General features: G+C 35.6%; 1 protein-coding gene across 1 annotated transcript; it reads right to left on the minus strand.

Moving 5' to 3' along the window:
- Positions 1–9,969: 9,969 nt before the first annotated feature.
- Positions 9,970–58,357, minus strand: mtnr1bb (melatonin receptor 1Bb). Its single transcript, XM_028467251.1, has 4 exons — positions 58,100–58,357; positions 11,694–11,812; positions 11,254–11,598; positions 9,970–10,389 (listed from the first exon to the last, which is right to left on the minus strand). Exons 1-4 carry the CDS (start codon positions 58,305–58,307, stop codon positions 9,970–9,972), a joined length of 1,092 nt encoding a protein of 363 aa, XP_028323052.1. The 5' UTR covers positions 58,308–58,357.
- Positions 58,358–72,089: the final 13,732 nt, after the last annotated feature.

Genomic DNA, 72,089 nt, shown 5'->3' on the forward strand with positions numbered 1-72,089 from the left:
TTTTTTTTTTGTCAAATGGTCATGTGGCTTGAAATTCGAAAAAGTTTCAGGCATTGCATCCTGGGATTTGTAGTCACTTAGAAGAATGCAAACATTGCGACGAAGCAGAAGTGTTTTTCATTCATTAACACCGTGATTTCTTGTTGCTTTGCCAGACTAGCGTTTCCATGAAAAACCACTGTGTTGTTTTTGAAAACCCCGGAAATGTCACTTCCAGTGTTCTTGGGGGCACTCTGGCTTCAGTAGTGGATGAGAACAACTTCTGGATGAATTACAGGTCCAGTTTTTAAAGAGTTGTGTATCATCTTCAGCAGCTTTAGGAATGCAAACTGTGTCTAAATCTACCCAAACAACAACAAAGCCTGCCTTTGGCAGATGTGTCATGTTTATCGGAGAAAACACCACTGATTTTTGACAAGTTTCTGGAGGTCTCAGTGGAAGTTATTTTTAGACGTCTGTAGTTTTCAACAAAGCGTGAACATCTAAAGTTTATCTGGCTTGCGGCTATTCAGTTCTGTATTGGACAGTTTGAAGTTAATTAGTGAGGCTTATGAAGCAGATGCGTCATTAAAATTGTAGACCAGTGATTCTTTGACTGTTGAAACTTCATGGATTTAATTGTTTAAATTCATCCTAACAGTTGCATTTTTTAAGCACTTTTTTTCCAGATGAAGACATAGTGTAGGCCTTATGGATTGATAAATCAGAGATCATTTGCTGAAAAAAAAGATGCAAAAGGTTTAAATTGCCCCTCTAAAGTTTCACGCATTGCATTGTGGGATATGGAGTCCTGTAGACAGAAGCATCGAAATTTTTTTGACTTTATTCTTACCAGGATTTTTTGTCTTTTCTTCCAAGAACTACGGTGGCCCTAAAAGGTCACAACACAATGCAGAATGACAGACACAGCAACGCAACACAAAAGGAAAGCAAATACAATTACAAACGCCACAACACAACACGAAAGCAGCCCGCTAAACACTAACAGAAGTAAAAAGAAGGGCTGCGACGACACCCATTTGTTCCGATTTGATTTTAATCCCTATTCGTCAGTGCCGATTCGATTTAAATTGCGATTCTGATTTTACAAGTATTGCAATTCTGCAGTGACGATTATCACAATTTTTTCCTTATCCAAACACATAAGTTGAATCCTAAAATTCTAGAAATAACTCACAGTTCCAAAAAACAATGCTCATCATATCACATTCAGTCATTCACTGATTAATCATTATTTATTCAGTGATTTATTATTATTCATACTGAAAAAAAAAATAGAATAAAAACTAATTTGTCCATGACTTTTTGAAGTTTGTCAACTGAAACTGTTAAAGTTTATCAAGTGCTTTGGAGGGTCTAGTTTTTTGTGTAGGAACAGGAGCTGGTCAACATGCTGGTAGTTACGCTGCTCCAAAAGAGAAGTCACAATGTATTGCATTGTGAAGATCAGCCTCAGTTTTCTGTCTGAGCCACAGTTAAAATCTCTTTTTTTCCCCTCATACTAATGACAGAATAACATTTGTTTGTGTGGAAAGCCTTACATTCAGAAATGATCAGCGCACATTAGTTGTTTTCATCTGTCATCAATGTTTCACTTATTATTTACTCTGTCGTGGATCAAACTGTGGCTTTACGCTGGACACGTTTGTCAGAGTTTCATTTCACACAGTGCATTTTGCCTCATTTAAAACTGGTAAATTTGAACTTATTAGAAATGCTGATGGTCAATCTTTGCTATGATGGACAGGGTTGGGTCCGCCCCATCTGACATAATGCACATAGCCACCTTGTCTGGCTTAATTACCTGAATACGTTTAGTCAATATCCCATCCAGGGTCCATTGGTCTGCAGCTGGGTGTCTTATCTAGCTTTATGTCCGGATGGTGACGGACAAAACGAGCAGTAATGTTTATGTTACACAATGCGCTACTTGTCCGGATTACAGTTTAATACAGCTTTGGTCATGTCTAAATCTGTTCACCATGGAATCGATGAAAAGTATGTCCATGCTTTGGATTGAAATCGTACAGGTGCAGGTTTAATCATGGTTGTTGGTTTGTTTGCTAAAGGGAAATAACAGCGGCTGTAACTCTTCTTTGTGCTGCAAGTCTTCCTCGCGTTCACTTGTTGGTACATTACCGCCACCCAGTGGTCGCCCACGAAAATATGAAAAATAAAATAAAATAAAATAAAATGATTGACACTGAGAAGCAGAATCAGTTTTTATAATCGACACCCAAAAAATTGCTATAAATCGTTTTTCCCCCATGCACCCTTAGTGATGTTAACGTTAGTTTTGTGTTGTGTGCTTTCGTTTTGTTTTGTGTTGTGTTGTGGGGTTCTTCATGTTGTGTTGTGTTGTGAGCTTTTAGGGATACTGTAAAAAAAAAAAAACCTCTGCCAAAGTGATTTCTCAGCACTTTTCTTGTGTTTTCACTGAAACAATGGCTGATTTACTCAAAAAGATTTGAATCCGACCAAGTGTGGTGATATTGCGGAAAAAACTAGCCAATCACTGTCCTGCTTGTCTGGCAAAGAAATACAAGAAATGACGGTATGAATAAAAGAAAAACACTTCTATGCATCCTTCAATGGGACTCCACATCCCACAATGCAAAGCAAGAAATGTTTCCCTTGTAGCTTTAACTAGACAAATAAAATATTAGGTTTTGGAGTGAATTCGAAAACTCACTGATCCTTGACTTGCAAATGCTTTATGTTAAACAGCAGCTGTGCATAATGGCGACTCCAGGCGATGTTTCTTATTGTGTCAGTCGATAAGATCTGTAATTACATTGTAACTGTAATGTGATCATAAGACATAAAGGTGGCAATTCACATGCTTTTCTTCAGGTTGGGGCAAGTAATGTCTTTAAAAGCAGCTGATTTACATTTTCCTTGGATATCCAATTAAAGTGTGCTTGGAATTTTATAAGGATAGCACAATCTGCATTTCATCTCCCATGCAACTGTTGACCCCCGGGGAAGCCACGGTTTCTTCTTACCACACCCTGTTTTCTTAATCACAGTCTTTGCCTCCAGCTACTTGTCTATGCGCTGGACCTGCTAAAACTGAGAAATGATTGCAAATTAAGAGAGAGAAAAAACCTTTAAATAAAGTTTGTTGACAAAAGTAGGCGAGTCGGAAAGGATGTTTTCACTTTTTCGCTGCGCAGTACGCATTCCTAATGTCATCCAACTTCTCATACCCTTTAGCACCTCCAAATATTGTCCTCCTAATTTAAAGCCCAACTTTCTTCAAGTGCACTTTCTAATCAAATTCATTAATTTCTGATGGCATCAGGAAGTTCGAAGTCTGCGCAATAAGTTGACAACAGCCATCCTTCTCCATTCTGATACTAAGTTAATTAAGTTGCTGCTCTATTAACAGAAAATCACTCTTGCAAAGCTTGGTCTCCTATAGAGTGCTGAACAATTTTGGAAAATAATCTAATTGCGATTTTGTATTTTTTTTTCCAACGTATGCAAATAATATGCAAAGTATTTTTTCAAGGGCCTCTTGGCATGTATTTTTCAATGAACACAAGCAATAAATCAATCTGTTTCATAATAAACAATTTCAGATTTATTTTAAACTTTAAATAAATATACATTTTAAATTTCAACAATAAAGCAAACAAATCTGTGGTTTTACCTCTTCAACATATCTAACTAACATGTGGACACTTTCTGAACTTAACAGGACAGTACAAGACAGGACAAGAAAAAAAAAAAAAAAATGCAGCCTTTGCAATGGTATCGCGATAATATCGCAAATGCATTTAATCTTTCAGCCCTACTCTCCTAGTCTACTAAGAAAAATGCTTTGGTGAAGGTAAATACAGACTTAAAAGAATCTTTGCACCCACTGTTTACACTAAAGAGTCAGATCAGGCTCATCTTTTCAGAAATGCAATTATAAACACATCTGATTAACCTTGATACGTATATATATATATATATATATATATGTTTTATTTCCATAACATTTTGTTGCAGAATTATGCACATAATATTTTTTTTAAACTTACAGTTCATTTTCATAAGACCACCAAGTATTTTGAGTGTTGAAATTTTAAATTCCATTTACATTCCACATTTGGTAACACGTACCCTTCCACCCATCCATCGTAAAGCCACCGTCATAAATAAATCATAACATACAGACATGCACATCCACACTGCAGCCTCTGAAACCAAACACATTGATCAGGATGCAGGTTTTCCATTTGTGACGTTGCATTCAATTATCCTTTGCACCTTAAAAGTCTTAAAGCATTACAAACATTTTTTTTTTTTTTCTTCACAAAAACCAATAAAGACATTAAAATACACACTCATTTTGACACATTTGATTTAGTTACACATCCAGTGCAGCCTGTATATTGAATAGCACCAAATTAGCTTGAGTCTAATGTGTGTAGCATTTAAAACATACAAAGTAATGGAATGATAAAAAAAAAAAGTAGACAAACAGGAATGCTACTTTTTTTGTCTGAACAGCTGCAGACAGAATTATTAATCAGTAAAATATTAGTGTGCTTCACAAGTTTTTGCAAATTAACATTTTTGTTATCACTACTCCAAACAGACATATTGGTTTAATAACAAGAACTATTTAAGTTGGGGGAGGGGTTGTGAGCAGTAAACAATTACATAACATTTTTGTCGAGACACTTGTTAAGACAATAACTATAAATGCTCTAAATCGGGGGTTCTCAACTCGTCTCACCCTGGGACCCACATTTTGCCACGGTCATCAAATCGCGACCCACTTTTTTTTTTTTTCTTTTTTTTTTTAGAATTCCACTAACCAAATTTAGTTTTTTTTTTCAAAGACAGCTGTTTAAAACGCGCATATCTAATCTTTTTTAAAACATAAATCTATATATTTTGCTGTGCAACATGCTTTTCACAGCATACCTGTCAAAAGAAAAGTTCCTTTCAAAATAAAAGACAAGTCCAACATGACAGACATTAAGTATTTCTTTTTTTTTTGGCCAGCTTTCCACGACCCACCCAGTACAGGCACGCGACCCACTTTTGGGTCCCGACCCACCAGTGCTCTAAATCATCATTCCCAAAGCCTGCAATCTTCCCCATTGTCATGAATTGCTCATTATCTGCATGCTTTTTTTTTGTTTGTTTCAGCCATTTCTTTCCTCGCTGTGTTTCATTTGTTATAAAATAGATTACCACACATGCACAGTTCACACAAATAAGTTGGATACAGGAAAGATGCAGCAGCAGCAGCAGCAGCAGCAGCATTAATCACGTCCCCAGATCTTTATCCAGTATCGACTATAGGAGGAGGGATTAAATCATCTTAAATGTCAAATAGTGTATTGTTGACAGGAAAAAGGAAGTAATAATTAGTAAGTAGTGATGTTTAAGTATAGTGGTAAGGAATTCAAGGTTTTTTGTCTTAAATGCAAAGAGCATAGAAAACAACCATAAGTTATCCAGCTATGCTTTGTTCCCGGGGACGTAAACCGTGCATTAATTTCCTCTCTGACATTTGGAAACGGTGTGTGAAAAGCTTAACAGAGCTGCTGACAAAGACTGATGGAGCAAATTGTTGTTTCCCTCTCTCGTGTCGTTAGATTTTGAAGCGCTATTGCTCTTATAATAATTTTCAACTCAAATGAAGAAGTTTTAACCTTTCCATGTCTGACGAGTTGAAATATTATCATCACTAAAATCTTTTTTTGGGGGACAATATTTTAGATGCTGACCAAGCATAGGCACAACAAAAAAAAAAAAACAACCCTGTAGCAGAAACAGTGTATTTTTTTTGTAAATCATGACAAAATATTCTAAATCTAGAAATTAAAGTTTATGCTGAGCTTAGCTTTTTTAAGACACAAAAGCTGACCTTTGTCAGAATTTTCATGTCTGTTAACTGCACCAAAGGGCGAAATATCATATTTAAATAAACTTTAAAAGGATACAAACTGTTAATTTTCCCAATCAGAAACGCGATAAAAAGACAATCAACTCACTGTACCAAGAAAGTTGCTTTCATTTATTTATTAAATAAATACATTAATTTAATGAAATAAAATATTTAGATTTAGCTGCATTAGTGTATATTTTCCTGCGTACAAGCCATTGATCTCCCATAAAAGGCTGAATAACCTAAAAAAAATAAACATAGCAGCCATTTATCCACTCTTTGAACATAAAACAGTTTTAAACAAAAGAACAAAGGTCGAGAAACCTTGTGTTTGTGATAGCAGCAGTAATACGCAAGTGACGATATTAATAAGCAATAATAATAATAGTAAAAACAATGATTAGCAATAAAATCAGGTGCAAAACAGATGATTTTAATCATCTACTTTAAATTAGAAGATGTGTTTCTATGGTAACACAATGCAGTGAATTCCTGCTCGTGGATATAAGAAGGAGACAGCAACACCTGTTTAGCAGTTCATATAAAAGATTTTGTCTGTTTGAAATAAGAGATGCCATATCTTCATTATAAAGTTTAAGTTTTTAGAACATATCTTTGTGGTAAAGCAAATTACTTCCAGTAATCAATAAGAATTTAAGCTTTTTTTTTTTGTTTCCTGTTCACAATTTAGTGAAATGTTGAGGTTTGTGGGAAATGGTCATAATAATGTCTAGGGACAACAGATGGAAATTAGCCTATGGCCATAATCTGACATATTTACATTTGTTGAATGTTCATTGATTTGTACTGTCCCTATTTAAATATAAATAAATAATGAATAAAAAAATAAAATAATTGGTGGCAGGAATTAAAAAATTCAGAAACCCAGTCGTAAGCGTCGTTACAAAATTTAGCTATGGGGGTGTATATAAAAGTACACAGGAGAGGAGAAAAGATAATATTTATTCTTCTGTTTCAGCTGTTAAGTCTCTTGCCTAAGGTCTGCATATGAACTTCTTCTGCACAAAAACTGCAGAGGAGGAAACAGAGAAGCAGATTACAGGAGGAGAAGCAGGACGGGGACAGTTCAGGTTGAACGGGCTCACCCGTGATATAAAATATGGCACTTGCCGTTATATTTTAAAGTTTGACACATATACAGTTACTGTAAGGCAGTTGTTTTGATGAAAAATGAAACCTTAAGGGGCCGAGTTGCTTACTTTGAACAGTTTCCTGTGATGTATGACTATACAACATTTATGTACACAAATTCTTTGGTTTAAAAATTATAGTCTTCTTTGAAAGTGCATCTACAACGTACACACTGAATGCTGTTGATTTTTTTTTTCTTTTTTTCTCCACATTTTCATTACCGTCATCTATACATTACTTTAAAATCTGTGCATCAAATAAACAAGATGTGGTTTTAGATGCACTTAAAACTCTGGAGGAGGATTGTGAAGGAAAATGTACACATTTCATCATAAACAGACACTTTTCTCCGGTTGTTTGAGCATAATTATAGAAAAGGACACATTTCAAATACATCTGTAATAACAATATATCACAGTTAGAAACCACAATGACACTTAATTACAAAATATATCTTTTAAATGTCTTCAATATCCCTCATGTGGCAGCTGCTCATTGTTAGTTTATTATTCATTTTTTTTCCGTTTGTGTGTATTGTCACATAATGTTCCATTAGGCACCCTGAGATGGAAATAGAGATACAAACAGTACCTTCTCAACAATCTAAAGTGTCAGAGACTTGTTTCACATCAGAGGAATAGGATGCCTGCACGCACCATCAAAAAAACATAAAAACAAAATTACAAATGTGCTTTGCTTGCTTTATTTCCACAGTGAAAACATCAAATCGTGTCCCAAAGGAATTTTTTGAATGAAAAAAAAAAATCTAAAACAACCTGAACATCATGTGATGTATGAGGTAGAGGAACCTGAACCCGATCAATGTTTACAAACATTTGTTTTCATTTCCTCGCCAACACTTGAGACAGTAATATAGTCTGACTTTGTCATTTTCAGTTATTATTTAGTCCAAGGAGCAGCTTCTCTCTCAGTAAACATGTCATCTTCAGTCATAGATGAATTATGGAGAGCTCAGAATGCTTGATATCTTGCTGGATATCTTCAACATGACATTTATTGGGTCTGGGTCTGCTATCGGCCATCAACAACTCATGCTGGTGCTCTTAGCTGTTTGTCAATCGCTACGCCCAGGCTACTTTAAATGGATTGTATACAGTCAGTAGTAGGCACCTTGGTATTGTGTGTGTAACTCTGTTTAACCATGCTGTGCAAAATGGTCTCAGAATGTAGAAAAGCAAATAGATTATCCTATTGTGTACCCATTGGAAAACAGTTGATTGATATGGAAAATGTTGCCTATAGTAAACAGATCGGTCGTGGCAATTTTGACGCTGATGACGAGCTTTTACATACTTTCTTTTACTGTTCATTTATCAAATCATGGACACAGGAAAGGTAAACATGCCACCATTTGACTAACGACGCTTGACTAATGAACAATACAAAAAATAGCCATTTATCGAGTTTTTGGCAACCTGATCCTGACTTAAGCGACTATAGTTGCGTAAGTCGCCCGTGACGAGTCTCTTGAACATAGTCACGCTTTTTGATCGCTTCATTGCTAATTTCAAAGCCTGTTTCCGGCTCAATTTTCATTTTCAAATAAAACATGGCTGATCCTACCAGGATTGTGACACTGTACTTGTTGCACATAATCCAGAAATGCCAGAAGACTAGAGGCAGTATTTTATTTAATATTATTGCGATCTCTGGAGAAACATGGAGGTGCTCCTTTTAACAGACACGTGATGACTGGGGAGCTAATGTACAGAGAAACTCATTGCCGATTGGATGTCGCGACAGCATCACTTGAAGTTGCTTGAGAAGTTCAAAATGTTCAACTTTGAGCAACTTCCAGCAACTCAGATTGCTCAGTCGCTGAAATTGCGTGAGTCGTGTCGCTTTAAGGGAGGTACCTTGACGTTGTCATTTACATTGATTTTGAATGTAATCTAGTCGCCAGAGTCTCTTTCAGAGTGTACGCATGTTAACATTAATGAGTTTGGAGACCATGGCTGTGTTCAAAATCGCATACTAACAGGATTGTTATTCTTTGTCCTGAAGAAACCTTAAAAAAAAAAAAAAAACTAATTTCTATTCATATTTTTCCAAAAATGATTAGTTTGAATGCAACACCGTGTGTGATTCTGCTATTTAGATTGTGTCACTATTGTCCTCTACCTGCAACATCACATGCATGTTGGTCCTGGGATGCTTAAAAACCAAATGTAAAACTTGTACTAAGTTTTTTTTTTTTGTTCATTACTAAGTTCTTGTTACTTGGTCGTTACAGTGCAAGATGGTCTACCAGGCAGTAAAAATGTTCTGCTTTGGCAACATTCAGGCTTTACTGTATAAATATTAAAAAAAAAAAAAACATGAGCCCCTTTATGTTAGAACACTCATGTTTTATACTGCAGCTATAAATCATCAGTAGATCCTAATCTGCTTGCTTATAAGTGAGGCGAGAGGAATCGTTTGAGACTTTTGAAGTTACTAAGAAGAGCTCAGTCTGTAGGAGTGGTACGAGATAATAAAGGATATTGTACTGCTCGTGTATTAATAATGCACCAGTCACGCTGTAAGAGCAATTACAACAAGAAACTGCAATTCATGGCTCAGTTTTTTTAGGTATCCCAACCCTCCAGAGGTAAGGTTGACAAAATCACGCATGTATATGTATATATATATATATATATATATATATATATATATATATATATATATATATATATTAAAAAGGAATCAAGTCAGCAATAAAGATTTGCTAAATTTCCTTTTCAAACAATACTCTTTAAAATTAAATCTGTAAATCTATACATCTGTTCCTGACCTGTACATTGTAAAATAGACTAAACCACAGCCATGACTTTGAGTAGTAGTTACCCGACACTAAAACTGCACATGTGTCTGGATATCTCAGAGAAACGGTGAATAACTTTGGCTCACGGATCCAGATTTCAGTCGTTAACGCGATCTCTTAAGGACTCGTTGTTGTTGAGCGGAGGATGAGGTGACTGCTTGCTTCTCATGCTCCTGCCATCCGTGCCGGCGCGAGAAGTCTCTGTCACAAAAAGCCGAGTCACCCACACAGAGGTGACAATTCGCTTATACTCGTTTCGGAAGTTCCTGTTGAGTAAGCCGTAGATGATGGCATTCAGACAGCTGTTGAAGTACGCCATAAAGTAACTCATCACAAAAAGCCATTCAGGGATACGGGGAATCACGCGAGATGGATCTATTGCCACTGCCAAGCCAATTAGGTTAAGGGGAGCCCAGCAGATGGCAAAGAGAACAAAGACCACAAACATGGTGATGAAATTTCTCAAGTCACTTGGTCGCAGGCGTAGACTCTCTTCTGTCTTCACCTTTCGTCGAACCTATAAAATATAAATGAATACAAATAAGAAAAAAAACAATGATTTTCTTCTAGATGTATGTGCTTATTCCTGTTTAGTTTTACTTTCTTACAAAAGATGTGAATATCCTATTTCAAAAAAAGAGATGATTAAAAGATTAAAAGTCACTACAGCCTTAAAATGAATACCGCTTGCTTGGCCAGGATTCAACATTCTCTAAACCTGTGATTTTTTTTGCTTAATAACATCAGAATGTAAAATGTCCTCATATGTAGATGAGTGTATATCTTTCCATGAATTAAATGGCATAAAAAAGGCTTTTTATAAGTATTATAGTAAATAATCGCTCAACCTCCACTAAGCGCCAAATCTCCTCTTTGCCAGATATTAGCAGTTATCTGAATCAGTGATCATGGTGCCATAATCATTCAAACTTTGAAATGTCTATCTCCATTAATAACTATACAGTAGGTCCAAATGTATGGACAACCCAATTTAAAAGGGAAAAATTCAAATAAAATGAACATTCCCGAGCCGATCCAAATGAAACTTGGTAGGGTACTTTAAAAACCAACATGACATAACTGAGTCAAATCTTATAAAGATTAATCAGTTACAAACCAAGCTATGCATTTTTTAATTTCACCAATGTCGAGAGATAAGGATTTTTATCTGCTCTAAGATTTAATGGAATCTTCCATGGCGTAAGGGTCTATCTTTGGTCAAAATTTAGTCAAAAACCAATTAAAAAGTACTTTTCATGTAATCCTGCTAACAGTCAAACAAGTAAATATACTATAAATAAATTGTATAAGATTATAACTAAACTCTAAAACAATCATTACTTCCTTGGCTAAGGTAATATTTAATGATAATCAGTCTTACCTGAATCACAAGCACCCAAATGCGTAGATAGCAAAAAGTAACCACTGCTATAGGGACCAGGAAGTGTACCACTACAACCGCCACTGTGTAGGAACTGCTAACATTTTGGGCGAAGGTGCAAGAGTAAACCCGCGGATCATAGCGAAGGGAACCCACGAAGAAGTTTGGAACAATGGCCACCACTGTGAGAAGCCAAATTAAGGCAACAAAGAGCAACGTGTTGCGATAGCTGTACAATCGACTGTAGGAAAAGGAATGACAGATGTAGCAATATCTGTTCACAGCAATTCCAGTGATGTTGAAAATGGATCCAATAACACTGAGTCCCATCAGGAAACCGCTGACCTGAGCAGAAAAGGGAGAGAGAGAGTACAGGGTTTCTGTGTGATGGTGTTGTTTCGTCAGCGCACTGGAACATGTTTGCAGTTAGGTCGTCTTACCATGCATTGCGTGTTTCCCAATGCCCATCCATCATGAAACAGAGCATAGAGAACTAGAGGGTAGGGGTAGAAGGCCACCACAAGGTCGGCAAATGCAAGGCTGACCACAAACACATTACCTGGAGAGAAAGACACACAGATGGATATTTATCAAATCTTTTCTTGTTAGGTTTATTATCGTTACATGTGCCGACTTGTCGCTTTAGTTCTCCTTTTTCTTTCCAAACACATGGGCATACAGATTCCAGTTGTACGTTTCATTTTGGTTCAGGTTCCATTTATTCAGACATGGTTTTTCAGGAATTTTTTTCTCCTGACATGTTTTGACTGTCAACTGTCAGTCTTCCTCAAAGGTGATGTGCCTTGATGTGTTCCTACGAGTAAAAAAAAAAAGCATCAAAGCATTTCCGGATTTCTTTCATGTGTCCCTAAGAGTTATTTTGAGAACTCGTAGGGATATCACCTCTGAGGAAGACTGGCAGTTGACAGAGATAACATTTCCTGAAAAACCTTTTCTGAATAAACAAAACCTATTTTTATTTTGTGGGTCATGTACCTTTACTTAAAGATAGTTTTAGGCAGAAATCTTGAAGTTTACATGATGATCCGTATATTTTTATTGCAAGACTTTGTTCAAATATATGTTAAAATTTTTACTACATAAAGAATTTTTCAAAACAATTATTTTCTTATTGTTTTTTATTGAAATGCATCTAATGTGAGAACAGATTAGACATACAGTTTGTCAATGCGATGAGAAAATACTTGACGTTAGTTGTTTAAGATATGGCCAGATCAAGCTTTGTACATAATTAATAGGGATCTAGATCCCTTATAGATTGATATTCAGTGTGATATCTGTTAATGTTAAATGTTTTTTAGTTTTTGAAACACGGAGAGAAACATTCATGTTCCCCTCCAGCACTGTGTTTTTATACTTGTTAGTTTAATGACGGGGAAGCTAAAAAAAATAGCAGGCGGCAATCTAGAAAATAACAGGTGAATAACCTTTCAAAAAACCCCATTGGGAAGGAAAGCGATGCCAATAATTTAAGAGTCTGGGGGGTCTTTTATTTGTAATCTTATCCAACAACATAACAGCAAAGTAAATTTGCTGACATGGCATGGTTTAGTTTAGTTTTTTCCACATTCCTTAGTCCTAATTTATGAAGAACTATTAGCGACTAACACATTACTGCTAAGTAAAAAAAAAAAAAAGAAAAGAAAACACGAATGCTTAAGAATCCTTGCAATGATTTATCTTTACTTGGTACAACAATGAGTAACACCAATGCCATAATGTGGTAAAGGATGTGATCTGTCCCATTCTGGGGTCTTATCTCAGCATAACCAGAGTGTGTATGTTGGCTGCAGGAGCCAAGATTATGAAATGTTGCAAGCATCTACCCCCCAGGTGATTTCCCTGGCAAAAACAAAAGTTATTTTTTTTTTTATTATTGAGCATGGCAGTGGGTGATTTCTAACTGAGTAAAGGGACAAGTGAGACGACCCAGAACTTCAAAGTCCCAAGCCCTATTAAAAGATTAAAAAACTTCCAAAATCTGTTGTTTTTTTAAATCGTAAACTAAACAAATACCGTTAGCTGTGCTACTTAGACAATGTAAAAAAAAAATAGTTGATTTGAATCAGTTTGTATAAAATTAACTTGGTTATTTCACAGACAGGATTGTCAGTGTGACTATTTTATTCTCATGGTGTGGCAAGATCTAGCATGTTGGTACAGATTACCTTCATAATCTTTTGAGGTACCTAATCTACCTAAATGTGTTTCAAGTGAACATTTTATGTAACCTGCACCAAATCCTGCTTTAATTTCCTGTAACAGACTACAGTTCTGCTTGAAGTGTTTTAGTGTGATGGCATATTTAAAAGGCAAGGCAAAACAATGCTTGTCGGTATATCCAGTGACACTTAACACACAAAAAAAGACTCCCAGAGGTGATAATAAGCAAAGTGGCCAATTTTTGCCTGAATGGTTGCCTCGGGCTAGCTGTCGTTAGACTAACTGTCTAAAAAAATCAGCAACACTGACATAATGCTGACAGTTTAAAAAGGCTTGCTGATGAAATCGAGTTGCAAATCAGCACATTGTCCACTTTCATTGTGCATGGAGTCTGTGCTTAAATCACCTCTTAGCTTATCAGTATGTGAAGACACCTAACCACAACATATCATCAGAAGAAAATACCATTTGCTTTGCTTAGCAGTCAGCACTGACGTGGCTATGATGGCGTCTCCAATGTGTCTCTCCAATACTCTCCAATACGTCTCCAATACTCTCCAAAAACACGTGTTTTTGGAGAGTACGAGGAAATGGAAAAACATGCAAGCACAAGGAGAATACGAAAAGCTCTACACGTTTTAACCATGCAGGGCCATAATACTGAGGACCTTCCTGCTGTGAGCCTTACTGCTTACTATACCACCACCATGCTGCTCTGTGAATGAGTACAACTAAAACCATTCAACTTTTGCCATTTTTTGTTACGCATCTTCATATGAAAGTGCTCAATTGACAAAATAAACAAAATCTTTACACTTTACTTGAAGTTTTATCCATAAGGCGACATTATGCTGTCATTATCAGTCATTAGCATGAATAAGGTGTCATGAAGGCTGTCATTAAGTGTCATTTGCTAAATTATGACACCTTTGGAGCTATGTTGGCATTTTTTGGCTTAGGTGGAGGGATCTAGTGGAGTTAGGGTTAGGTGCATTGATTATTTATTTTTCTTTCTCGATGAAACCCCATGAATGGTTAGGGCAGGTGTCTGCAACCTTTACTCTCAAAGGAGCCATTTTGCCTCATCTCACCTGGATTAAAGTCCTCCTGGAGCCGAAAAAAATACCTACTCAATGATGACAATACAGTGAATTAAATTCTATACAGTTAAAATGAAATAGAATGCTTGATTTATTTGACTTGATTTTTATTGATCATGTAAATGGCAATTTAAAAACAGTTTAAAATAAAATAAAACAAATTGACATCGAGAAATAAAACAGTGTCTTGCATCTTCACATTCTTACGCCTCTCATTTTACATGGACACAATGTCACAAAAAGAAGATAATTTTTTTAGTTAATGTATTTAAAGGGCTACAAAAGTAACCTGAATTTGATAACACATGATCATGTGGTCAACACATGCTAATAGCTCATTTCTTGCCACATATAAAACATGCATATTTAACCTGCACATTGGCGATTAAATGAATCTGTTCCCACACAATTAAAATCTGTATTTTCTTCCAGAATAGTGTTTTTGTTGGTTCAATTATCTTACCAGGGATTTAAAACTTAAGGTTAGCTACAGGTGCAGGAAAGTTGATGGTCTGTAGATGTTGCAGAAGGTGAAGTAAGAAGGTGGCTGAGTCATTGCACAATGTGATTTATTTTAGGTTAAGAAATTGTGATATCTTGATTTTATTTGTCAGTAATCATTAATAGCCTCTGTTAAAAAAATAAAAAATAAAAATAAAAAACTATTTATTTCAATAGTTTTCTTTTTAAAGCTATGGGGAGCCATTGCATAAAAGTCAAAGAGCCACATTAGGCTCCAGAGCCACAGGTTGCAGACCCCTGGGTTAGGGTAACGAATAACACTTAATGACAGCCTTCACGATACCTTATTTATGCTAATGACAGGAGTCATGTGATAATAATGACAGCGTAATGTCTGCCTTATGTATAAAACTTCAGGTGAAGTGTTTATTCAGATTACACTATTTCTAGCCACAGGTGAAATGGTGTCTAGTCCCATTGTATATCTCATTCTGTGCAATTTATTCTGTTTATTGAATGACTTTTTTGTATACTCTACATTTGTTCTGCATTCAACTGTTTGTAGTACTATCTTCAACCCTTTAAAAACTCACTTAAAGCCGTGGGAGACGACAAGATCATTTACTCAAGAAAAAAGATGTAAAAGGTTGAAATTGCCGCTCAACACTCTGTTTTGATTTCAACTGTAAACACTCCATTATCGAAAAAGTTTTGCGCATTGCATTGTGGGATGTGGAGTCCCGTAGACGGGTGCAAGTAATAACTTTGCCCCAAAAACTCTGCCAATGTGAATTCCCAACACATTACTGGTGTTTTCACATACTGGAAGTTGTGGCAAAACAATAGCAGATGTTTAATTTGGAGTTTACAGAGAAGGATCCGAATATCACAGAAACTGAATGTCTCGTGGAGAGAGGTGATATCACGTGAAATACTGGGAACAAACTTGAACAAAAATGGTGTTAAGCAAATTACTGTCCTCCTTGTGTGGCAAAGAATCACAAGAAATCGCATGAAGAAAAACACTTTTACAATGTCAGACAGAGAGCCTTTAAAGCTGCGATATGTAGAATTATGAGGCGCTCCACAATCCCCCCTCCCCTCCTGAAAAACTCACCGTTCTTCTTGGAAACACTTACGTGCACGCGCACAACTGTGGAACACTTTGTGACTGTTTTCTCCATAGAGACTAGTAACAAATGTACAAATGGAGTTTTCTGATGTTTTACATACATGAAAGCACGTATCACTCACTGCTGTAATGACAATAAGAGGCTGATATTCACTGTCCACTCAAAACACTTTGGATTACAATATATAATACGATACGATGATTATGGATTTTTGACCAAATACAACCCCTCAAAAAAATTACATACTGCAGCTTTAAGGTGGATATGAAATTTTTTTTTCGAGTGGTGATTTCAACCTTTTACATCTTTTTCCAAGCAAATCATCTTAGATTTATTAATCTGATGCCTACACTATGTATTTATCTGATTTAAAAAAGAAAAAAAGATTGTTCCTTTTTGACTTAACATCGACCTGTCAAGTACACAACCTTGGAGTTGTTTGTGAATATAACCTTTCTCTTGACAAACACATCAAACACAATAAAAAACAGCCTATTTTAATCTACCTCTGCCCATTAACATTCACGAACCTCCCGATTCCCTGACGTAAACATTCATTTCAAGGTCTTTTACGCTCTACACCCATCTGCACACTCCTAACTCAATGACCTACTACTGACGCCAACCTCAATTCTACAAATGTTGAACTGGAGACCTGATGACAAAAAAGTTCAAACCATTCTCAGTCCTATGACTGCACTCTTGATGATAACAATAATAATACTACAAAGTTAATGGTACTAAAGGCAGACCTTCACATCCAAAATCATGCCTGACCTCACAAATACACTTCAGGATAATTAGTCCAAAATGTCCATTAACACACTCATCACCAACTAAAGTGAAGTGAAGATAATGTGACAACTACTCATAAAACCATGGTGCGTCCCAATAACTACGGTATAAATAGAGTAAATTAATAAGTGGGAATGATTTCAACATTTTTGCCAATGGTTTAGGGCAGTTTTTCTAAAATGAGGGTACGCAGTGACAATACAAGGGGTACTTGATAGAGGGAGATATAGTGAAAAAAATAACAAATAAAGTGTCAGTTTTGGTCCCACCCAAGGTGTGATATTACCAGAAATGATAAAAACTATAGAAATAAATCTATTCAGGAACCCCTAAATCTGTTTTTATAAATCCTGGGGGTCATGACTCCAAGTGGGGTCACCTAAAATTTCTAAAAAAGATTTTTGAAATTGTATAAATATCCTTTTTCAAAAATTAAAACAAGACAATCCAAACAACTGTATATCTATACTTTCACTTTGTGAAATATAAATCTAGTTCAACTAAAATGCTGTAAAAAACATCAACATCTGAGCTCAAACATGATCAAAAACTAATTCTAGAAAAAAATGTCTATGGGATTGCCAGAAGTTCTAGATATCAAAATGGGGTCACGATCCATAAAGTATTGGGAACCACTGCACTAAATACTAATTCTTGAGCAAAATGTGGCAGTGTGTTCTGTATGTTGCGGATAGCTGTAGTCAAAACAGAGCATAGCCTCCTCAGGCAGAGGCCTTGGTGTGTGCTATCAGTGTACAATAATATATGGCCAGGAAAGAGTTCTGTGACTACATATCAAGCAATATTTTATTGACATTTTTTTTTACAATATTCTTATTGTCCCATTAAAAAAAAACCAGTACAAGTTATTTGGAGACAAGGTCATAACTATTTAACGGCCATTCCCGAAGAACATTGGTTATTACAACAGGAAAAATGTGCCTATTTTTTTTTTTATGCATTTCGAAAACATTGGTGTAATAATAAAAACAATTTATGAATACAAAATGGCTTTTAAAATATTCCTTTTGCAACTATAATTCACACACAATCATTTTGTGTGTTGCTTGAAGTGTAAAAACAATGTTAATGTTTTATGAATTATGCATTCATTCCTTCTGCAACACCTTTTAATCGGAAAAAAAGGTGTTGTTTTGTTAACTCGCTAACCTTTTATTGAATAGCTTCCTCAATGACAATACGACTTTTCAAGGACTTCTTTTTTTCCGCCACAGTTGAAGCAAGAAATGTTTACCCACAGGTCAAAAGAAATAGCCAGGAAGCGTGTAATCCATAAATCAGAGACTCCAAGAGAACAAGGCGAGACAAACGACAACATCTTCTCAAGAAACAGTGCAGCAAGTGCAGAGAAACAACACACATGTACACAAATCACAAATAATTCAGCTACAAGTTGATAAACTAAATACTGGTCAACATATTTTGGGTTTTTAGAAAACGTATCATGATGCAATAAACATCTTACGGAGGCAATCCTCTTTGCAAATCTACAACTTAAATGAATAAATATGAAGAATTTGAACCCAGATTTTCACAATGTAAGGCTTGTGTTGCAGTATAATATTGCCTTAATGTGCACTTTGAATGTAGCTACTTAATGAAATTGCAAACAACAAAAGTAATTCTGAAGGCAGGAAACACTATATTACCTGCTAATATAGGAAAATGTTCACAGACGGGCAGAAAAGTTACAACTTTGGAGAAAAGCACAACTTAAAAGCATCCCCCCAAGGAAAAGTCAGTGTTTTTCCAGTTTTTGGGGTGAAGTTATGGAAAAAAAACTGCGCATTTGTTGCAACTATGCAACAAATTGACAGTGTTTTTACTTGTATTTTATAAAGAAGAAGGAATAAAGAATAGCCCGTAAAGCTGTTGTGCTCTTTGGTTGCAAAAAGGTATAATGTAGCGCTGTAAAATAAACAAAACTAAAGTCTTGTTATAATGTATTCTCTCTTTTAGAGAGAGAAAAGTTGTAACTACAAAGACAGTTTTATCTTTCTGCTCATTTTTGAACATGCACCTTTGTTTTGTATAGCATTTTTCCCTTTCTTTGTTTGTATGGCTTTGTACACACACCTGCCTGGACACTGTTTTATTTGGGTGAACAATGAGAAAAGCTTAGAAAAATTATAACAAAACGCACATTATTTCTAACGCTTTGTGTTTTTGTTGTGTGCTTTTTTGTGGAGTTTTTTTGTGTCACTCCATGTCATTATGTTTTGAGCCACTGCCTTGCACAGGTGTAAAGAGTACTGATATATCCTGCTCAAGCAGAAGTACTGTGACTTGATTGAATTTGTACTGAACTGCAAGTACGTCAAACATAAAATACTCAAGTAGAAGTAAAAAGTAGCTCAAGTGAATAGTACTCAAAGTAAAAGTTACTAGTTACTTTCACTCTCAATGTTTATTTTTGGTAATAAATCTTGCCACGGTTCCCTATGCATACAGTTAACATCTCATGTATGAACTTTAAAAGGAAGAGACCAAATTTTGCACAATTAGAACTTCATTTAGTTGTCACAAAGGCATTAAATAGGGAATATATATATATATATCCCAGCCTGATTGCTGGTTCGTGGACTTTGCCAGTCATTGCCATCACCAGTCTTTGTCAGCTTGTCCCTGCGTCTTTCAGGTGAACCACCTGCTACTGAGTTTTCTTTAGCCAATAGTGGCTTTGACTTTTGTGCTTGGGTAGAAAACTGTATAAAAACGGATTCTGCTCTCGAGTCTTTGTGCTAGTGTCAATTTCAGCATTGCCCATATCAGATTTTCTTGTTCTTTGTTTCCTTTGTAAAACATCTTTGAGTTTCTTTGAAAAACACTGTATAAAACTTATACTTTTCAGCAGTGTTTATTTCTTTCTTTGTTTGACTATTAGCAGGATTATGTCAGTGTAATTAACAGATTTTGACAAAATTTCTGACGGAAGTGTCTCAGAGTACGTAATACGCATCTATATGCCAGACCTTTTCTACATAAGCGTAATGTGCCTGTGTTTTCACCGTGTCAGGATGACCAAGTGGTCTAAAGCATGGGTTGAAATCCCACTTTTGACATATATATTTTCATTTTAACGTATTTAACGCGGCAAATTCCACCTTTAAATATACATATATGAAAAAAATAAACATTTTTATAGTATTTCCTAAGTTAGGGTTAGGGCTAAAAGTTATCTTTCATCCTGATCAGATCTAGATTGCCTATTTCATCATGTTACCATGATCAGGATCACTGATCCGGATAACTGCAATATCTTGCGAAGAGGACGTCGGAATCAGAAAAAGGAAATTGTTGCTTTTTTTTTTTTTGTTTGTTTGTTTACAGATGACTCAGAATATTTTGAATGAAAAAAAGAAACACTAAAACATAGAAAAAGAAAGACAAGAAAACATACATAATTAAATAAAATACTTCATTAAATAGGGATTCAATACAGAGGTATTTAATGGGCAGAGGGTTGCACTTTATAGTTACTTTAAACCACGCTGCAGTGTCATTATATTACATAGAGACTACAGTAAACAAACAACCAATAAATTAGATTTTTTTAAGTAGATTTGAAGACTTTTATCAAAAGTATTTAGTATTTATCAAAAGAAAACAAAGAGCAGTACAGAAGATGCAGATTTAAATATGTAAAGTATACTGTGTTGGCCTATTCAGGGTGTACACCACTTCTGTCCTGGAGTAAACTGGGATTGGAAGTGCCCTATTGACCCTGAATATGATTAAGGGATATAGAAGATGTTCCATCTTCTAAGATGCTACACGTGCAATGCTTTTGCACTGACCTGGGTCTCTGTGTGCCAGAGAGCGTTAGCCCACAGCTTTATTTTCTCCTCTTTGATGCTGAAGGGAAGTGACATGCATTTCACAGAGAGGAGAACAACAATTCAACACGTGCATTGCACTCCTGACACATCTGTGGAAACTTATTTTCAATAATAAGGACAGAAAAATGTCCGTGCAACATTTTGGTTAAATTTCCAAATGAAAGCACATTCAAATTTCAGTGTTGGCTTTAATTTGCCAGAGTAACATTTTTTGGCCTGATCCAATCAAATAGGACATGAACAGAAGAAATAATTACTTTTGGAAGTTGTCTTCATTTTACACCAATCACTATGTTCCTCAGATGGATTTCTAGATAGCCCTTCACAGGCTTACTTACATGCACATGATTGCATATTATGCATGTTGAATCAAATCTAATTGACAAAGGGAATTATCACTGTAACAAACGTTATTAAAGCCAAAAATTTGATTATGCATAACTGGAAGTGATGCCTTTGAGAAAGAGATGGCAATGATTTTTCCTTTATTTGCCGTTTATTTCCCACCCCCCAAAGTATTTCCTGTGGGACAGCATGCAAAGGCAGATTTGGCTTGTTTGCATTTAAATTTGTTTTGGAGCGAAGAAATGGGGGCAAAAAAATAGATTGTAAAGAGGTTGATGGAAACAGGGAGTGAATCCAGAAGGGAGCGATGCGGAAGGGGAGAAAGTGGTCAGGCATGATAATAAAAAAAGCGTCTTTTTCATGTGGAAAAGCTAAAAGTGGAGAGCCAATCTCCTTCAAGATGGGTAAATAATACTTTTCCCACAAGACATGATCCAGGCAATTACAGTCCTTGGGTTTTTCTTATCACAATGCTTTACCTCAATTATTTCATTCACCACGTAAGAAAAAGAAATGAGTGCTTTAAAGTAAAAGAAAAGGTGAATGACCAAAGTTGTTAACACAAGTAAAATTATATATGATATCATTTAAATTAAAGGGCCACATATGACCCAGTTTGAAGTGGGCCAGACCAAATATATATATTTTGTGAAGGAAAAAGCACAAATTCAAACAAAATCATGAATGTTAAGCACTTGGTCTAAATTCCTTGACTTTGCAGTTTTGTTGACATTTGCAATGTAATTTGCCAAAATTCAGTTGGATTTTTTGTGAGAATTTTACAGATTTTTTGAAAATAATTGCGATTTAATACTACTGTAAATAATAATATAAAATTTTAGATCTGACTTTCCGACATGGCCGAGACTTCGCTTTTCAGAAAACCTTTTAGTTAACTGGATTTAACATTTTTTAATTATCCTTTTATGAGGTTGTTCCTGTGATGCAAATACACCCATGTTTTATTCTTCTATTATGATGTTGCGCCTGTTTTATTAATTTCTACCTACTTAGTACTGCAGCCTCCATCATATTTTATCTATATTGTCATCCCCCCCCCCCCCGCTCCGCCCAATGTTTTGTATCAACTCTGTGTGTGGATGTAAAGTCACACGTTTTCCACAGCTAAAAACACCTTGAGGTCAAATTGACCCCAGAGGAACACCAATACATGCAATATGTGTTCAGCACAGAGAAAAAACATCATGATAATGCTTAATCAATTTTACCCATCAAATTAGGAAATATGAACCAGAAAAAAATAGTCAACTATTATTTTTTTGAATGATAACCATTGAATGGGGTCAAATTGACCCCTAGGCTAGTAGGCATGGGGTCAATTTGACCTCATGCCTGCTGTTAAAAAAGAAATGTTTTAATCTTGATTTAAAAAAATGTCTTTTCTTGATTTTATTTTGTGCATCTTTAAATTTTATACCGGCTTTTTTTTTATTTAAAAAAAATTGTTGCATTCCTACATTACAACAATAATTTTTTGGTTATAGATACGGTGTGTTGCAAGATTATTATAATTGTTCTGTCACCGTCGTAAAATATATTGCTTGAGTCAATTTTTGGCCATTTTGGTTTTTTATGCCTATCTCTTTCATTTTTATATATTTTCAAATGTTTTAAAATTGAAGATTTTTTCTTTTATGAATGAGAAAAATACATTAGTTTGTCATACAATCTCCAAATGGACCAAGAATGACTTGGACACTTGTAATGTTGGTGACAATTTGTGAATACGTTGCAATAAAATGCACCTGCCTTTGGTAAAAGTAAGTTTCTTTGAAGTAACTTCAGTTTAAGATATAATTCATTCATTTCTTCTTATCAAGTAGCTGCATGTGGGCAATAGAAGCCAAGAAAAGCATTAGAAACAAGACGGTGATTACTCTCAGCGTGTTGGCTCGTTCATCACTATCAGCTCTGCTTCACTGCAGGCCTTTGCAGTCCAAGGTTAAATGACTATAACTCACAGAGCCAAAACGAGTCACTGATGAAAAAGATCTTGACACTTAGAGCTGAATGTTTTCCAACGTTTAAAGATACATTTTCTGTTCATCTTCTGCTTTGAATTCAGCTTTTGCAAAGTGACTTTTCTATTCCGTGGCTCCCAGGTGCCTGGACTTTTAAGACGCGATATAAGAGTTCAAAACATAACAGTTGACTTTTCCTAATTTAATGGGTACATGATATTTTTTTCAATATGCTGAACACACATTGGTGTTCCTCTGGGGTCAGTTTGACCTCAAGCTGTTTTAGCTGTGTAAAACTTGTCTTCTGGTTTGCTCTTTCACAGTGAAAGTGACGTAGAGGAGAATGTGTCTGAGACAGAGGACTTTATAAAGAATAACCCCAAAAAGTTACAAAAATTTATAAATCATTATATTTCTGTTTTTTTTTTTTTTTACATTCCATTGCCCTTTCTGTTGTAAAAACATTTTTTTTCATTATGAAAAACACAAAAACTCAAAATATGCATTTTTTCGCCAAAAAAATAAGGTGCAAAGTGAAAAATTACAGCCTTGAGTAGGTCAATAAATTTTTTTTAGAACTCAATTTTTATTAAGGTTTATAACAATGTACAATAAAATCACATTTATCACACTTTATAAGTACATGCCAATGTACAGATATTCAAGAGTGTTGCAAAAATAATTAAACATAAAATATAAATATAAAGAAACAAAAAAAAAAAAACTGCTATGCTCATCTTTTTAGGATAGCAAAGGAACAGCTCTTTCTGAAGCCTCAGAGAATTGGTCATTTCTTCCATTTGATACATTTCTCTTACTTTCTCAATCCAATTAGAATAAGTAGGTGAGTCAGACTGCAGCCATTTGATGATGATACATTTGAGTCAGGAATTGGACCTAAAATGGCCGTCTGTGGCTCTTTAGCAAATGGTTGCCTGAATACTGTGTTGAGTGCTGTGAAAACATGATTCCAGAAGGGACCAATCTTTGGACAAGCCCAGAAAATGTGAGTATGACTCCTAAGATCAGAACCACAATTTCACCAACAAGTATCAGGATTTACCGGATTCAGTTTTGAAGTTATTTCTGGTGTCCTGAACTATCTTGTCAAAACTTTCCATTTAAACTCTCTCCACGAACTGGAGTTGGTCACCTGGTGTGCTTCAGAGCAGATTTCATCCCACCTCTCTTCAGTAATGTCAGTGCCAATCTCAGCTTCCCACCTTACCCTTATATTAGAAGTATTGTTTGACATTTAGAAATGTCTTGTAAAAATGGCTTATTGCTTTTGGAGGTACTGTAGATTACCTTGTTCTATTTTTTTATAAGAATAGCCTCAACAGGTGATATATATTACACTTATTTCCATTCCTTATGTTTTGTCTAAAAGCTCCTAAATTGTAGATATCTAAAGAATTCTGAGGAAGGAAAGCCAAAACTGACCTCTCAATTGTTCAAAGGGCTTCAGACAATCATTATGTACAAGAAGACGGAGTTTGCTGAGCCCAGAAGTTGGCCAAGTTTTAAAGCCCTTATTGGTGATAGACGGGGGTAAAAAATATCCCGATAGAAAGAAATGTTAGAAAGAACTGATGTTTCTTTTGGCAAGCCAATCGCCTGCTTTATTTTATGCCAGATCTTTAGTGTAATCATGGTCCATTCACTCATAAGCATAGCCGCTGGGACTATGGGTGTGTTTTCCGTAATGTGCCTGTTTTTACCGTGTCAGGATGGCCGAGTGGTCTAAGGCGCCTGACTCGAGGATTCTTTATTCCGCTGCCGTGGGTTTGAATCCCACTTTGTCATATATATTTTTTCATTTCAACATATTTACATGGCAAATTCCACCTTTAATAATACATATACGAAAAAATAAAAAAATTTAGGGTATTTCCTGGGTTAGGGCTAAAATAAAAGGGTTAGCGGCATAGCTAAAAATTAATATGAGCTAAAATAAAACTGACGGAACTCTAAGTCTCGTGGTGCACCTATCACATCACCTAAACTGGCCAATGAGGTGCGCTGCTTATGAATAGACTGGCAGTCTATTGATACGTTTCCGTATCAATAGCCATCTTTAAATGGAATGTCAGAGAAAGGTAGAGCCTCTAAAGGTCTGTTACACAAACTGTTTTCAATAGCGAGCCAACGAGTGTCAGACAAGTCCTTCATCCACACAGTCAGGGGTCTCATTTGAGCTGCCCAGAAATAATGTTTAAGATTTGGGACAGCAAGTCCACCTTGAGATTTTGGTAACTTTAGTGTTTGCCACTTGATCCTTGGGTGTTTGTCTTGCCATAAAAAGCTTGGAAAACAGCTTGTCTAACTCATCAAATGTAGAATTTGGAATGTTTATTGGCAGCATCTGAAAGAGGTATAAGACTCCTGGTAGCACATTCATACGTATTCGACCTAAGAGAGATAGAGGCAGGAATTTCCATCCTTCCTTTTTTAATTTTCCTGATTATCACCTTTTATAGTTTGTATTATACAGTATCTTTAGGCCATTTAATGCCGCTCTGGTCTTTAACAGTTTGTGATATATTTCCTACAATATTCATTGCCAGCGTTTTGTTCATAATGACTTTACAACCAGAAAAGTAACCATAATTACTGATTAGGTCCTTAAGATGCGGAATTGTTGTTGCAGGATTGGAGATATACAACAGTACATCATCGGCATAAATAGATAACTTATGTTGTTGACCATTTATAAAAAAATCCCTGGTCATCACTGTCGTCTCTAATTAACTGTGCTAAAGGTTCAATACTTATATTAAACAGCAGGGGCGACACGTCATCAAATTGGAGTGAGGTGTTTGGGCTCACCCTGCAGTTAGAAAGGAGCAAATCACCCTATAACTAACAATTGAGGGAATCAATGAAAAAAACACTTTGGACATGTGTATGAAGCCCTAATAGCACTTTATGATGTTTAAAGCACAGAAAAGTCCATTTAGCTTAAGTACTTGACGTACTGCCAGGACACACGGTCGAAAATGTTTTGGACGTCAAGAGACAATATCATAGATTCTTCTTGTTTTGTTTTTAAATGGAACATCAAATTCAAAAGCCTACAAACACTGTCCCCATAGAGCCTTCCTGTCATGAACCCTGTTTGGTCCGGGTGTATAACTAATTTTACTGAGACATTTGGCTAATATTGCTGTAAGAATAAATCACTGTTAAGTAATGATATTGGTTTATATGATTGACAATTTGTGGGCTCTTTTCCCTCCTTATGTATTACAACAATTGCAGCATCATTCCAGGTTAAGACTTTAACAATAGGGGAGACACCTTCTCTTTAAATAGTTATAAAATGCATTAATGAAGACGACAGGGCCTGGGCTTTTATTACTATTTAAATTTAATATCACCTGTTTAACTTCCTTTTCTTGGATTGGTTCATATAATTGTGTTGCTAATGATTCAGGGAGAGGAACATTGATTTTGAGGCATTATTAGAGTTATGAGCATTATTAGAGCTATGAGCATTTATTGAAAAAAACTTACACTCTTTGCTCTTAGGTAACAAAACGCTACTTTTCATAAAAGTCGTACAAATGTTGTATATAATTTTTCCCTTTTTTTCTGATCAGATATTTTCAACATATTCGGACCTAACTATACATATATACAGTTATACATTTTATTAAAAGTTTTTTCCCTTTTTGTCATAAAAACAAATTACTTTTCAATGAGAAAGACATAAATTATGCATTTTTTCCCCAGAAAAAATAGGGTGGATTTTGAAGGTAGAGGCTTGGATTTTTTAGTTCTTTATGGGGAAACCACTGTTGAATATCCAAAATATGTGGTTATAGTGTGAGTCAATGGGACCAAATCGGTCCCGAACACAGTGTTGGTACATTTTATACATTTTACATCTCCTGTTCTATACATCTTGAAATAAAAGTGATCATGGAATTATGAATTAAACTCCTGGCCAAAGTTTATACAATTAGTTTTTAAAGTGAAAGAGATGTTAAGAATTTAAAAAGCTAAATAAGCAGAAGGTACACGTTTGCCCCGAGGGTTAAAATATATTTAAGAAAAACCAAAGTGTGTCACTCTTCCACATCTCTTCTTAGATGCAAGTTTTTCTGCAGATCAAGACATGTTTTTGCTCATATTTACTTGGTGTTGGCCAAAGAGTCGAACACCATTTCCAGTGTACAAAGACAACATTCGTGCTGCACTCGGCACTATTTAGAATGCATGCAGCACAAACCTTGGTTTAGGCAAATATGTAAATGAGGTGTAAGTGCTGAGCGAACCACCTTGGTGGTGATAAGCTGGGACACAAATCTGTTTACTTGTGCATAAAAAAGGAAGAAAACGTGCCGCGGAAAGACGGGAAGAAGCACAAACTGTGAAAGGAAAGAACTGCAATATTTGTTTATTATGATGTAGTACTAATCAAAATGTAATTAATTATACAACGCTGCTATGGAACTTTAACGGAAGCACTAATGAAACTGATAAACAAACAAGGCTTTAATGCGGCATTGGATGTTTTTCTTGTGCAAATAGTTTTTTTTGGCTCGAGCACATTGAAACTAAATCTTTGCCGTACTGTTTTCAGTATATGATTACGGGAAAATGGGTCGTTTTTCACACTTTTTATTGCTTGGACCACTTGGTGCATAGTTCATGTCGATCTCCCATAAATTCACCTGTTTACTCCCACTGTAAAAGAACACAAGATGCGTCTGTGCTTTAGGTAAAATCACCTATTCAAATGGACGCTACTATTACGGTGGATAGATGGTGTCAAACATATGGTCCTCAGTCCAGATTTAACCTGTTTAAAGATTTTAACACACATATTTGCAAAGTGGCACTTTTTTCACTTTGTGTCTTATTTATTGTACGATTAATTTTACATTTCATATTCACTTGAGTTAAAAAAAAAGTATATGCAAATAAGCCCAGAGTTAGTCTAATAAAAGCCTGGTTATCTTTCAAACTGCATTTTCCCATCTATTTATCCTTTTCTAAAAATATCGTCCCTCATCATCTCATGAACTCTGTATATCGTCCCACTCCTAATTTTTAGGGCCAGTGCCGATAAAGATATTGAGATTATTTAAAAACTGATATCCAAAGTATCTGCTGAAAGCAGACAAAGAAGCAGAACACTATTAAACTACAATAATGAGCTTCAGTTAGTAACACTGTCACTGAATAATAAGAAAAGGCAACGTTGTGGAAACTGTATTTACAGAATACAATGTGAAAAAAAATAAATTGGACTAAAGTTGCTCAATCGCAAACAGTAAACATGGATAAATCAGGGGAAAAAAGGCTAATTTATAACTGAAAATATTAAACTAGTGCACTTCTCCCAGTGTTGTAAATTTATATTTATTACTGTCAGTTCACAAGTAGGAAGTTAAAGCAGAAAGTACAGCACACAGTCACCGAATCTACATGCAGCAAAAAAGTGAATAATTTGTAATATAATGGTATACTTTATTCAGTTAAAAATATCAATATTTGATTAAAGAAAATATAGATTTTGAATTTTGGTCTGTATCGCCCAGCCCTAGTGCTCCGTTATTTAATCTAAACAAAATTCACATTTGAACCTTTACAATAGTTGTTTTAGATTGTGTGTGGTGTTAATAATGTAAATAATTAAAGAATATATTTTTATAATCAGTAATTTATTTTTTTTTTTAAATTTATTTTTTTTCAAGGGACCCCATTTTAGTTCCAGGTGACTCCACGTGGAGTTACGACCCCGAGGTTGAGAAACCCTGTTTTAGATAATCAAATACTCTTTCTTTTTTTTTTTTTTTTTTTTTTTTTTTTTTCTTGATCAATATCTGATCCGTTCAAGCTTATAAAGAAAGTATTTACTATGCATCCCAATAGATATTAAACACAAATTATTGCTTGAAATGGACATTTAGTTTATAATCTCTCTATGCGACGACAACATTTTTTGTTTATTTATCGAAAGCATTACATGTTTGACCTTTTATTATACATTATATCGTTCACATAATAAATAACACTTAACCTTTCTGTGTGAAACACAGCAGCGTTGTTGATGTAGCCAGTGTTGATACAGTATACCTCAGTGAAAATAATGCTTTGTGAATACTGATCACACAGATGTTGTGGTGCCACGCAGTGAATGGAAAGTACAGAGTAAATTACCATATACATGAGGGCATGCAGCATTAGGGTTACATAAGCAAAACAGACGGTGACTTAAGTCTGTTTTCAGCTCTCCACAACCTTCATCCAATCAAAACATGTCTTCATATTAAAGCAGTTAGACTAAATGTCGCCCCTGGTCTGAGTTTTAACAACGACGAGAGGCAACCGAAGCTCTTGCATAACTCCAACTCGTGTGGGTACATGAGGGTATTTGTGTGCAGGCCGGACCACCAGAAGCTTAATATCGAGCCCGAGTGTCAGCATATGGACAATTTCTTTTTTTAGGCAGAATTACGATACAGTGTTGTGGGTGTGATAAAAAGCTTGTCAGGTAAAGGAATGAGTAAAGGATTTACAGCTGGTGGTTTTTATTCCACACACGCAAACGGCAAATCCCCCCGGGGGCTGTCAGCGAGAATGCCTTCACATGCCATGGCTGCTTCCTGTTGCTTTCCCTGCCCCTGAATTAATCAACTCACATTTGTTTTTTTTGTTTTTTCCTCCCTTATTTCTCTCTTATTCCTCTATCTGACTTAGTAAATGCATAATAAGAAATCTGGAAACTGAGCTTTCAATTTAGTCGCTTGGCAACACTATTGTAACAAGATTCACCCCCATGGGAAATAAACGGATGCTTTATTTAAATAACACAATAGGTTATGTTGTGTTTCTAGCAGGAGGAGACTTACTAGAGACATTGTATTTTGAAGTTGCATTTCCATCAACACATTTTCTCCAAAAAGGCCCCCGGGGGGTTTGTGCAGTTTCAACACGCGTGTTCTGTCTCGGTTAAAGTTGAACCCATTAGACGAGGGTAGGTGAAGATCAAAGGTTGATGTCAGCGTGACCTCACGTGTGCTCCATCGTCGTGAATAAAGCCTTTTTAAAAGGCGTTCAGGAAATGACCCCGTCTTTGTCTGTCACATGCTAACATGGACTCTATGGGCGATTACTTGGATTTTGGTTGTGTGGTTACAATGACCTCAGGTTTTTTATTTTATTTTATATGTAAAAGAGAATGATCCATTCCTGATAAGGTTTCAATATAAATATTGCATGAATGTCCCTTTACGTGTCCATGCATATACAGGGTAGTTTCTCATAAAAATATTATATTATTTTACCAATGTTCTGCAAAATAATGACAAAATTAATATAAATTCTTACAAAAATGCTTCCACCTTTATTTTCTCTTTTTTTATTGCAATTAAATAAATGAATTTATTCTAATGCATACTGTATGTGTGACCACCACCCTTAAATAATTGTGAACAGCATAGTTATTTCTAAGTGATTTGAAAACAAACTGGGTGATGAGTGTTTGCTGGATGACCATTGTTGTAATTTACACTATATAGATGAAGTTGAATTGAATTGGTATATTTCATTCCAGCAAGTTCATTTTGTCGCTTTGGTGATCGCTTTGAAGATCAGCAGACGCCTCTGAGGAAGACTTACTTGACTTTATAGTTACTGGAACAGGGACGTGAGTAAAAATATTTGAAGCTGCTGCGGACAATAACTGATATTTGAATTTTATTTCAGCAGTCTTTTGAAAAAAAAAAAAAAAACAGAACAAACACTCAATTGTCTAATTATTCAGCCGAAAGAGTGTAGGTTGGGCTTATACATGCACAGCAAACATATATACATGCGTACACACACATACATCTACACATGACATGTACATAATATTAATAACATCCTATTTAATATTTACTACACACATTTCAGCTATTAAATTTAGTATGGCAATATATAAATGAATAAAAACCTTTTTATTATGTTTATTAAGTATTAATATAGTTTATATCACTATATACATATTATATATTATTGCTGTCCGAGGTAACATTATTGCTCTTGTTCCTTATACTTATTAATGATATGTTTTAAAAGGTTTTTAAACTGGTTTATGTTGGTGCTTTGTTGTTTTTCATCCTTTTGGCAGTTCCATAATTTAACCCCTGCTATTGTTATACTCACTTTTTCAGTGTTGTTCTCGCATATTGTATCTTAAAATGTAGTTTTCCTCTTAAATTATATTCACTTTGTCTCTCTAAAAATATTTACTGCAACCCTTTTAGAAGTGAAGCTTATTTAACACAGATAAAGAATAGTTTAGGCCTCACTGATCAATAAATCAAAGGTATTTCTCCTGCAAAACGGGTGAAAAAACTATCGAATGGTGAAATTGCTGTTGTTGTGACTTCATCACAAACATTGGATTTGTTGACAAATGATCATTTAAACTTTGGAGAAGTTTTATGCATTGCATTGTGGGATTTGGAGTCCCGTAGAAGAATGCAAATACGGCACCGAAGCGGAAACGTTTCTTTAAGAAATTCTTCTTCTGTCATTCTTCCTATTTCTTGCATTTTTTCGTCAGACAAGACGCTGATTTGCTTGACCTTCTTCTTCTTCCTTGGTTATTGGCATGTTGCAACCAACTTGAATAGGTGCAACTACTGTACATGTTTTATTTCATTACTTTCCATTTTAATTACTTATTCATTTATGGTGTTTCCCAAGATATGACGTCACTCCGCGACACATCAAATGTTGTCCGTATTCCGGTGTTTCTATGGAAAGCCACAATATTTACATCTGCCAATCCATGAAAAGTGCAGAAATATCAATTTCGGGATCTCAATGGCATCAGTAGTGGATGAGAACACTTTAAAAGTGTTAGTTATTGTTCGCTGCAGCTTTAAACTATTTAATGGAATATCTTGGAGAAAAACAATCCTCTCAGAATGTATGACATAGTTTAGAAACTAATATAAATGAATGCTATAATGTAATGTGACATCTCGTTTGTATTTCAAGTTCCTTTTTCAGAGAAATATTTACCACTTGACAAAGATGGAAAATGTAAGATTGATTTTTTTAATTATTCAAGGTGGAATAAAAACCGTTTTGCCATAAAATCTTTCAGGGAAACTTATCATCAGCATTGTTTAGTCTGCTTTATATTTCATAGCTGTGTTTTGGGTGAATTTGTGTTAAACAAGTGCAAAATTAATTAGAAATCTACCTTACTGGAAACTATTTAATATGTGGTGGATTTCTAGTAAATTTGCTGTTACAAAGTAATTACAGAAAACCATGAAAGGTTTGCTGAGGCAGTGGAATTTTTTTCAATAAACCCACGAGTGATACACACTACATCTCACTTTAAAAAAATAAAAATAAAAAATGATCCAAAGTGTTTTTGTTCTTTTTTGTTTTGTGAAGAAAGCAAAATATGTGTAGCAATGACATTTTACAGTTACAATTAAGATTTCAATTACCCATGTTCAATTACAATTCAATTATGATTACAGTTACCAGCATTTTTTCCAATTACAATTCAATTACAATTATGTTTTATCCTCAGAAAGTCAATTACAATTACATTCTCAATTACTAAAGTTCAATTACATTTAATCACAGTTACTGAGCCTGAAATGAATAACCTAATAAGTTAACCTTCCTCATGTGTTAGCTTTCTGCTAGCATCTCTCATGATATCAGGTCTTAAATCAGCTGTAAAATACACTAAAAACAAATATATATCATCTAATTTCTTTCCTATCTATTGATTAGCTTATTAGGCTTCCTAATCAATGAAAATATAGGTTTTAATATTTTTGGTGTGGGTGTCTGAGCCTTTTTTGTGTCAGTAAACCACTCGATTTGAATTTTTTTTAAATGGTAAAATGTGGGAAATCTTTATATGAAACATATTTTAATAATTGTAGAATATTTTATTGTATGTAGAACTGTACCTAGAACTGTAACGTGGTTCCCAAGTGTGCGTTAAATTATAATTGACAATTTTTATAGAATTTGCATGGTAATTGCAATTACAAAGTCAATTATCTAAACTTATTTACAATTTAATTACAATTACGACGGCAGCATATTTTTCAAAATGGCAATTATAATTATGCCATAATTGTAATTAATTATCAATTACGCATCTACAAATATAATTGACGCCCAACCCTGGTTAGAAGCAGACATCTGAAGCCTGGAGAATACTGTGTATATGTTAAAAAGTCATATTTAGCTATTTACTTGCTAAAGGTCAGTATTAAATTTTATCAATCCGATTCATGAAAAGGTTTTTTTTTTTTTTCCAATCTAATCTGTTGAAATGTGGTGTTGATCGGGGCTATTTATCAGTGGAGAAAAAAAAGAAATTCCCGGGACTCTGTGCTGAAGTTTATTACTCAAACATGATTTATGCACCATAACTTGGCAGAGTCTAGACAGGAAGAGCAAGTTCAACTCTGGCTCTGTGGAGCATCTCCACACTATCGTATCTCACTGAGATCATATCGAGGAGTCGCAGATTAAAGCCGACTTTTGAACCTGATGACACAGACACACAGTGTTTAAAATAACGGCGTTAGGTAACGGCGTTTGTTTTTCAGTAACGGGGTAATCTAACTAATTACTTTTTACGCCGTTACGACGCCGTTATCGTTACTGAACGTTAAATGCGGTGCGTTACATGCATTGATTGAATAAACTGTGATCCGAAAGCATCCCTGGCTTCTTACTCAGCTGTAGTGAGGAGGTGGGTTAAAAACAAGGTGAGCTATTATTATTGGCTAAGGTGGCGTCATGTTTCATGGTAGCCAATCAGAGCTAGTGTTTTTACACATGTGCCAACACGCACACACACACACACACACACACACTACAGATTTGATGAAGCAGCAGTGATGACGCAGTCTGATGAAAAGTTGGCATTTTTAAGGTGACGATACAAACACTACTTTAAATTAATTGTGGTCAAAAACAAGAACGTGCATGTGAAGTGTTCATTATAACCAGGTGTGAAGACTTTGTCGACATCCGTTGTAAACAACTAAAATTTAATGAAACACCTCACAACGACACATCTAAAAAATGTGAAATCTTTGACATATAGCAACTTTTTTTTTTAACAGTAACTCAAATAGTTACTTTCCTTGGTAATGAGTTACTTTTATTATAGTATATAGTATATATATAGTAATTTAGTTACTAACGCAGTTACTTTTTGGAACAAGTAGTGAGTAAAAGTAACTAATTACTTTTTTAAAGTAACGTTCCCAACACTGCAGACACAAGAGGCAGCTGGTGATGCAATGTGGGCAATATGTGAGGAAATGTCATGACACTCATGGTCCATCTTCTGAATCTTACCCTCGTTGGGTCAATGAAGATGTTGGAGCTCAGACTGGTTCATATCAGACAGGTAAGCCCAGCTGATCAGAATGATGTTTTAACTGTGTGTTGTATGATGCTGAAAATATTATGAAAAAACTTCACTTTCTAATGGTTTTGCTACAGTGATATACATCCCTTTAGCCTCATTCACAGGGCCAAAGTTGAAAAAGTTCTGTTTCCTCCCTCCCTTGTTATTCCACATTTTGTAAAAAGTCAGCTCCAAACGGGTGAGTTGGATTTTCCCCACTTGGTGCTGTCAGCGAGCGGAAACTCCTCCTCCTGACAATCTTGGCTCCTCCTCCCCTATAAGAATGTGAGCTCCTCCCTCTCAAACTATCTCACAGCTAAAACAAACATAGCGGCGTAATATACAATATACGTTATTGTCATATATGTAAAGCTACAAAATGTGTTCTCTGCATTTAACCCCTCCCTGAGGAGCAGTGGGCAGCAACGGTGTAGCACCCGGAGCAGTTCCATTTTTAGCACCCATTATATTGCCTCGTATCGCCTTGATCTGACGTGTTTGTGCCCCAATGCGACGCATTAAATATATAGTGTATTTTGGTTGCACAACTAATTTCCCTAAGTCAGCACAATCTTGTTTACAAAATTGCACAACTTGTGTTTCTAGATTAGTACAAAGTAAGTAACTTACTTGTTTCATTTGTAAAAAATATATGAACACAAGTTGTGCAAACATAGTTCCTATTGCATACCTAAGTTATCTTCTTTCCCTTCCTCAACTTATTTCCCAATGTTTGCAAAACTTTATATAATTGACACGTGTAAAAAAAAAAAGTGCAAAAGACATTAAGGTCAATAAAACTGAAACGATAATTGCACAAGTGTTCTAACGCAATTACAGTAAATTATTTAATCTAGTGTTTTTTGTTTGATTCTACTACTGTTTTACTTTATTTTTTATAAACTGAGGAGAAAGGCCAGAGATTAACACATACCATACTTTGTGTCGTCAAAACACAAATGCAGCATTTTTTTCTCTCTCTCCTTTGTTTAAGACGTCCACTTTTAGGAAGAAGCATCAATAAAAAACACAGCCTATAAAAGTACAAATTACAGACTTAACGGCAAATTGGTTTTCTGACAGCGTCTTAAAAAATGCATCTACTCCATAAATAGAAAGAACCTGTTTAACACTCAGAATAAGAAAATTCTCAGTCTTCATAGCCTTTAAAAGCTTATTAAACAAGAGAAATCTGCAGCACTTCTGCTCAGTGGATTGTTTGTGTGCAATTCTGTGGATTGTATTATTCATTCTGATGCAAAGCATTGAATACATTAAGGGCCTAGGTTCTCAAAGTGGGGTACGAGTATCCCCAGGGGTACACGAATTGACATGGGGGTACGTGAATGAAAATTAAAAACAATGACAACATTGGAAACTAGAATGTACTGTAAATAGAGCAGTTCATGTTAATGCTAGGGTAATGCTATTACGAGGCTAATGCTAGGTTATTGTTATTACTAGGCTAATGTTGGGTTAATGCTATTGCTAGGTTAAAGCTAATGCTAGGTAAATGTTAATGTTAGGCTAATTCTGTTGCTTCGTTAATGTTAATGCTAGGTTGTCGTTATTGCTAGGCTAATGATAATGCTATGTTAAAGCTAAAACTAGGTACATTTTAATGCTAGGCTAATGTTAATACCAGGCTAAAACTATTGTTATGCTAATGTTAATGTTGATGCTAGGTTAATGTTATTGCTAAGTTAATGCAAATGCTAGATAATGCTAATGCGAATGATAAGCTAATGCAGTGCAATGCAGGCCAGTACCTGCAGATATTATTATTATTATTATTATTATTATTATTATTATTATTATTATTATTATTATTATTATTATTATTATTATTATTATATTATTCCTTAATAGGATAGGTAAAGTCCACTGTATGGCTACATTGTATATGACATTACGTTATAATGTTTTATAAGTGTGCAGGAGTAGGGGGTACATGGCTTCAGGTTAAATATCTGAAGGGGTACGGGACTGTGAAAAGTTTGGGAACCACTGCATTAGGGTATTGCCAGTCTTTTTTATTTTGCTTTTACCTCAAAGTCTTACAAATATTTGTAATTTAGTCAAAAAAAATGTACAGAATCCACCAGGTAAAACTAAATATAACAGTGCTGTTTTTAATTATTGTACATAAGTTAAATAATTGAATATTGTAGCAAACTATTGCCCATTTAATCACTTTACAATAACGTTGCATTTCAAAGTTTTTTTTCTGGTCTAAAACCTTAAAGATGCTTCTCTTTGTAATGTTTTTTTTTTTTCTATTTGAGGTGTTGTCTAAAATTGGACCACGTGTCATTAAAAGACAAACCAAACAAAAGAATCAACTGGAAACGAAACAATAAAAGCCAAAAAGCTGCATGTGGACGACAGCTTGCTTGGATTCCAGGAGCAAATAGACTGAAATTGAAATGTTAAAATTAAATTTGTTAGTTTTGTGGAAACAAAGAAACAAAGTTGTATGCTTAAAGTGTTGCAAATGCTGTGGGACCAAAAGCTTTTGCCAAGGATTTAAAAAGCTTTGTTGAACTGTTGGAGTATATAAAAATAAATAAATGAAATTACATCAAATAATAATATTAAAAGATCAAATGTTTTCACAAACAAGAAGAGAGTCACATGACATAACATTGCCAACAAACAAGACTGTGCTAAATAACAATTTTAAATCAAAATGAATTGGTGTATTTTGCTTATTGTTTCTATTCAATATATAATGGTTTATTTTAAACATTTTTAGAAACTTGCATAAAACAGCTGATGAGCTGTCATATTTGGTAAGCTAGGATGCGAGGAGGACACCATATATTCAAACCTATCCTGCCATTTTCTGAAAACCTTGATTCCCTGATGTGTTTCTTGAATTCAACATGATACTGTAGACCTACACAAAACATGAAATGAAGCTGTGCAGAAAGACGAACATTTTACAAGTGTTGGAGCTATAAATATGATGGTTTTTCTCCTTCCAGGATCTGGGTGCAAATATGATTTAGAGGTGTGCTATGCTGTGCTAGCGTTACAATAAAACATTATGAAAATACAGTTCACAAAATACATTTTTTCAAATCTAGAAGAAACCATTTGTATGGGTCGCAGGATTTTATAAATGTCATTTTATGAAATTTAATAATTTATTTCTACAAATGCAATTTACTAGTGCCTTATTTTATTTTTTTTTAAATAAAGAATATAAATATTATTAATGATGTAAGATGTTTATAAATATATACATGACCAAACAAAGCAGATCCTCCTTTTACTGACCAGTGCATTATTGTATCTTTTAGGTTGTACACATTTATTTACGTTGATGTAGGCGACCTGAGAGTATACCATATAGGAGCAGTTGGAAAAAGGTAATATTTCATAGCTACTTCTGTTTTTTTTTTTTCAAGATTGTGAGAACAAATTTCCCACCAGAGGAAAAAAAAGTCCCTTCATACATCAAATAAACACCATTGGACTTTGGAGTCTGTGTGAGATAATGAACAAAAGGATTCTGAAAATGCTGTACATTATAAAGCAAAACAATTCAGAGACTTCATTTTTTTTTTTTTTTGCTATTGCAGCATTAGCAACTATAGCCTGCTTAGTTTGGTCAGGCCTAAGGCTTTTATTGTTATAAACATGCCACCAGTTTGATAAATGTATGATGCCAGTATGGCAAAGATGAATGTTTTTTTTTCCCACAACATCCCGAGGTGAATATTAATACATCTCTGATGCAGCTGTGGCCTGAAAGGTGTCATTCTTTCCACTGAGTGTAATTAAATGTTTAATCAATAATGATTATATCTGCTTATTTCCTTCTCTTCATGTGTGCTACATTAGTCACGCTACTCAGGCACTACTTCTTACCTTATCTAAAACGGGAGTGCAGTGTAAAAATAACAGATAAAAGAAGAGAAATAAGATTTCTGTTATTTTTCCTTTTTGTACAGTAGTTAAATTGTTGTAAAATGTCAAAGTGAACAGCTGATTTGTTGAAAATAGCACAGTGTATTATAAGATAGAGACCAGGGTTATGGGGTGGTGAATATAAAAACTCAGTCACTTTTTCATAGCCAACATATTTTGAACATTTAGATCATTTTCACAGAAATAAAAAAAAAATGTGTAAAATGTGTACACATGAAAAATAAATCTAAATGTAAATTTTAAATCTAAATGTTAAATCTAAATGTTAAATTTGTCGCCATGTGTAAAGCTATAAATGTTTAGAAATTATGCAAAGTCGGCAGGTCAGCGCCTGTTGATCACAAGATTTAGATTTAACATTTAAATTTACATTTAAGTTTTAGATTTAACATTTAGATTTACATTTAACGTTTAGATTTACATTTAACGTTTAGATTTACACTGAACATTTAGATTTAAGATTTTAATTCAACATTTAGATTTACATTTAAGATTTACATTTAACGTTTAGATTTACATTTGATATTTAGATTAACATTTAACATTTCGATTTAACATTTTGATTTACATTTGAGTTTTAGATATAACATTTACATTTAACATTTAGATTTACATTTAAGTTTTAGATTTAACGTTTAGATTTAACGTTTAGATTTACATTTAACATTTAGATTTAAGATTTTAATTCAACATTCAGATTAACATTTAGATTTAACATTTAGATTTAACATTTAGATTTAACATTTAGATTTGCATTTAACATTTAGATTTAACGTTTAGATTTATATTTAACATTTAGATTTACATTTAACATTTAGATTTAACATTTAGATTTAAGATTTTAATTCAATATTTAGATTTAACATTTAGATTTACATTTAACATTTATATTTAACATTTAGATTTACATTTAACATTTAGATTTAAGATTTTAATTCAACATTTACATTTAGATTTATTTTTCATGTTGTTTACACATTTTAACACTGATATAAAACATACTGTTTTTCATGAATGTGTACTAAATAAAAGAAAAACAAGCTAAATGTGAGGAAAGTGAGCACCCCATTATTCGTTATTTAATTATTTTCTAAGAAGACCAGGGACGTTGCAGTGGACCGATTTGCTGCATTCACAAGAAAACAAGAAATGCGACTTTGCTATGGGAACCATTGGATGTCTTTAACCTTTTTAAAATGAAACGTGAATGAAACACGTCATTGAGTCATCACCACGTTACAATTTTTCAACCATGTTGACCTCCACAAGCCTGTTTTTAAAGAATGTTTTAATGATTATGCAGCTTTTGAAAGTTGGGTTAAGTATCTCTTTTCACTATGTTTAAACTGAAAGATTTGACAGATAAAAGGTTTATGATTATAGATGGTTATCTCAACAGGGTATCACTTGCGTGGTATGGAACTTCTTTAGTTTTCCTGAGTTATGAAAAGCTAAAGCTGTAAGCCTCATAAATAATCTACCGGTATATTTCATGCAACTTTAATGCATTGTTAGGAAGACACATTTTCTTGTGATTACTGTATCTTAAGGGCCTACTTTGTGCAAAATAGGACAATTATTCCCATTGAACAAACATCGTCAATCTAGCAAATGTGCCCAGTGCATAGAAGAAATACTTGCATTGTGCTGAGGCTAATTTTCAAGCAAAGCACTGGTTTAAAATAGAGATAGTTTAGGGCACTATTGTAAATGCACAGAGATTTAAAGAATGCAGGGCATAGAGTGCATCTTTTAGAAATGCAGACAAATTAATAAGAAAGTAGTTCATTTTACATTTCCACTCACCCCCAGATCAAAACTACCCCTCTAATGATATATGTCTACAGATGATAAGCTTTCCTATAAAGCAGGCTCTGTTGCATCCCTCTGAGTGCAGTGAGGCTGGCTCTGGCTACAGCTTGAATGATTAAAAACACTGTGCCTCCTGCATTATAATATTTTTTCTTCAATGTCCTGAGAATAGTGGCCTAAATCTGTTAAATTCAAGGAGATGGATTTTTGAAGTGCGCATTCGACTGTAAAGCAAAGCAGATTAAATCAGATGGCCGTCTTAGCTCATCATATAGCCGTAAAAAAGATTAAAGTACGTACAGCACAAAAGAGAGAACAGAACTATTGGCATTATAAATCACGAAATGCAAACGCACATTTCGAGCAGAACCTCGTCTCGTGTGTAAAAACACTTACTTTGTCATTGTACATCGTAGCTTAGAGAGAGAGAGAGAGAGAGAGAGAGAGAAAAACGCGTCCGGTTGATGGAGTTTCAGGCTTTTGAAGGGTTTCATTTTCTCTGGGCGTTCTGTGTTTGATCACAAAGCTTTTGCCATTTTGGACGTCCAACAGTTGAGTACTCAAGCTGTCTATCGCAGCTGCCAAGTTATAGCAAGGCTCCAAGCATGCTTTGAATGTGAGTTATGAAACAGATGAACAGGAAAGTGAAGGACGTGGAGCCCCCTGAGCAGAGGAAAGTCACTTTTTTTGGGGGGTGGGGGGGAAGTGATTCCTCCCTGAACTGTGTCGCTAATAGGATTTTAGTTAAACTGAAACCACCCAGAGAATGGTCTACCAGACGATCCATATGTTATTTTTCTTTTTTTTTTTAAAGGATTTTTTTTGGCTCTAGTGGCCTTTATATGACAGTTGCTTGACAGGAAGGGGATCAGAGAGAGCAGGGAATGACACGCAGGAGAGGGTCCCAGGCCGGGAATCGAACCTGGACCCGCTGCAGGTGAGGAACTACAGCCTCCGTATATGGGGCGGGCGCTCAACCCACTGAGCTACACACCGCCCCCAACTCTTTGTCTCAATGACTCAGCGCCCCCACCTCCTCATTTCCAAAATTTAAAAAAACTATTGAAAAAAACCACATGAATTAACTTATGATTGATTTCCACTTTTGAATACATTTTCTGCAGGCATTTAAAAGCCTGTGTCAAATACAATACAAAAGCCTTTCAGTTCTCTTTACACGTCTCTTCATTCTATAGCAGGTGTCCAACTCAAGGCCAGGGGGCCAAATCTGGCCCTTTAGAGCAGTGGGTTTCAAACTATTTATGGCTCAAGTACTCCCTTTCTCTTATTTCTGAATCCAAGTACCCCCTGTGTTCGACTACATTTTGCTCAGAATGCTATGAAAAAACACTACAGAGCATAATGGTAGAACGATTGAGCGATAAAACACATTTTAAAGAATCAGATTTTGTAAATAAGTGGATTAAACGGTTTTTAATACCTCCTAAATAGAACATTTCCTACAGTTTTTATCACTTCTGGTCCTTTTCCGGTTCAACCTCGAGTAGTTTCAGTTGTCAGTCATCATTTTAACCAAAAATATGGTTTTATTGGTTAATTTTCTACTCTCTCTCCTGTAGTACCATCGCGTACCCCCATATATACCCATACAAAACCCATAAATTTTCCTCAAATTATTACATATTTCACTTAATTAAATAGAAATTGGTCACAAAATCTAGGAAATTTAAAGTGAAGATCGTGTTGACTGATATGATTTATAGCTAGAATATTGTTGGTTGGTTATATATATTGTATTTTATGTATACGTAGAAGTGAAAACTATATAATAATGTTAAAATTACTTTGACGTTTTCTCGCATAAAATATTTGGCCGCTGATTTAAAATGAGTTTGACACCCCTGTTCTATAGCTGTAATAATGGCACAAGTGTAGCACTTGATTATTTTTGCTAATACAGGCATTCATTCATAATAGCGCTTCTAATTTTATGGGGGGGATTATTTTCAGCTGTATTACCATTAGTGCCATGGGGGTTTCTAGATTTAAAAAGAGCCATTAAATGCACTGTAGTCTTTAACAACAACACCATAGTAATGAGTATCAGGCTTCAATGCCTCTAAAACGACTCAAAGCCAAAACATTAACAACAGGAGACTGTATGATCATTCTAAACTGTGATTAGAATCTTAAAACAATGTAGCTATTATTAATAAATCCTGCACGGAGTGAATGAAAACACAAAATGAATTAAGTTGGAGTAAAAGTGCATGTTAGGACTCATATAGTATGAGTTGCATGTAGTTTAAAGCTGCTGGGAATGATAAATAACATTTTAAAACTGTATTTAATCCTAAAGTTGTTGTTGTTGTTCACTACTCTGTGCCAAAGTGACATCTCTGCTGTTTAGAAGTTGTGCCAAAACAATGGCGGATGTGGATAATGTGGCTTTCACGGAAACACCTCAATGACCATTTGTCAACAAACCCGATATTTGTGATGAAGTCAAAAACATTTGAGTAAATGTAGTAAATTCTGATGTTTTTTGGAAGAAATACCTACGATATACAAGCCTACACAAACACAATGTCTTTATCGGTGTTATTAAAATGTCAGTTATCAACCCCAGCAGCTTTATACACTGGAATCATTCTGAAAATAATCAGTATTTATTTATAAATAAGTATTTTTTGCTTATTAGAACATCTGGAATAAATGGAATTGAGAGCAAAAGATTTGGAAAACAACAACAATAATAAATAGATGAAGGCTGTGTTTGAAATGTCATACTAATGTACTAATACTAAGTCTAACGTCCAAAATAGTATGTAGTGTGTTCACATTAGATAGTAGAAATGCCCAGATTTATACTATATCGGACATTTTTTAAGTATGCAAGGTGGGCACATTAGTCATACTCATGATGCATTGTGAGTGGAAATCATCCTGGGAACCGGCTTCAAACTAAAAGTCAAACATATCTTTTTCAAAACAAAGTAATCTCTTCTTGTCTTCCATTAGTTTTCTGTTATTTTGTAAATAGGGCTCTTGTTTTGAAATTAACCAGAAGTTTAGTCAGTAGCACAATGGAGGGTCTCGGAAAATCTCTGAAATTTCGGAGTGAAATGAGTTTCCGTGAGTTTTATGGATCAAATGACCACATGTTGATATTCTACTTGCTCACTTTCTCGCTTTCAAAGGTTGCGAATCAACTGAGATATTTAGCCTCAGTGTGCTTCAGTAGCTTCTTCTCTACTCATTCCAGGGAATTGATATTTCGCTCATTTATTTCAATTGCTTTTACATACACGGCTGTTGGAGATTTTTTAACAGTGTATATCAACCTAAAAACGAATATCTAATATCAGATTACATTTTTTTTTTTGCAATAAATTTTTTATTTTTATCCATTCAATACTGTAGAATACTGTAGATATTATGTTGAAGGTTCAAATTTGTGTAACCAATTAGTTAATAATAAATGTCAGTTTTTTCTCATACCTACTGTTGCTGACTATTGTTCTCTGTTTGAGTAACATCACTTGATCAAGCCTTTTCTAACATTCCACACAACAAAATAAGTCATTATTATTTTGTATTAAAGAAAAAAAAAAATGTATGTATGATTCATGCTGAAATCGGATAAATATCGGTATCGGCCGATACGCAAAGCTGCAATATTGGTATCATATCGGAAATGAAAAAGTTGTATTGGGACATCCCTAGTTTATATATATATACTGTATATATATATGTCTATGTGTATATGTATATGTGTATATGTATATATGTATATATGCATATGTGTATGTATATATAAATAAATAAACTAGGGATGTCCTGATACCCGAGACTTTTCTTAATTGATCTCAACAATATTTGACACGAGAAGAAACATTTCTCCAATTTAAATGTATGTTTGTAAATGACTGAATCAATGAAATAGTGTTTATTATTTTCATCACTGAGTGCTAACAAAATGTTCAATATGATTAAAGATTATTATGGGTGCATTGTTCACAGAGCACAAACTTAAATGTAAGTGAGCTATATTCATACTTTTCAGGATTTTTTTTGTAAACTTTTGAAAGCAAATTTGTTTTTGGGTATTAAAATAAATTAAAAAAAAAAACAACACTTAATAGTACAGAACATTCCAGAAAAGTCGAAACTGGAGATTGTTAAATAGTTAACAAGAAATGCACTGACTCAGTGATGAAGCTGATGACTTTAGTTTGAAATTGTCTTTCTACATAGCAGTTCATAAGTTTGGTCAGACGACGCTAAATGTAGCACCAATAGTGCAAAAAAAGTGCATAATTTTTCTGTAATTAATTAATCACAATTAATGCGTTAAAGTCCCAGGCCTAATATATACTGTATAATCGAAAGCACTTTTAAATGTGTGAAAGTTTCTCTTTAAGATTGATTGGTTGAAATTACCGTAAACCCTGTTTTTGTAGATTTAACGCTTCAGTCTCAAAGCAACTAAAAGAAAAGACATCACAGATGCATGAAACACCTGTATTTTTCTTTTCCCATTTGGCTTTTATGTACTTTTCCCTCTCCTAATCTACATCTCTATAGGATTGCATCCAACAGGGGATTACATAGTGGCTTACACCCTACTTCATTATATCTGGCTGTGTCTGCCTCAAGTAAACATTGCTGGCTGTGTCTGCCTCAAGTAAACAATGCGAGTGTCTGCCTTGTTTACCGAGTCGTCTGCATGAACAAAAACCTCGCTCCTCTTCTCCTTTAATACAATATCTTGTCACTTATTGCCTGTGATTTTCCACAACTTTTCCCGGTTTCAACCTCCTTTTGTCCTTTCATTCTCTTTCTGCTCCTCCTCACGACAAAAACCTCTTGCGTCTTCCACCTCTTCACCCACTGCTGCCTGAGGGTTTGGAGAAACGGTTACATAATCCTCGCTAGATTATTGGAGCACATTCATTACAGATATTGGACACACAGCTGGAATGACGAGATTTGATGAAGAATAATGGGATGACAATGCTGACGACTCGCTTTGCTCAATTAATCAATGTGTTATGTCCATGGTTTTTAAGATCAAAGACTGTGTGCGTGTGTGTGCGTGTGTGCATGCTACAGAATCATGCTCCATCTCAGAAGTAAAGTAGTGATTATAAAAGGATGATACTGATGTCCTATGACAGCACTTCTTTTATTGTTTTGGCTACGCCTCTGTAACTCAGCATCACTCACTCTTTCCTTTTTTAAACACTGAATTGTCCTCACTCTATTCTATCCTGTGATCTCACCTTTTATTCTGTTGTGTTTGGGATGACTTTAAACCATCACTACCTCTCGCTGCTCTCTCTCCCACCGCGAGCGAGCTTGATTCTCCTCGTCTAGCCTGTCCGAGCTCCTCCTGTTTACTTTATCCATGCTGTCAGCATTCAAGAGAATTATAGAAGTTGTTCTTCAACCAAAAGCTAGCGGACATTGCTCAGGGAAGAAGTATAGACTCTCAAAGCACTTACTGTTGATTAAAAACATCCCCACTCGTCGTGTATAACCTTCAGTTTTCCCTAAACACTGTTCTCAAGACTAAGAAGGATGAAAAAAGGGGAAATTATGAATTATTTATTGATTGTTATTGCACTGAAAACAATACAACAAAATCGTGTTGGCAGAAGTCAATCATCATACAGCTGAAAGAATCAAATATTACTGTATGTGGTCATAAATAGAAGTAAATAGTAGGGCCAGGAAAATTAGCATCTTAACACTTGGCCCCTCCCCTCCAATAAAAACTGTGCAATCTGTGGCGAGTATTGGAATGAGATAATTGTAAATACAGAGGAATAGTGAGTATTGAGGAAGGTCTAAATTGCTGCAAGAAAATGTAGACATGCTAATATTGTTGAAAGAAAACATTTCCGTATCTTTAGTTCTGGGATATGTAGACTGTTCTATTGTCAGTCTGTTTGTGTTCCATTTGTGGCACTTACTGTACTTTAAATAGAAAACAAGCTACATTTGTGATTGTTTATTTGATTTGTTTTATTCCTATTGAAAAGTTGGAAGTGTTACAGTCAAATAAAAGCATGGTTATTTTTCAAAATGCGTTCTTTTTGGTCTTTTTTCTTGTTTTCCAAAAATATCGTCTCGTATTGTTATCGTGAGCCGAGTGTCTGATATCATCTCACATTGTGAACTTTATCGTCCCATCCCTAGTAGTTACTCATTAGCATAGTATTGTTTTATGGTAAGAACTGGGCGTGTCTTAACTGCTGGTGGAGCACCGCCCATAATCAAGGCTTTTTTTTTTTTATTTTGTATTTCAAGCATATCAGTCAAAACCTCTGGGTTTAGTTACTCTTAAAGCTATAGTTACAAAGACTGGTCCAATCATCTCCTTTATACATCGTTGTATATTGAGGTAAATGTGGGTTTTAATGTGTTAAAGTGAATTAACTTCTGGCACAGTGTGTGTTCCCTGTTTTACCAGTGGAAGCAAGGACAGGGGAGTGAGGTATAAATAATTGCTTTCTACCCACTGCCAGGAGCACTGGTGTCAGAAGAGAACCTAAAAAGCTCTGCAGACGGTCTTTATATTTCATGCTGATGTAGCTGTGCACCAGCAGGCTTCTGCATCTCCTCCTTTGGCTCAGTATTCCACTGCCATCCACTTTAAAACATCCACCACACCATGCATCGTCTTCGGGGACAAGACGGTGAGATTGGTGGTCAGAGCTTTGTGTTTGTTTTCTGGGATGAATCTTGTACCTTTTTATGTAGAGTTTGCTTGTTTTCTCTGTTTGTGTTGTTTTTTTCTTACAAAAGTCTAAAAAAGTCAGCAAAGTTACCATAGAGGTCATTTACCAATTGTTCTGTGATTATTTAATAGGCACGCTGTACTTTTTTAGCTTGATCAGATGAATACTTTTTGAGATATGGCTAATTTAGTTTGGGGGTGGGGGGTATGTATGGGCTGAAATTTGTTCCACAAGAAACTCAATTTGAATAGTTGGTAATGAATTTGAAAGTAACAACTTGAAATTGAATTTACTGTTTTGAAACTGAATTAGTAACTTGAAATTGTATTTTTCACTGTTGAAAAAAAGTATCCTAATACATTCCAAAAATTCAATATTAAAAATTCAGATTCACTGCACGCAATTCAATTTCACTACAGAGAGATACATTTCCGGTCCGCGAGGTTGAGCAATCAATCACTGATTCATGGAACTCCTGGTTACGTCTACAAAAACTCATTTACGGCCATTGAGGGTGTGACCATAGATTTCAAATTTATTACCAACTAGTTTCCAGTGAAACAAATCTCAGCCCATAGGTATGTGTTGATTACTGGTTGTCCTTCATTTTCTTCCATTTTCAGCTTCCAATATCTCATACTGCACCACATAGGAAACTGAAATTTGGTATAGTAATACAGCTCCACTTACTCTCTCAGAATACACTTAAAGATATGCTATACATCCTAGCTGGTGGACATGCCAGCCCCTCAAAATTGGAAAAAAGTTAGTTGGGGTTTGGGGCTTGAACATGTTTCTGCCTTCACTAAACAGCTACGTACATAGACTGTTCACATCACTAATGATTAATCACACACTGTAATGTATATGCATTGGTTCTTGGGTGACAGTCTATCAAAATCCGTAAAAAAAATTTTTTTTTATTATTTTCATTGGCAAGAAAAAAATTGATGTATTGGTTCTTTGGTGGTTTTTTGAGACTGAAGTACGTAGGATGTCCTACAAATTTGTTGAAATGACATAGAATCATCCATAACTGACTTATGGTGGATTCTTGTTTATAGTGACATCGCTTTTTGATATTTCGATGTCGGCTCTTCCTATCACCATGCGTTGACTAGTATTGACAAAAAGTAAGAAAGAAACCAAGATGAGACAATCACCTGCACAGGGACTGAATGGATTTTTTTTATTTTTCCAAAATATTCATAAATGAATAAAATCTTTCTAAAAGATAAGCGACTGAATGTGATATTGGGTTGCAGTGCACTCTGCTCCATGCATTCAGAATGGGGTAAATCTGCCTTTAGAGATACTTCTATTTCCCATTTGCCTTGGAAACTCTGCCCATCTGCATGATACAAAATGCAACTCCAGCAGGGTCATTGAGTGAATGTTTTCAGCCTGCTTTAAGCTGTCTGCTTTTTGAGATTTTATACCCCCACCCTCACCGTCACCCCCTCCCCTGATTACTGGTGACCTCAAATCTGAAAAACCTGGCCACGTCAAAGAAAAATATCATTGATCTGTCATCCTGTACAGCTTGCATGTGACCTGTGTTGATTTTAATGAATTTAAATTACACTCCTATTGCCCCCATGGCAAAAAACCTTGGTTAAGAGCATAAATTACAGCTAAAGACCAGAATGAGACCATGAAATTGATGTGATTCATTGTTTGAAAAGCAACAGAAAACCTGCTTTTTTTTTTTTTTATAGAAATGACTCTTTAATCAAAAAACATTTTGAGTTTAAGAGCAGAGAAGTGGCAAGGTTAGGATGAGGATATTTTACCTTCCATAAAATTATAGTTTGTCATTTACATAGAACAGTGATTATGAGAGTTATGAACATAATGTGGCACAAAGACAAATCTGTTACTTCTTATCTTTGGAAAATGTCATTAAAATTAGTAGCTATACTTTCACACCTGAAAGTCCATGTTTTTTTCCCAAGAACTCACCTTTTTCTCACATGTTAATGTTATTGTGCAACAAATAAGAAAATTAAGAAATGTCAATCTTCATTTGTTTAATTCTCCCCATGTCATAGCTGTTAGTATTCCAGTGATCAGGCAGACAATCAGGGACCATTAGACCACATTTATCACCATCAGATGGCAATCTGACAGAACTTGTGGGTTGGGAGACACATTTGGGACATTTGGGATCAACATGCCTAAAATATTAATGTCTCAACTTTGAAGTTGTACAACTAAAAAGTCGAGTTCATTCATCACTCTCTAATGTCGTTTTCTTCCCTATTTTCTTGCCACTAATGCACACATTTGCACATTCCAGGGAGGTGCGTTTAACTGGTGACGAGCAACTATGACACCCAGGCAGAATAACGAGTAGGGCCTTTGATTTTTCTACATCGTGTAAAACTGATATTATTTATTTTTTCTATTATTTTCATACACAACTTGAAGTGGAAATTACAATATGACACTGAATTTACCCTCACATGCCTGTTTTGAGAAAGTATTACGCATTTACCTGCAGTTAGTCTTCGTAAACAGGTGGTCAGAGACTAAAACGTCAATTCTTGCGCAAAATCTGACATGATGCAATATGATGAATATCTCTGACACGGACTAAACTCTCACTGACATGTTTTGGAACAATATATCCTATTTCCACAGTATCTTTTACCAAAAAATGGAGATTGTCCAGCACGAGCAAGGGTAGGAGGCACATGAATGTTAAATCTTGCCCAAAATGTTGTGTGAAAACTCAGACGATCTGTGCGCGTGCTTGTTTTGTTATTTCTTATGTGTAAATGAAATGAATTACATCAGTTAACTTGTTACCTGTATTAAGCATGTTTGGCACAATTTAGAGAAGTTTAATTGAAATGTAAATGTGTAAAGTGATGTAGAAATGACGCAGAAATAAGTGGGCTTTTATACTGAAATGGAGACATTTTGAAATTGTACAAATGTCAAGTAAAGCAAATACTTTACCCCTACCAAGCAAGGCAAATGAGTTCAATCATCAATATTTACAAATTAGTCTTTATTTCTGTCTTTTTCATGCATTAAAATGTACGGTAATTAGGTGTTAAATAAGAAGGAAGGAGAAATTAGAGACCTTTCAAACAGCTAACATGGTAATATCTTCCTAATACCAATAGAGTTGGAAACACAGCTGGAGCTCCTGCCTACAGTGCAGCACTGGGGAGACTAAAATACATTTCATCCCATTTACACAACTTTATAATCCAATATCTAAAGTTATAAGTCAAGAACAGATCTTATAGGGACAGAGAAAACAACAAAACACAAAGAATGCTACACCACAAATACGACTGAGTGACCATTACTTTTGTCGATTGTATTGCATTTATTATAAAAGTGAGCTTTATTAAAAAAAATTGTGGTTCTATTTCATAATATTTCATGAGATGTCTCACTATGGGACGCATCCCCCATCTGCAGCCCTCAGAAGCATTTATATCATTCTGTCAATCCTGATTGACTGGTGAAATGTGTCCGTCCTCCGCTCTGTCTAGTTCTGTCCTGGGTTCCTCACCACTCCAAGGTGTCGAGCCCCGGCTCCTGCTGATGGCTCCCTGCCAGCACTACGCTCCGGCGCACGTTGGCACAGCACCAATGATAGAACCTCTGATGATAACATGCATACAGTCTGATAAGGGATACCAATTGTAAGTGCTCAGCACTGCAGAGGCAGACGGATGATTGAGCTGCGTTTTAGGATTTCAGCACCATGGATAGAGGCGAAATAAAAGCAACTGGTTATTTATTTATTTTTCTTAAACTCCAGCACTCCAGAAAAAGCAGTTTTCTTCCCTATTTTCTTGCCACTAATGCACACATTTGCACATTCCAGGGAGGTGCGTTTAACTGGTGACGAGCATCTATGACACCCAGGCAGAATAATGAGTAGGGCCTTTGATTTTTCTACATCGTGTAAAACTGATATTATTTATTTTTTCTATTATTTTCATACACAACTTGAAGTGGAAATTACCAATTACCTTAGAAAAAGTAAACTGCTGGATGAGTGAAAACTTCAACTAAATCATGACAAGATGAAGGTGATCGTCTTTGGTAACAAGGTCCAGAATACATCAGTGACATGTTAGTCAGGTATGAACCCAGCAGGTCTCTCAGATCTATGGACACAGGTCAGATAGTGGAGCCCAGAGCTCACAGTAAACATGGTGATGCTGCTTTTAGTTGTTATGCTGCAAAGAAGTGGAAGAAGTTAAAGGCATTTTTTTTCTCTACTGCATATGATTGAGAGGGAGATTTTTGGTCATGTTGTTGATGTAATGTGTTTGTTGATGATTTTAAATGTTTTTACTGATGATTTTAAATGTTTGTCTTACTCACTATGTCTGAAATTGTCAAGATAAGTATGTAGTGTGTTCACTAGGGATGTAACGATTAATCGTAAGGCAGCTAAAAATCGATTAGTAGGTATCACGGTTGATATCGATTTTCTGAAAATTGAATCGCAGTACCTTTTTTTAACCAGCAGAGGGCGCTATCCACAAGTGTTGGCGGCGGGCGGAGTCTGCTAATACTTTCTTTCTGGCTGCCTTCTACTCTTAAATATGTTAATAAATGATTCATTACCCCTTTAGCGCCGAAAGAATATCTGCAATATTACTTGAATATCTGTAAAAGTCACGTTTTTCTATTAGCTCTGTCTGCTAGCATAGCTTCTCTTCTTCACTGAAAGATATCAGCATGCCAACCAACCACTGTATTAGCAGCGCCCTCTGCTGGTCCAAACAAATATGACGTAAATCATTGCAATCACGGTTTTCTTTTTTTTTAAAGTTCAATTGTTAAGGCACAAAATACATTTTCAGTTGCACTTTTAAAAGAAAAAGAACTATTATGCAGTTTTGCATTGTTTATTATAGAACCAGAATTTAAATTAATAGGCTTCATTTTCATTTGTATTATTCCTTTATTTATTTCATTTAAGATTTATTTTTAGTTAAATTGCATTGTTTTGAACAGTTTATCAAGGAATTCTTTTGACAATGAAAAATAAAAGGAAAATAATACAGTATTTTCTAGTTTTTTTCCCAAAAAAAAAAATTTGTCTACATTCCCATTTTGTAAAATAAATCGTGAGAGAATCGTATCGTGAACCCAGTATAGTGAATCGAATCGTATCGGGAGTTGAGTGAATCGTTACATCCCTAGTGTTCACATTAGATAGTATGAAAAGATGGAGTATTTAAGAAATACCCGGATGCATACTATAAGGGGACATTTTTTAGTATGCACGGTGGGCACACTAGTTATACTCAACCGCCCCATGATGCATTGAGAGCAGAATGTAAAATGGTCCTGGGACCGACTTCAAGCTAAAAATCAAACTTCCTCTTTTCAAAACAAAACAAAACATTTCTTCTTGTCTTCCATTAGTTTTGTTAAGGCTCTTGTTTTGAAGTTAACTGGAAGTTTTGTCAGTAGCACAATAGCGGGTCTCTGAAAGTCTCAAAAATGCTGGCTTGAAATGTGTATACGTGAGTTTAATTGATCAAATCATGAAATGTTGATGTTCTACTTGGTCACTTTCTTGCTTACGATGTTTTCAGAACTTTCAAAGGTCGAGAGTGAACAGAGATAAGTAGAGTCAGTGCGATTTAGGTTTTAGTTGATGTAGGTTCAAAATGCATCTTGGGAACAGTTGTGATCCTAATCATCCTAATCCTAATAGTAGAAAGTATATACTCATTGAGTTTGTAGTGTGTAGTATGGAGTGTCATTTCGAACACAGCCACAGTCTCTCAGCCTAACAATAATAAAAAAAACAAGGTCAAATAGCATCAGCCGCGTCTCTCCCGGACAATCACACGTCAAGTCAGACTGAGGTTTCAAGTGTCGTTCAAGCTGTTTTGAAAGAAAATATCAAGGAACAGGCAGCTTTGAGGATTAAAAACAACAAAGACAATCCATGAAATCTTTGAGAAACAGACACAAACAAAACCAATTAACCCAACCAGTGTAATCAGTTTAAAAATGACAGTCAGTGCCTGGGACCCAGGAAGTGTGACACATCTTGCCCACACAAGTCATCTCAATGAAAGACTTGTATGTAGTCAAAGCAGCATCCTCGACATAAAAGCGTGAGGCCAAGTAACTCAGTAATGAATCTATGCGCAATGGGATGTGCCTCCATGTGTTTTAGCTGCACCTGGGCCCAGTGCACAACCAGTGCAGCTAGCGTCTCCAGTAACGGTGATACTTCGATGGAGGAAAAACTGACGCATGAGCAAAAATTGAAAGTTGAAGAAAGCTGTTGGGTTAAAGAGTAGGTGACATTAGTAAAGCATGTAGAACACGTGTGTCAAAATCAAGTCCCGGGGGCCAAATCCGGCCCTTTAGAGCATTCCAATTCAGCCCACAGCAGTGAGCTAAAAAGTCAGAGAAACCATAAATCATTGTGTAAATGACCAAGTAATTCAGTTGTAAATATCTCAGCTAGATATCTCCAAAATAATACACAAATTCATTGAAAATACACAAATTCATTGAAACGCCACAATATTAGCACAGCTCACATGTCGTTTTTTTTAAATCTCAAACTATTAAAAGAATTTTTTCCAAATCCTGCTATTTTCTCCAAATTGTTACACACATTCTCCTCAAATTACATAAAAATGGGTCACAAATCAAATGAAAGTAAAGATCGAACAGGGACTGAAATCTGTCACTTGCTTTGATCAGTGCCGTACATATTTTATCATTTATTTATACGTGGGAGTGCAAACTAGAACACAATAATAATTAAATTACTAATTTTACCGCTTAAAATCTGCGGCTCACTTAAGATAAACAGCTCCATATTTGGTTCCTGAACTAAAACGAGTTTGACACCCCTGTTTTAGAACATCAAATTTGGCCCACAGTATGAAATCCAAATGACAGAAAACATGAATCATTGTGTAAAAATACCAAGTACTTCAGTTGTCGATGTCTCAGCCCTTCCAAATACACAAATTCAATGAATATCCACAAAATGTTCCATAGCTCACACTTTTCCCACACTTTTATCACATAATGGCAGTCAAAGTGTTGCTTTTCTAAAATCCTGCAATTTTATTAAAATTATTCCATAAATGTTGAAATTTTTCATTTTCCCACCAAAAATGTGTGGCCCACTTGAGTTCAAACTGGTCCATATTTGGCCCTTGAACTAAAATATGTTTGACACCCCTGATGTAAAAGAAGGTTCCTTGTGTGTTTGCGACTACGTAGGAATGCACAGAGTTAGATATTTTGTTGGGATTAATGGTGTCTTCAGGGGTGATGAATAGCATTCGTTACCCATTAGGTCTTAATGGCCCCAATTCCCTCTGTTGCAGGAAAACCATTTAACCATTTGGATTTGAGGAGGTCTATATGTTTGCAGAAATATTCTGTTCAGTTGCTAAATCATGAGATTATGCAAATAGTTGACAAATACTTCATATACTGTAGCTAAAGTTTTTTCATCACATTGTTATACTTTGATGCACATTGTGGGTCTGAAAAGAATGATTCAATACTAATAAAGGTTATTAATGTCTAACTTTTTTCTCTAGTATCACATCTCAACTCTTTTAAATGGGTCAACCTTGATCACTCAAAAGAGTAAAAGAATAGTTTGACGTAAATCTGAAATTATGCCATAGCAAGCAGCATTATTTGTTAAATAAATAAGTTGTAAATGTATGCCAGATTCAGAATACTTTATTTATCCCCGAGGGGCAATTCAGTTTCAGTTACATCTCGTCCAAGAAACATGAAAAGACAACCACATATAACATGGTTGCCACAAAGGCAGCATCTTAGATGAGAAGTGGAAAACATGAGGTAAGAAGAGGGGGAAAAGGCAGGTCCCAAACTGTGCTCCTTTAGGTGCACAATGTGTGGGATTGAGAAAAAAACTCCTCGGCACACACAGAAGCGCTAAAAAACATGATTTCAACAAAATTACAGGACATACTGTAACACATACAGGTGACTTTTGCTATGTAATTGAAAACAAACTACACATTTGACCTTTAGTTGAAAATAAATCACTTTCAATTCTTAACGCCTCCAAGCAACGCACAACCTTGATTATTTGACAACTCTGAGCTGTGAATAAGAAGCTTCCTTTAACCATTATCCTTTCTTTTTGACTGAAAGAAATTGTAAAAGTGCAGATTGTGGGAGTTTGAAATCAAGACATCACTGTGTCCACCTGACTGAAAGAAAATGTATTCAAGGCACAATGAGAGTTTATCTTATCGATTGAATCTTAAGCACCTGAAGCTTTTTATCTTTTGATGATAAATGAACCTTGTGTGTTCACCTTGAATTAGATAGTTGGTTAAAAAGGCTTCAAAAACTCTAATGATGCTGTATCCAATCCATGTGAGGAAATCCATCAACTCAACATGAGAAACTAAAGGTTAATTTATAGTAAAATACATCACGTAGGTTATTAAACTTAAAGGTTGTAAAAGAAAAAAAAAAAGTCATTTGTCCAATAATCTTCTGTATGTGCCTAACGTAGACATTGAGGGCCAAACATGGAAAGGACATCGGTCTACGGATACAAATATTACTAATATCATTACTAGAGCCTGACAGACGATTTTAGCTATCACCAATAAATCGACCTTGATCAATAGCCCAGCCAATCAATCAGGCCAATTTTAGGCACATACAGAGGATTATTGGACATAAAGTTTTCATTTTGATAAAGTCACATTCTTTTGACTAAAATGCAACTTATTTACAAAATGTGATAATCAGGACTATTTCAGTTCTAGTCTAGTTTTAGTCGACTACATCTGTAAGATATAGGCGACTTAAATATAAAACATAAAAGCTTATGCATTGGGGAAAAAAAAGATTCAAATAAAATAATGTATTTGACCTGATATTAGACGTTATTAATGTTTGTAAATACACAGACAGATTTGATCTGATGTGATGATTGCGTAAAATCACGTGAGTTATTGAATTTAGGTGAAATTGTAGTTTTGTTTTTATGAGTTGACAAAAAGTTTTAGTTTACTTTTTGTTCTCATGTATATATTTTTAATTCTAGTCTAGTTATTATAACTTAAAATATGTGTTACTAATTAAAATTCCTTATTTTAATTTATTCGCGTTTTGCTTCTTCGTCTTGGATCATATTTTGGGTATAATAAATATTTGTGTTCATGTACAGTATATTGTATCCTGTGAATATCGGCTATTGACCGATATATCGGATATCGGCAGATACATCGGCTTTTTGATACCCACACAAAAAGCATTGGAGAACATTTACTTTCCTCATTGATTCAATCTTGAATGACTTTTTTCCCATGCAGTGTCAGAGTTCTATGAATATTGATTGTGTATTATATTAATCTGAATTATTAGAATGAGAATATGCTAATCTCCACCATTATTGCCTGATTTTAGGGGATCTCTCTGTTTAATGAAAAACTCCATTCATTTGAATGATGACTCAGACAAACCTAGTGAACTTCACCAAACACACTTAATGAGACGGTGTGATAACAGACATCACAGCAGCGTTAGATTATTGTATCTGTGTGAACTTGGCTTGACTTTATAATGATGTACAGTATAGGCTGCATAAAATGTACAAACACGTTCTTAGTTCATGTGTAACTATCAAAAAGCAAACTTAGGTCTGGAATTAATGATACCATGTTATGTGCGTTCATTTTCTCATTTTTGGGGCATAATATTGTGTATGTTTATTAATAATATTTGGGTCAAAGCAATACATTAAACATTACTCAAAATAGGCTTGTAATTTCTAGGGTTTTAATGCATTTCGATAAAAGTTAAGGGTGTGTCATAAATGAAGCTGAGCAGGGGCGGGTCTTGGACATTTTTGTTAGGGGGGCACTGTGGGGGCACAGACTTGGATTAAGGTGGCACACCAAATTTCAAATAATAAAACAACCACTTAAAATCCAACTTAATAATACTGTTTAAATGATAAATGATATCAATATTTGCAACATGGGAATTTCCCTTTTATTTTGAAGCAAAAAAAAAACATGTTAAACATCTAAAAAAAAAAAAAAAAAAAAAAAAGCATTTGATATGTACAGTAGTTAATGTAATAAAGTATTTGATCCTATCTGTGTGTGGCTCAAATGGCAGATCTTCATTGCAACTACTTACATGCCAAATACATGTTTTCCTAACAGAACACAATGCCTTGTTATACATGTTTAAATATGTAAAACTACTGCCATGACAACAGCCAGGAAAGTGGCTTAATCTGATTTATAAATATTAGATTCTATGTGAATACCACAAAAACATCAGATAAGAGTCACATATTGGATTCACTCACTTTAGCCTGTAGTGTAAATTCCCATTTTTTGGTTTTGGACTAGGGCTGGGCAATAAATCGAGATACAAGATATGCTGAGTTTTCTCTTTTGGCGATATACAAAATGACAATATCGTATATACATAGACATTACTGGTTTTATGTATACAATACACACAGTACAAATAACATCATAGTATGAAATATTATTCATACAGTACAATCAAAGTGTTTTTTTTTTTACAATTTTTACATACTTCTAAGATGTGTATATATATATATATATATATACAGTATATATATATTTGTAGCTCATTTTGTATTAAAATACTTGTTTTAGGAGTCGCTGCTTTCACTTCTTCTCCGAACAGCACAAAAAGCCCAGTTAGATGATTAAAGAGTGCGTCCTAACCCAAACCTTCCCCTAAACAGACCACACTACAGAACTCACTCACACGTGCTGTCCCTTAGAGGAGAAACGCACAAAAGTGGCACAGCTGTTTGTTAATAAAGTGCCTGTGTGGCATTGTGTATCATAAAATTTAACCCAGAATTGTCATTCTAGTAAGACTTTATTGAGTTAAAAAATATTGAGATTTGTATCGTATATCGCCATTTTGAGAAAAAAGTATTGAGATACGAGTTTTGGTCAATATCGCCCATAATAATAATAATAATAATAATAAATTAATATGAAATAGTTTACAACCCTTCCTGTATGCATTTAGTAAACAAACGTCTCCTCAGCATCTTATTTTGAAATGTGGAGAAACTAGTGCCGCGGATGAATTGCTCTTACCGGAGTTCCTCAGTTTGCGGTTCCTGAACACGGAGATGATCACCAGGAGGTTTCCCAGCACATCCACCACGGTTGTAAAAATCAACACACTGGCCAGGATGGCAATGACCCACGCGGGACGCGCGGTTCCCTCAGTGGCCAGAGCGCGCTCCAGGTGCCCAAGCCGCGGTTCTGTCCGGTTCTGTATGAGGGCCAATGCGTCTGGCATCGCTGGACCCGCAGCCCGAGCTTCCTCCAAGTCCGGGTCCGGGCTCCGCTCTAAGTCCCGGGGGTACAACTGCCGGGTCCTGAATGCGTCATGGAGAGCTCATCTCCTTTACGCTTCCCGGGGAGCGCACGTTAAAAAAAAAAAAAAAAAGTCTGCTGCTACTTATAGGCGATGCGCTGAATCCGTGCAAAGCACATGTGCCATCGGGATCTAAAGTTACGCACACTCCTGTCCTTTCCTCGTGCGCCCTGAAAAGTCATCCATCCGTGCGCGTCAAAGGCTGGTACGTGGAGCAGCAGCAGCACGCCTCCTCTGTGATGAGAACACCTTCAAGGGAAGCCTCACATCCTTCATCATTTGTCTCCAAGCTCTTCAAAACGCTCTCGTTGGGTTTTCAAATCATCTTCTGTGACGCATGACTACACCAATCCTTGTCATTTAACTTCAATGAATCTTCTCATCATTCATGTTTTTTTTTTTTTTTTTTTTTGGCTCTACGCATCACAGCATCTGGAGAAATCCAGAACAGCTTGCAGGACTTCCCCCTTCCCTTTTTTTCCCGCGCAGATGAAGCTTTTCTCTTAATTTTCTCCCTTATATTCCCAGCGTGAACCCTTTGAATCCTTCTTTGATCTCAGCTCACAATGCTCAGAGGGGCTCCAAGCGTGCACACAGCGGAGGGTCTGCACGGGAAGTCAAAACCAGCACAATGAGCATGGAGTGCATTAATAATGAACAGCGTCTATTTTTGTAAGTCCATGTCTGAAGTTTCACAAACACATTTTTTTTTTTTTACTGCAGAATTAAGACATAAAAAAAAAAATGGAATCAAACTGCAAAATGTTTTAGGCGCAGGTTCACGATAACAATACAATGTTATCGGAAATTAAATAACACCAGAAAAGTGCAGTTGGAAAAAAGACCACACTTGCTGGTGTATAAATCTGTGAATGGGTTTGGTCCAGAATACATCAGTGACATGTTAGTCAGGTATGAACCCAGCAGGTTCTCAGATCTATGGACACAGGTCAGATAGTGGAGCCCAGAGCTCACAGTAAACATGGTGATGCTGCTTTTAGTTGTTATGCTGCAAAGAAGTGGAACAAACTGCCAGCAGAGCTGAAGTCAGCATCACATGTGAACATTTTTAAATCAAAGTTAAAGGCACTTTTTTTTCTCTACTGCATATGATTGAGAGAGAGAGATTTTTGGTCATGTTGTTGATGTAATATGTTTGTTGATGATTTGAATTGATTTTACTGATGATTTTAAATGTTCTTATTGATTTTAAACAATTGAATGTTTTATCATGTAAAGCACATTGAGTTGCCTTGAGTATGAAATGCGCTATACAAATAAATTTGCCTTGCCTTGCCTTTAATTTGACTTCAATTCTGGACATACTTTACCTTTGCATTGCAATAGTGGGTTTTCACCGACGTCATATTCTGGGCAGTAACCCAGATGGGCGGCCATGTTGGAGGTAAGCGGATGTAGACACTACATGTTGGAGGCTCACAGAGGTAAACTCTGCGATGGATAAATCACAGAAAAGCTCCTCAACATGCATTATAGATGTAAAGTCATACAGGGAAGGACTTGGTCAACATGAAAGGGCACGATATTTGGAAAAAATATGGTTTATTGGTGGCGCAGATCCATACCAGTCTTGGCTCAATGACGACCCGGAGAGTCTTCGGTCTATTTTGTATCCTGATATTGTCAACAACCTGGATTTCACCAAGCCCATATACAGAGGAAGACTTTAAATCTTATAGAAGTTTGGAGGTCGGCTGTGGCTGTAGAGGCTCGCGTTTGCAACGGATATACTGTATATTGGCAGATAACCAGGCAATCCTAGATTTAGGCAAATCAAACCGTTATAGTCCGTTAGATGAGACTACTCTGGACCTCGAGCCTCGGATTGCTACGCCTGCTACATCCAGCGGCCTTGGAAGCAGTGGAGCCTCGTACTAAAAACAAAACTCCACTTTCTTCATGGTCTGACCAATTAGTACAGCCAAAAACATGGCAATAGTTCACCATTTCCTCTCAAAAATTAGGATTTGTGTGTGTGCTGTTTGTAAACCTGCTGCTTATTTCCAAAATGGCGACTTCCGGGTTAATGACGCGCCGTGAAAACCCTCTATAGGGAAATAAAAAAAACAGAACAATCTGGTGTGAAGTAGATTGTGTGGATTTTTTTTTCGAATTCCGACTGCACCCACCCCCTACCCCTTGTGAAACCATGTGCACCCGTTACATCTTCACATTTTTATATCGCAATAAGTTTTCTCACGCTATATTGTATTTTGGTTTAAACAATGAAGACAGAAAAAACACGACAAACTGCATTTTCTAAAGAAAACACCAATAAGAATGCATGAGTACAAATTACCTCTCAGAGTCAATATAACCCCTCAGATTAAGAATTACCCCTTGGAGTCAATATAACCTCACAGAGTCAGTTTAACCCCTCAGTCAGAATTACCCCTCACCATCACTCCTCGGAGTCAGTATAACCCCTTGGAGTCAGTATTGGTAACAGAGTAAACTGTTTTATAATGAATAACAGCATGGGGCGCTGAGTTCACTGTCACATTAAGTTTGAATGGGAACATTTCTATTTAATTTTACTAATTAAGTATTATCTGCTAAACATCCTCACTAATTATACTGACTAATTTGTAAAGTAGTTAGCTTGATACTGGACTAATACTAAAACGAATACTCATGAACAATATGAATGAGAAAACCGAAGACTAAGTAAAAACTGAATGAAATATACTGTATGTCTTGTATTCTTCTATTTCTGTCTGCTATCACACCACACCACTGTTCACTTTGCGAACAGGGCCGAGCCGTCAGAACAAGTGCAGGTGGCAGTTTAATTCCATTCATCCATAGCATGTGAAACTGGTGGCTAGAGTGCAGTTCAGCTCCCCATCAGATCCTGCGGATTCATATGTCACCAATAGTGGCAGTGCCAGCAGTGACACATTGAGGCCAGCCACATTCCCTTGTTCAACTCTTCTAGGCTGGGCGTGCAAACGCTGCCGATGATGCTGCTGCTGATGCCCTCGAGCACAGCAGCAGGAAGAGATTACAGCAACCCAGTGTCGTCCTCAAAGCAGGCTGATATGTTCCAGAGGCCTGTTGTGACGACCAGGAGACGGACAGTTCTGAGTCTGATTGCGAGCTCAGACGCACCCACACTTGGAGTGTCCAAGCATACTCAGCAGTGGAGACATGGGATGGAATGAAAATGGGGGAAACAACAGAATTTTGCGGTTGATTGTGAGCCCTGATGGTTTGGTGGAAGACTTCACACCGCTCTAATGTGATTACAGCATCTACTAAACCTTAGGCACTTATTTGTGGCAGTGAGGACTGATGTGGGAATGAAAGCAAGGTTTAGGCACAAAGATTAAAACTGGGCTGTCAAACTTTTCAATGTGACACTAGTGTGTCAGTTTTAAGATTGTTCAAGATTCACAGTGTTTATCATTTGCACAGTAAGTAAAATGAAATTCTTACTTTGCTGTCCCCATTGGATGACACAAAGAAAAACAAACAAATTTGAAACAAAGAACAGAACAAAACAAAGAAAAGTGTATTAAATAAGGTATAATAATAATTATAATAATTTAAAAAGCAATAAAGATATATATGTACAATGTAGAAAAGAAAGCAAATTCAAAATATTGTAGTGTGGATGAGCCGTGAAATAAGGGTTACTGAAGTCTTGTCAGAATTCGCCTTTTATTGCTGAACAAGGGAGCAGGACAATCGCGCACAGTGCTCTTACACACTATCCACACTGTCAGCACGTGAACTAACACACTCCTTTTCCTCCTGCCCACACTTATTAATCCTCGTTCTACTCCCGCCAACCACGAACTAACGCGAGAGTGAGGACACAACAAAAGGAAACGTCACAATCACATACATTAATTCAGGGCGGCAAACACACACGGGAACACCCAATGTGGCAACCCAGACATGGCAACACAGAACACCACCAAGGCTGGATTCACCGGCATCACAATATCAAATATAAAGTGTATTGCCAGGGGTGGCAAAAAAAAAATGAAAATAAATGTATAAATATATAGAACGTCTCGAGATTCGTGCCAACCATAACGTGTGTAACATATACAATAATGCAAAAATGATGTGTAACGTAATTGATAATGTTGGCTACAAAAATTTGCTGGCGGCCGCTTTCTGCTTCATTTTCGCTGCAGTACCATACATGAACCGCTGGGCGCAGTGTCGCTTCACCATTTACATTGTGAAGAAGAAATGCGCTACAGAAGAAGAACCAACCTAAAGTCTCAAAAGTTTGGGACCATTTTGCTGAAAACGTATACTAGTATTTTTAAAAGATGAACACATTAATTCATAGGTTTGTTGTACAGTCACTGTTTCATGGCACTTGTAATATTTGTATGTTTACATTATATTAAGCATTTGTTCCTTGTAGCATCTCATGGAAGTAATGTGATAATTGAATATGCAGATGATACAACCATTTCATTAGCTCAAAAGATGAACACTCGCACGTAAACTTGTTATTGACTTTTGTCACAGAAAGAATCAGATGCCTATTACTACCCACAATTCTGAGGTGCAGATTGTTGAGAGATGTAAATTCTTGGCTGAGTCTTTCTCATGACTTGAATTGGAGCTCTAATACCATTAACATTGCTAAGAAAGCAAGATGGCGCCTCTTTTTTTTTTTTTTATGCAAGCTTCGTGAACTTACTCAAAACGCTGAGATTCTTTTAAACTTCTATTGCGTAATTGAGAGTGTCTTAACCAATTGTATTATTGTGTGGTTTGATAATGTTATTCTGCTCAGCCAGCAGGACCATTGGCTGTACTTTTCCGCTCCTGGAGGCCAAAGCTAGACTCTAAAATCGAGCTTTACAAATTGTTAATGATGCCTCAGGCCACCCTGCCATCTTTGAAATGCTTCCTTCAGGGAAGATGCATGGCTCTATCAAATGTTCTACTGCTCGCCACTGGAACTGTTTCTTTCCACAGGCTGTGACGACTCTTAATAAGGCACTTTCATTTTGTAAGGACTTTTTATCGTACAGTATTTTACCCTGTGGTATGTTATGTGGTATTTGTTTTGTTTGTGTTATGTCTTTTTAAATGTTGACAGTGCACTTTGAGCTCCTTGCACATTTTATTTCCAATGTGGTTTTTATAGTGAAAATGGCTAATAAACTAAACTGAACTGAATTCATTTGGAAAAAACTGTAATGATGACAACTTTTGACCACAAACTCTGCTTATGTCGCGTGTACGATAAGCAACAAATAGAACGACCCTGTGGGGATTTCTGTTCCAAGGAGGACAACATTTGTTTGTTGAATTAGATAACATATCTTCATAATGAAGAGTCCTCACAGAGAGATTTGTAAAATAAAATCACCAGATGGTGCGATCCATAATTAATACGTTGAGGTCAGACAACAAAAGGCAAACTGTCCAAGCAGTAATCGTTTGTTCATTGTTAAACACTGTTGTTGACATTGAGTCAAACTATTTATTGATAAAGCAATAAATGTTGCCATTGGAGACTTATATGTGAACAAATTTCATTAACCCTCTTTATTTGTGGGAGAGAAATGCTGCTTTAATTGTAAATATTAGAACAAGATAGAATGGAGATACATCAGTGTGTGTTGGTATTGAGGTAATCATGTGGCCAAGGCTTCGTTTACAGCATTGTTTGATTGAAATATTTAATTAGTTCATCACCTATTGCCATAAACTTTGGGCAATGGCTGAAAGAACAGTTGCTTAAAATAAAAAAATTAAAAAAAAATCAACCAGCATCTTAAACCATCAATATAAACACTTTGATTTGTTTTTATTGGATTTATTGAGGTTATTTTTCAGGGTTTTCTAATTTTCACTGGCATTTATTTCTTTGTTTGTGTGACTGTTAAGAGGATTACGTCAAAAATACGCATTTTAGTTGAATATCAACATGTGGTCGTTTGATCCATAAAACTAATTTTACGTTCCACTCACAATGCATCATGGGACGAGAGTAATTTCAAAAATTCATTTTATCAGGATTTTTTTTTTTTTTTAAATGGGGGTACTCATCATCGTACCATGATCATGATCACTGATCCAGATAACTGCCAATATTTGGAAAAGTGGATATTTGTCGTTTGGTGGAGGTTTGCGCGCTCTGAGTGTAATGTGTGTAGAAGATTTCTTATGTTCAAGGTTAAATTGTTTGTAACCCATTGGTGAATAATAAATGGGTCAGTATTTTTCATACCGTTGCTGACTATTGTTCTCTGTTTGAGTAATATCGCTCCATCAAGTCTTTTCTAACATTTCTCACTATAAGATAGGAAATGAAAGTGTACATGATACGTGCTGATATCAGATTGTTATCGACCAATACACAAGGCTGCCATATCGGTGTTGCATCGGAAATGAAAAATTGTATTTGCTGGAGCAGATAAATTTTTCCCAAAATGATTCGATTCATTTCGCGAATCATTTAGATTCCATCCGACGGTTACGGATATTTCAGTCACTGAACCAATTTTACTTGAACATCGACGAGTTTCTCAGATAATTAGTGATGTAAATAGTAGAAAGCAACTCTATTGTCTTACAGTGTAAAATATGAACCTGTACATTTAGGATTCTGCATAGACGACTGCATTACACATGGTAGAAATTACAGATTCATTGATTTTTTGAATCGATATCGGGCCATTCAAAGGAAAATCCATTTAAACCCATTTATCGATTTTTGTTCTTTTTAACCCAGCCCTACTTATTGCAGTTTACTTGTCAAGTAGATAAGTTCTTGTGAAACTCAGTGATAATCGTACACTGTAAAAAAAGATTGTAAAATTAACCGTAAAATGCTGTAAAATTATGACAGCAAAAACATGTAAACAGGAAAACAGTGAAACAATGTTTAATTAACTGAAATATTTTCTAAAATACAGAACTAAACCCAACAGTTAATTTTAAAGTAAAAATATGTAAACATATTCAAATTTCTTTGTAAAATCTACATTCTGCTGTAATTTTAACTGAGGAAACCTGAAATACAAAAAACAATACAGTACAGTTAAAACTACAACATGACAGTGTTAAAATAATGGTTATTTTTTGTCGAGTTATTTCATTTTTATTGAAAGAAACCGTATAGCATTATAATTTGTATATTTCACATTGCGAACCACTTTAAATAGAAAATAAATAGGTTACAGCTTTAAACTTGAAGATTTACAAATGGAGATTGTACAAACTTCTCACCAGGCCAAACCTAAAAAGTAATTGGGGGCCATGGGCCAAACGCAAGTAAATGTTGTGTTTAGATGCAAAATGATAGCTAAGTTCCCTTTCACTTTTCCTCATGCAACAAACAACAACAAACAGCATGCATCATTAAAATTTCTTATATTCATTACGTGATATATTTGAAAAAGAGAACCTTATGTGGCATCATTAGGTCTCTATTTTAGGGGCGCTGAAGCTTCCCAATAATATTTTAATCCTAAATCATTGATAACGGTGTGTGTGTGTGTGTGTGTGTGTGCGTGTGTGCGTGTGTGTGTTCTTGGGGCTAATCCTCCCCTGTCTTTAAAGCTCGTGACGCCCCTGTTTAAGAGGCTTGTTTGTTTATTATTTTAAAAACAATTTCATCCCTTGACAAAATATAATTGTTTCAAACATCACCACAGTGGTAAACTAAAATATTCCTGAATTATTGAATAAAAATATAAAAGCCTGTATTTAAATTAAGATGAATGTTGTCATTATTGTTGTTTTCTCGAGGTAATTGTACTATGGATGGTTAGGAAATTATGGCTAAACACAGCCACTGTGGAAAAACATTAATTTCATTGCAACACTGAACCATCGCGAGAGGCTGCAGTACTCGCTTTTCAAAGTTTAACGTCTCGTGCCCAGCTGGCATTTCAGGCGGGAAGTGTGTCTACCACGCTGCGCGTGACGTCACGCCCTTCGTTCGTTCGTGCTGCTACCGCTTGGAGCTGCGTTCACCTGCATGGACAGAGCACCGTGACATGTACCGGTAAGCTTAACATTTACTTTGTTTAAACTTGTTCTGGTCTATCATTAGCATCACCTGTGAGATAAATACTAGCTCTGTTTGTGACCACAGTTAGAACGCTGACTGGCGGGGCTATTTCGACTGGGCAGATTATAGGTAAACTGATTCTTTAGCACATAAAGTTATCCCGTGTGTGTGTTGCTCAAACGTACCACTGAAATCCTTATGTTCAGATTTTTCGTGTGGCTTTGCTTACTTTGTGGTTTTGCAGTTAACTTTCTTGTTACGTGTGCACTGCAGCCAAGCTAGCCAGAGACGTTATTTTTTATTTATTTATTTTTTTTAAATGTGTTTTGCGCTTGAGAAGCGGACATTTTCATGCCTAACGTGGTTATCAGAGAAAATAATTTAAAAACGTCTGGTTTGGCGCCTTGGTAGGATTAACTTTAGTTTTCTGAGTAAAACACTAGACTGTCTTTTTCCCATTTAAAGTGGCCTTTTTGTCCAACATTAGTCCATGTGATTTTTCAACTTGGATAAATAAAAATGATTACTTGCGGGTTTTGCAGCAAAACACTCGAAACAACGAGGAATTACGTGCTGCTGTCCTACTTTGATGAGAAGGAAGATGCAATGTTCTGTTATGTGGAGGACACATGCCTGGCAGTGGAAGTACCGATGGATCAAATTCCCTTGACCCCCACCATTGTTGTGTGTGGTAAGTTCACATTTCTTTCTTCCTGGTCTTCCTTTCATTATTATTTGTTTACGTTTTGTTTGATATTTTTTGTTGTTGTATTTAGGACGATCTTGCTTTTCTTCAAGACGGTTCATGCTGTGTGTGGATCAAAACATCATATGTGACAACATCCCTTCCTTCGTTTCTGCCCTGTGCATGCTGTTTGGGAGCTATTATTGCTTTAACATCCACTACCCGTCAGCACTGGCATCAACCCTGGAGTTTCTGCAGAGGTATGTCCTTTTTGTTGGACTTATTTTACTAATGTGAACTGATATACATTTTAAGTTACTGCAGTAGTGACTCAGGTTCAAAGGATTTGTTAATTGCTGTTTTGAGAGTAGCAGATCTTTAAAGGCGATGTATTATGAAAAAATCACTTTATAATAATTTTGCTACAGTAACAGACATTCCTTTAGCGTCATTCAGAGTGAAAAAGTTAAAAAGGTTCTGTTTCCTCCCTCCCTTGTTATTCCACATTTTGTAAAAAGTCAGTTTTAAACGGGCGAGTTGGATTTTTCCTCGTACTGACGTCACCTACAGGAAACTCTTAGCTCCTGACAATCCTCTCTCCTAACATGGACATAATACACACCTCCTCCCCTACCCTGTAAGGATGTGAGCTCCTCCCTCCCAACCTATCTTGCAGCTAAAACAAACATTGCGGTTTAATATAGAATATATTCTATATTCGCCCCACAACAGCCTGTTTTTAGAACTGCTCATAAGGCTACTTTTCAGAAGCTAAAATTCTAGAAAACAGGCGAGTTTGGGAAAATAATCCTCAAATACTATGTTGGGGTTCTTAAAACAAATGGAGATTAATGGAAAAATAGAGGGTATTCTCCTTTAAATAATAGCTTGCAAACATTTTCATTTATGAATGAAGCTATTTTACTCATACATTTGTTTTTCTCATATTTCCATAGATGTTTTTTCTCCATCAACCCAGAGAAGGGCACTAAAGTGGAGAAGACGAACACATCCTGTCTTCATGTGAACCCTCGAGTCATCACCTTGATTCAGGAACTTTCGGATCACGAGTGGCGTGATGTCTGAACATGGACTTAAGAGTAAGATTTGTGGCACGTCATGTGCCCCACGGACATTTTGAAAGTTTGCTTCGATTATTTGTTGTTGTTGAGTTTCTAGGCTTGTTGCTGACCAGTTTTTTTTTGTTAGTGTCATTTACAAGCCTTTCTTACGCAATGTGAAGGAACTTGTTTAAATATACTAGAGCATGCGTGCTAATGAGAAAATGATTAACCTTTGAGGTTTAAAATAATTAGTTGGCAATAAAAATAAAACCCAAATAAAAAAAATGTAATTAGGAGGGGTTCACTAACCTGTCATACTCTGTTCAAATATTTGTAAGATGACATGAATGTGTCTTGAGTAAGGACATATTATTCTCTTCACTGATTTGTGGTTAATAAACTTCTGTAGAGACATGTCAGTTTGGTTGTTGTTTTTTTTTTTATCTCAGCACGGTGACTCATAGGTTATAACTTGTTGCTTTTTTACTGGGTTACATTTTACAAACATTTTTTGATGTTACTTTACAGTTTATATTTTAGATTGATGTTCGATAAACTTATCAGAACAGGATTTTATGCCTATTAAAATGTAACTGAGGAAATTCAGTGAGTATAAAGCTGTTGCATTGACTGTAAAATATGGTTGTTTATACTAAAAAATGCACTATATTTGAATCAAAATTTAAGTTGAATAAGCAGGAAAATTCAGTTAATTCTGAGATTTTTACAGCTAAATATTGTTGTTTACTTGGTGTTTTTCAGTAAAGTTGAATTGACGTCAATTCATTGCAAATTTTACTAAAATAATTTTTGTAATATATAACAGTTAAAAACTGTATGATTTACATATTGCCCTGTAAAATACTTTACATTTGGACTGTAATTTTTACAAAATTATTCTGGCAACCCCAGCTGCCAGTTTTTTTCCGTAAAAACAACGGAATTTTTTTTACAGTGTAGCTGCAAACAGATCTCAGTAATTCTGTATCAGACAGCAGGCTAAGTGCAGACCTATCTACGGTTTAACTCCTGTGTTGATCAATCATTCTGCCTCTCTCACATCAGGCAGGATGTCAATACATTGTCTGAAGAACGTAAGAACTGTACAATTAAAGTCTGGTTATTATTCTGCAGATTAGCCTCATGAAGTGCTTACAAAACGATCTTGTCAAAAATGAGGATTTGCTTGTTTTTTTTTTTCTCCTTCCACACAAACCATCTTTCCAAAGCAATTATTGTGTTTTAAAATTGTGTATATCTGACATAGACCAGAGGCGTTTCTCTGCTCTTTCTGTGCATAACGAAATCCAATAAAGAGCGTGAAATGCATGGTTAACTTTCCTTTCTCGCACAAAGCAGTTTCGCTGGCATATGCCAGAGGATTGTGTTGGTAATAATCTCCTAAAACAGCAGGGGAGGAGGAGGAGGGCGATGGGATGGGACAGCCGTGTAGTAGCTTCCTCTACGCTCAGCTGAGGGCATCATATCCCTGTTGTGCATGTATATTGATGTCATATCACTCCCATTCAATTTCCACAGTCCCTTGTTGCCGTGTTTTAGCGGAGCAGGTATGTTATGTGTGTGGTGAGTCATACAAGATTAAAGAGCTCATGAATAATATTTGATGTGATTGCATTCGACGCAGACTTTTATGGTCACAGGAGTGTTTGGTGTTTTAGCAGTGTTTCTCAAATGGTGGGTATGCAATGGCAGTACAGGGGGTACTTGAGAAAGAGAAAATTAAAAAATGAATGCATTAAAAATATGGGGTTTTATAATGTTTGTTTTTAGTTAAAAATGATGATCGGACTAAATATTACCAGCAACTCACAAAACAACAACAAAAACACACAATATAGGAAAATAATATACTGAATAATGAAAAGAACATACAAACAACAACCAAATACACAAAATGACACCAAAAAGACGCAATAACTGAGAAGAATACTTACTATTACCAACAATACACAAAAACGACAACAAAGACACAAAAAATAAGAGAAAAATATACTAACTAATAAAACAAACAACAAAACACACAAAATGACACCGAAAACCAAAAATTATACACAAGGGCCAGTCTTGGTCCCACATCATGAGGTAGATGACATGGAATTACAGTATAACAATCTATAGAAATAATACTATTTAGGAGGCACTAAATACTGTTTCATTCCATTTATTTACAAAATGAGATTTTTTTAAAGTGTGTTAACACACACTACAGTGATTTTTTTCACAGAATTCTGAGCAAAATGTGGTAGTCAGACAAAGGGGGTAGTTGCATTCAAAAGTTAGAAAAAGTGGGTACTTGAGCCAAAAAAGTTTGAGAACCACGGTTTTAGCACATGCACAGTATGTGTATGTCCAACGTCTACATCTGTGTCATCAGTGGCAGATGTTGGGCACCTAGATTAGGTCCGGATATGAGCGTAATCCTGATGATACGTAATCACCCACACAGCAGCTCCCCTTCGATAAGTAAGGACCGGGGAATGGTAATCTCTCGTACGTCTCCCGATTCTCTTTTCATCTCTCCTCATTCTTTCACTTCAATCCTCTTTCATGTAACACCCTTTCATCCTTCTGTCCATCCTCTTTCCTTCCATTCTCCAGATCTGAAGGAGAGTCATTGTGTTAAAGAAAAGAGAGATGTGGAGCAGAGAAGAAGGGAAAAAGTGGAGTGAAATGGTTGGGGTGTGTTTAAGGTTAAACAGGCTTAGCTGGCTCTGTGGTGTAAATGCCAGATGTTCCAACCAAAAGCAACTGGCAGGTCCTCGTCAGTTTCCTCCAGTGTATGATTAATAAATACATCAGTCCACGTGTTTGCAGCTCCATCTCTTCTTTCCTTCTCTCACTTACACGTCTTATTATCCTTTGCCTTTGGTTTGACCCGTTGTCGCCTGCCACTAAAGTCAGGCAGGCGCCATGCTTGGAGAATGTTAAACAAGCCAAGACAGTCATCAAAGGAGTTTATTAGAGAGACGATGTAAGTTATTGGGGCATGTTGCATAATAAGAATCCTTGTCAGAATATTTTAATCATCAGCACAGAGTCTGAATAAATACATTTCCCATTGGTGTTTTTCTTCGCTCTGACTAGAGATTCAACCTACTTCGATCTGTCATGGGTTGTATAATTTCTGATCTGAATTTTGCAGGTAGAGCATATGGCTGAAGGTGGAGTATTAGAAATAATAATGATTAAAGAAGACAAATCTATTATCTCTTATTACTAATGGGTTATTTCATGTCATTTCAACACATTTTCAGGAAAATTCTGAATTTTTTTTACCAGTTGTTTCTTAATAATTCAATAGGCACACTGTACATTCTCAGTTTGATCAGATGAATACTTTTTTAGATGTGGCCAATTTAGTAAGGAAGCACGATATTCGTGCGTCCTTATTTTATTTCCATTTTCTGCTCCCAGTATCTCAAGAACTACATCCTATAGGAAAATTATATTTGGTATATTAATACAGCTCCATCTACTCAGAATATACAAAAATATATACTATACATCCTATCTGGTGGACATGTCAGCCCCTCAAATTTGGAAAACGGTTGATTGGGGTTTTGGGCTGGAACATATAGGGGCCTTCAGTAAACAACTTTGCATATGTCTCAGCTCCCCGAAATGTACACAAACTGTTCAAATCACTAATGATTAGTCAGATATATGAATTGGTTCTTGGGTGACAGTCTCTTGAAATCTGATAAAATACCTTGTTTTTTTTTTTTTACTGTTTTTATTTGCTCATAACTGCATGTGAGAATGTAAGATCTCTGTTTTAATTTAATTTATAGTATAAAGGTTACTCTTTCTTGGGATATAAAACACATTTTCAACTTTGGGTTATTTCACCACTCGCAGATATTCTTTATATTAGATCAATTCTGAAATTTTTGAGAACGAAGTGCATGGACCAT

The sequence above is a fragment of the Gouania willdenowi genome, chromosome 14, assembly GCF_900634775.1.
Source record: "Gouania willdenowi chromosome 14, fGouWil2.1, whole genome shotgun sequence".
Classification (NCBI taxonomy): domain Eukaryota; kingdom Metazoa; phylum Chordata; class Actinopteri; order Blenniiformes; family Gobiesocidae; genus Gouania; species Gouania willdenowi.

What these genes read in the sequence shown, in the direction of transcription:
- mtnr1bb (XM_028467251.1), bottom strand. Translation starts at nt 58,307, where the DNA reads ATGCCAGACGCATTGGCCCTCATACAGAACCGGACAGAACCGCGGCTT. An exon ending in TGGGAAACACGCAATGCATG is followed by an intron (nt 11,599 to 11,693) that starts GTAAGACGACCT and finishes TTTTCTGCTCAG; the next exon opens with GTCAGCGGTTTCCTGATGGG. An exon ending in TTTGGGTGCTTGTGATTCAG is followed by an intron (nt 10,390 to 11,253) that starts GTAAGACTGATT and finishes TATATTTTATAG; the next exon opens with GTTCGACGAAAGGTGAAGAC.